The 72089-nt window shown below is 38.8% G+C and overlaps 1 pseudogene across 1 annotated transcript; it reads right to left on the bottom strand.

Moving 5' to 3' along the window:
• Positions 1 to 31565: 31565 nt before the first annotated feature.
• On the bottom strand, positions 31566 to 47123 carry LOC307095392 (threonylcarbamoyl-AMP synthase-like; annotated as a pseudogene). Its single transcript has 2 exons — positions 47006 to 47123; positions 31566 to 32396 (listed from the first exon to the last, which is right to left on the bottom strand). The product of its transcript is annotated as a threonylcarbamoyl-AMP synthase-like (transcript).
• Between the last annotated feature and the right edge of the window lie 24966 nt (positions 47124 to 72089).

Genomic DNA, 72089 nt, shown 5'->3' with positions numbered 1-72089 from the left:
CATCGCTGGGATCATTAATCCCCAATGGGTTTTTATTCTGGACAGGAGGAGAAACATGGAGATCAGTGGGCCTTTCTTAGCCTAGAAGGTGAGGCGGGTGGCAGGAGAGGGCTGCTCTGCTTCCCTACAAATGAAAACATGCAGTGTAACTGCACCTGGACATCAGTCACACTGCCAAATCAATGCCCAGCCAGCCCTGGTGGCTGTGTCCTACCACTCTCTGGCTGTGCTACAGCGCTATTGGCTGGGGAGGCCAAAGCCACGCCCCGAGTGCACATAGTATAGGAAAGGGCAGGCAGGAAGCCAGAAGCCAGAAGCTGGAGCTGACACAGCATGGCCAGGCAGCTCTGCATCCACCATGGAGCAGGATGGGGAGCAGCTGTCGGTGCCACTGGCTTTGGAGTCAGAGGAGCTGTGCTTCCTGCACATCACCAGTCAGTTGGCTCGCAGGTGGGGCCTGGGAAGGCCTTTCCCTCCTGGAGCCACTCTTCCCAGGGTGGCAGTGTCTGGCCACTTTTTTCCCCCCAATTTATTTATTTTTTATTGGAAAGTAGGCTCTTGGGTTGCGGTTCCTAAGATCCCTAGGCCATAGCATGCACCTCCAGGCCTTGCTGTGCCCCCCTCCCCCTTATCCTGCGTTGAGCATCTGTCCCCTGGTGGTCAGTGCGCATCATAGCAACCAGTCACTCCAGTCATTCCATCATAATGGTTGCTTAGGCTTTTATATAAATAGATGATCTATTCTGTTCCAGATACTGTCAAGGCATTCAGAAATTATTAAAATACAGGGAAACAGATGTAACTACAGTGAAATGTCAAAATGCCATAATCATACTAAGCATTGGAAGGAGCCTCTGAGAGTTCCTGTCACTGCTTCAGAGCTATCTGAACAAGTGGGGAAAGCTTCCTGGAAGAGATGGTGCTTGAACTAGTGTTGAATATTAAATAAATCTGGATGATTGATATAGCCCCTTAACTGTCTGAAATGAAGAGGTAGTAAAAGATAAGAATGGGAAAGTAGGCAGGCACCATCATACAGACCGAGATTGGACTTTATTCAGTAAGCCATAGGGACTCAAGGGAGTCATTTAAAGTGGAGGAAGTACTGGATTAGACCCCTATTTTAGAAAGGTTGCTCTAGAGGCAGTATGGTGGATAGGCTTGAATGGCAGGCAGATGACTTAGGAAATTATACCATTCCTCAGATAAGGGATAAGAAGGGCCTGTTTTCAACTCTATGGAATGTGGCTCTCTACCTTATACCATATTATATTTATTTTCCCTAGAAGACGAAATTCATTGAGATCAAAGTGTTTTTTTTTAAAATCAATTCATTTTTCTATTCCCATGGACTTGCACATGATAAACTTTTTGTCAGCGTGAGATGATTGAGGAGAATGAATAAATTTCTGAAATTTTGCATCATGCAGGTTTACTTTTGAAATGCTCTATTATTGCTTTTTTGTCTTAAAAGTCAGTTGAGCCTTAGCTGGTTTGGCTTAGTGGATAGAGCATTGGCCTGTGGACTGAAGGGCCCCGGGTTCAATTCCAGTCAAGGGCCCATGCCTGGGTTTCAGGCTCGATCCCCAATAGAAGACATGCAGGAGGCAGCCGATCAATGATTCTTATTATTGATGTTTCTATCTCTCACTCCCTCTTCCTTCCTATCTGAAATCAATAAAAATATATTTTTTTAAAAAGTCAGTTGAATGACATCTTTATCATATTAGTAAAAGCATCATGGGTAGTTTATAAATTTTGAAAAAATAAGATTTATCATGGAAGACTCATCATTGGTTACCATTTATAGGTATTACCGTTTAAAGTGTTAAATGATTCTGATGGTCCATACTTTTTGAGCTAATCACTTGAATATGTGTGTGTTTAAGATTTTTGAAGAAGGAAAATAAGCTCTGCACAGCTGTATGAAAGCAAACCCCTTAAGACCAAATGTCCTTTCATGACAAAAGCTGCAATGAACTCAATCCTGTTTATACATACAAATCCTTGCAAGGTGTAGCAGTAATAAATAACACACCTTGTTCTTGGTTGAAATGCTGACAGAAAATAGGTGAACATAATTTTATCTTCTTAGGGAGGGGGAAGCTTTTCAAAGCAATGTATGAAACATTTGACTACATAAATATGTGAAACATTTTTATGGCAAAAGACAAAATAAATAAAATTTAAAAGTAAATGACAGGCTTGGCATAATGTTTGCAACAGAGAATTAAAAATAAGAGTTCCCTAATATGCTAATATTTCCCATAAATCAGTAAGAAAAATTTAACATGGGCGAAGCATATGAACAGACAATTTAAAGACGAAGACATGAAAATGGTTTACCATATGGAAGGATGATTAAAGAAATGAAAATTAAAACAAAAATGAGAGATATCTTGTTATTCACCTTCTGCTTGGCACAAATTACAATGGTTGGTGATATTCCATGTTGGTGAGCATATGGGAGAAAAGGATTCTCATTCACTGTTAGTGAGCATGCAAATTGGTTCAGCCTTTGTAAGGGCAATTTGGCATATATTATTATTATCCCAAATTTCTGTTGCCTCTCTAACTTATAATCTACTTATGCAGACTGCCTCTATTCCTGCCTTCATTTCCTATTTTTGTGTCTGCTTTCTTCTAGATGGTGATAGTTGTGCTTCTCATCTCAGCCTGGTGGCCTGACCTTGACTCCTGAATTCTGTGATCCCTCCACAACTGCAAGTCATTCTCATACAAAATTTTGAGTTTACCTAGTCGACATCTTTGAGAGTTTTGGAACAATATGCAAGTTCAAGTCAACATCATGTTGTCTTGCTGACTAGCTCTTGTGATAAGACCAACATTTTTGTTTCTTGCTTCTACCCTTGTTCTTGTCTGTTGCTCCCTCTGCAGCTGTCAGTCACACACGTGTAGTCATGCAAAAGCTGTTTTGTCCTTTTTATTTTTCATGTGAATGTTGTCATTTGTTTCTCATATATTCCAAATTAGTGCTATGTACCACTCAGTGATATAAGACAGTCAATAATTGTAAATTTGCATACGTTTGGGTAAGAATAGCATCCAACCAAAAAAGCAAAAATGTATAGGATAGGAATAAATGCAAGATGAGTGAAGAGGGCAAGAAAGGTGATGGCTATTGCAAACAAAATGAGAGTTGTTGAAATGCTTGATAACAGTGGAACCAAGACCTCTAGGGTGGGTTTTATTATGTTAATGAATCTATAATTCATACAATGAAGAAAAATGAGAACGCTAATAGGGCTAGTGACTTGAGGGACACACAGGAATAATTATGAAAATCACACATAACTTGAAATGTCAAAATAGAGAAAATGTGAAGAGATTTGTATTTGTGGATTCTAAAACAGAGAGGGCTAAATAGTTCTCTTTCTGTATGTATAATCTGCCAGCAAGCATCCCCAAAATATGCAAATTTAAATTTTGATCTACATGAAAAGTTATAACATTCATCACAAGTAATGGGTGGTTGAGTAAGTTTAAGAAATGCTATGTCTGTATGAAAAAAAAAAATGGCCGGCAAAAGAAGGAGATCATGAAGCTGCTACAGAGTATCCTGAATACCTGGAGAAACTGATGGAGGAAAATGGCTATTTGGCAGAACAGGTATTCAAAGCTGATGAAATGGTCCTATTCTGGAAGTACATGCTTACTTGCACATCTGTTGAAGAAGATGAGAAAAAGACCAGTGGTTTCAAGCCTAGAAAAGACAAACTCAAAGATCTGCTTTGTTCCAATGTTTGTGGTGACTATTAAACCCATGTTGCTTCACAGATTTCAAAACCTGTATCTTCTTATAAGAGATTGTGAGAAACATTTTTCTGTCTACATGACTAGGAAACCATAAAATTTGGACTGAGAACCACCTTTTGTACAGTAAACCCTCGATTTTGTGGACCTTGATTTAACAGACTTCAGATTTTACGGACACATTTCCTGTCCACATGTTATATGTGAAAATTAACACCCTGTCAATTTTAAAATGCTTTTAACCAAGATTTGCTTATAATTAAATTAACAGGAATGTTTTGTTATTAATTCACTGTCATTTTAAACAAATTTTAGCAAATAGGCTATATGTTAAAAAATACATTGTAGTAATTTCACCAACATAAATAAATATTACATATCTACAACTATACTCTACACATTTAAATCCAAGAGTCACTTTGGTAAATAATATTCAGTGAATGATTAGCATGTGATCACACCGCATCACATACTGTAATTGGTTCTGTTGTCAAGTGGCGTGACTTTCTGCAGCAGTTTTTTTTTTTAATGTATCTTTATTGTTGCAAGTATTACAGATGCCCCCATTTGTAGCACTTTTAATGAGTGATGGCTGGTGTTCCGAAGTAAGCTAAGCCATGCCCCAGCTGTGTGCATTTGTTTACTCATGGTAACTAGTGAATGCACCCATATACTAGACCTATTTAGTATAAATTTAAAATTACAATAATACATATAGAAAACTTTCCTGTGAATTAAACTTTTCATACATACTTAATTTTAATATCACAAATGTATCTACCAGTACATAAGTAAAAAACAGTTAAACTAACTAATTTGCCATTTTTTAAACAAATGCACTTGGAAAACCTACTTTATTATATAACAGACTTTTGGCTTTAAAGGTCACCCCCTCACCCAAATTAGTCTGTTATATCGAGGTTTTACTGTACTGGTTTTTAACGTGTTTTGTTCCTGAGGTTAAACAATATTTAAACCAAAAAAATTATCTTAAATTCAAAGTGTTGCTGATTCTGGACACTGCTCCCATTGACAAAAGCATAATAGTAAATTCTGATCCTTGTGATAAGGTCATCTCCATCTCCCCCATTATCACTACCCTACTTCAACCCATGCATCTGGGAGTACAAAAAAATGTTCATGATGTACTATACTCAGTGTGTGTTTGACTACCTTGCAGATCTTATGAGAGAGACACCAAAACTTACTGTGAAAGAAGCTTGGCAAAATTTCTGCTTTGTAACACTTTAGCGATAGTAGAAGAAGCAGTGAGAGTAATAAAACGATCAACCCTTAAGGGAGCTTGGCAGAAACTTTGGAATGAGGTTGTAACTGATTCTAAAAGTTTCCTTCCAGTGGTAGAAGAAATTGAAAATATTTTATCATCTGCAAAACCTTTAGGTGGTAAAGGTTTTGAAGACATTGAATTAAGTGACATTGCTGAACTGTTAGATTCTCACCGTTGGAAGATATTTGAGAAAAATTTCAGAGATGTGATCACATTGAAAGTTGACAAAAGAGGTAAGCGAAGGTTATGCAGAACTGGAAGAATGTTGAAGTAGCCACGCTACAAATCAAAATGTCTCCATGATTCAGAGGAAAGATCCTTCGGTGGAATATTTACTGACCTCCAGGCAAGGCTTAAATAATTACTCATAACCCTGTAAAATAGTATTAAGAAACTTTCAAACAAAGGTCAATAAGTCTTGTCTCTCTGCTTTGCTTTCACAGGGGAGAAGAGATCAGGTCGTGTCATTCAAACCTATTCCACAAACAGCAAGCAGAAAGGCTGTGCGCAGATATGTGAACTCTGGGATCCAGAATCTGATCAGGACTGATGATATGGTGATCCATGTGCCAGAGGATGGAATTGGAGAAGACAGAGCTTACTTATCTGCAGACAAAATTGAATTTTCTCAATTCTTTCCTCTCACTACTGTGATGACCAGCATTTTCATTGATGCATGATTGTTCTCACCTTGAGATCAGAGTAAAATAGAAATTAATTGCCCAATAATCACTATTGCTAATGTAAATTTAGTAAAATGTCATCAAAATTCACTTTACCTGGTGTTTTATTTCAGCAAACAAACCAATTGTTTGAGCTTTAATAATACTCCTTTCCCTGACCAAATTTTTCTCCAAAGCTCATAAATTCTTTCAATACAAATTCCCCTGCAATGAGGGTTTTAGGAATCAATTCCAGTACCTAGGGAAGGGGCTACTCTACTTGGTTGGACAATTTGATTTTGTACTCTTGAACCTGAAATTTATTGTAATTCTCTTTAAGCCTAATTTTCTATCTCAACAAAAATTATCCAAACCTTCTCATTTTAAGTAGTTTGATATAAATTAATTTGTTTTTCAGCAATTATATATGTTTGGTCTAGGAAGGCAATCTATAATAATAAAAGCATAATATGCTGATTAGATCAGACGTCCCTCTAGACAACCTTCTGGACGAAGTCAGGGCTGCAAGGGAAGCCTGGGTCCTGGGTGTCAGAGGTAAGCCAGTGCCAGCAGCCGGGGGAAGGAAGGCCTACTCTTGCATGAACTTCGTACATCGGTCCTCTAGTGTATTTATAATGGACTAGAGGCCCAGTGTACAAAATTTGTGCACGGGTAGGGTCCGTAGACCTGGCCAATGATCAGGGCCAATCGGGGTCTTCCGGCTGCTGGCCAGGGCCTTCCTTCCCTGGCTGCCAGATGCTGGCTGGGGCCTTCCTTCATTCTGCACTGCCCCCTGGTGGTCAGCACATGTCATAGTGAATGATCAAACTCCCAGTCTCCTGGTCTAAATCCCAAGGGGACAATTTGAATATTAGGCATATATATACATATATATATATATATATATATATATATATATATATACACACACACACACACACACACACACACACACACACACACTAGAGGCCCGGTGCATGAAATTCATTCACGGGGGTCCCTCAGCCCAACCTGCACCCTCTACAATCCAGGAGCTCTCAGAGGATATCCTACTAATGGCTTAGGCCCACTCCCCATGGTTCTCTGCTCTCTGCGGGGCCTGGAGGTTTCCCTGCAGCCATGGAGATGAAGCCCCCATGCCCTGCTGTCGCTCTCTGCCTGCTGCCGCCATGTGCCATGTGAAGGAAGCCCCAATGCCCTGCAGTGTGCTCTGTCTGCTGGGCCTGGGGGCTTCCCAGACATGGACACACTAAGGAAGCCCCCATGCCCTGTTGTCCAGGCTCTGTCTGCAGGGCCTGGGGGTGTTCCCACCGCCACTGCCCACTAAGGAAGCCCCCAAGCCCTGCTGTCTGGGCTCTGTCTCCCATGTCTGGGGACTTCCGTGCCACTGACCCACTAAGGAAGCCACCATGCCCAGCTTTGCAGGGCCTGGCGGCTTCCTGGCTTCTGAGATCAGGAAGCCGCCATGCCCTGCTCTGCTGGCACTGGAGTCTTCCCGATGGCCCTGGCGACAGGCCCTGCTCCTCCGCTGGCTCCGTATGTGCAGGGCCTGGTGGCTTCCCGCTGCAGCAGCACTAAGGAAGCAACCATACCCTGCTCTCAGTGCTCTGTTTTCTGGTGGGACAGGCCAGACACTGCAGCAGTGGGGCTGAGGGGACTGGGCGCCGCCATCTTGTGGGTATGGGGGCCGCCATTTTTGTCGTGGAGTGATGCCTAATTTGCATATTACTCTATTATTAGATGGGATATATATATATATATATATATATATATATATATATATATATATATATATTCCTGGCTTGACTTTGATACCTAATCATGGAAGAGATGCTGCTAGAGTTCATTGTCATCAATCTTCTCTGTTCTTATATCTGGTCTTCCCAGTGATTTGAATAGTTGAATATCCTCCAGAAAAGAGTATTGATACTTCTTCCCTAAAGGTGTCAGAAATCCAGTAATCCCCCACCCCCCAACCCCTGCAGCGTGGAGGTCTGAATTATAGCTTATCTATATCTGAGTTTGAAGTGATCAAAGGAAAGGTAAAAAATAATACAAAAGTTTAAAAGGCTTGCTTGCATAATTACAGTTGAAATGACAGACATTCCTTAACAAATTCAAAAGAGGCAGATGAGAGTTGGAAAATTCCTTATAGGTTACTTTAGAGCTAGTGACTTGTCATAGTGCCAGAGAAGGTTACTCTCTTGCTCTAAGCCACAATTATTCTTAACACTGAGTTCACATCAAAATCTCGATGGGGACCTTTGGGAAAAAAATACAAATGTTGGAACCTGTTTCTAGGTATGCTGAATCATGGATTGAGCCATCATGTGTATATTTTGAAAGTTTCTCAAGTGATTTTTTTGCATATAGTCATGATGGCAAACCACTGCTCTACATCTAAACAGAATTATAATAGAAAATATAATGTAAATAGTATGGGCCCAGTAGTTAGGTAACCTTTATTTCAAGTTTCTGCTCTGTCACTAGGTAAATGGATGGTCTTAGTCAAATCACCCTACTCTTACCTTATCTGCCAAATGAGAGAATAGGACCACTTGGTCCTTAAGGTCCTTCTATCTCTGACATTGTTACCTTTATAGAAAGGTGTATCAACCTCATTGGTTGATTTTTGTGAGTAACTAAGCCCTTTCATAGAGACCAAGTAGTAGTGTTACTGTATTATGTTCTTGTTATTTTAAAAATTGTGTTTATGATTCAAGCTTTATCACATTTTAGTGCCTCCCAGAAAAGAGTGTTAGACATAGATGCCATGGAAAAAAAAGGGAAACAAACATAGCATAAACTTCCTAGAAGAAAAGATAGAGAGTACCTCCTGTGAGTTTCTTTTTATGATAATTACTGTTTTTCTTCTGAGTTACAGGGTTTGGGGAAAATAATAATGAATAGATATTTTGATTAAAACATTTTAACATTTTGTATTTATTGCTTTCATAAACCAAAACAGAGAACTCTGTATGGTTACTATTTCAAGGTTCCATGGAATTCGGCATAGTCTTAATCATTTGTAGAGGTGAATAGCTTCTAAGTCAATAATTGTTTTACCAGTATAATCAGTGGTTCTCTATGCCTTTAAAAAATGCTTTCCTGATAATTTTACCATTCATTGAGATTGCTGCATTGGCATTTTTTCTCTTAATTTGAACAGAATTAGAGAAATCAAATTTTAAATTAAACCAGGAACTGTGAATATAAACTAATGTAATGGGAAACTGACTACTAGATGATTTTAGTTTTCACAGGAATGCCTAGACTTTGGCTTGATACATGGAGACACTTGTCTAGGGCCCAGGCCACTTGAAAGAAAACATTGGGATAAATCTAATTCTTATTTAAGGCAATATCCAGGTAAAATAATCAAAGAAATATATTTATGAGGGTAAATGATAGATGGTTTTAATATGGTTGTATTAAACAAGTCAGCAAAATTTACAGGAGGGTGTGAAAGTGGGTATAGGCTAAGTGATAGAAATAGAAGTTAATGACAACACTGCCATGTAAACAGGCGTTTCCTTTTTTAAAGTTAAGGCTAGTCCCCCAAATTGAAATTTGATATTTCTTTTAGTATATTTTATGTAGAGCTTGAGTGGAAAGAATCTTTCTGCTGTTGAATGACTCAGGTAAAATTTTGTATACAATATTATGAAGTACATGGAATTTCCCTCCTTTCCAGACATATTTAACAACTGGCAAAAAGACAAAAAAGGGGGTTGGGAGAAAGGGTAGCCCAGATTACTGAAATTTGTATAAAATGTTAGAAAACTGGCATTACATTTGAAAACAGCCTTTTGTTTGTTTAAAATAAAAATGCAGAGAAGGCTCTTTAATCTGAACATTAGATTACATGATTGCCATCACCTGAATGCTAATAAAGGGCTTCTACAGTATGTATAGTCTAAAAGAGTGTGTGAGTCATGTTTGTGCTGTGAAATACATTGATCACTGAACTTTACATAGTATTATTACCTTTTAATGGCCTTTGAAGTCAGTGTATTCTGGTTGTTTATCTAAGAATTCAGAAATATGATGTGCTATGAACAAAGTGTATATGTTCTTGGAAACAATAAAAAGAAAATAGGTGAAAGGATAGTGTATTTCATTAGCATGTACAACAAATATTGATAAATTAAATATGAACCTAGTGGGCTTGAGACATTGCATTTCATCTTTCTCGCATTATTACATATAGCCTAAGATATAATTAACCCATCATGACAAACATTCAGGGTTGGTTCTTGATTAATTGGCAGTGGTATGATGAGTGCAATAATGAGAACATGAGACAGAATGAGGGCTTTGCCACTGGCTTCTTGTATGCCCTGCGCTGAAAACTCCCTCTTTAGGGGTGAGTGGTGCTTAGTCCTGGCAGGATAACTCTGGGGCATGAGAAGCCAGCACATGGCCTAAGGCTTTGGAATTAGACAGACCTGTTTTCAATCCTGTCCCTGCCAATTACCAGCTTTGTGACTGTGAGCATGTTTTTTTTAAACCATTTCAGACTTGGGTTTCTAATCTGTAAAACAGGGTCAAAAATACCTGCATTATAGGCTTGCTACGAGATTATATGAGATGCTTAGTACAGTGCCTGGCACATAGAAAGCACACACATTTTTTTCTGTTATTATTATTATAACAAGCATTATAGAACTAGAATATGATAGTTTATTCCTGTCTTTGCAAAATTTTATTATTTTATCAAATTTTCCTCAAAATAAGGTATGCATAATGGTTTTAAGAATAGAGAAGGAATAAAAATTCATTTTTAATATTTTTATTTGTTTGCTTCTGAGAGATACCTAAAATAATAACTCCTTTGTCCCTTTGTTACTCTTTGACCTATGGTGATTCCATATGCTATATTTACAATGTGGTTATTGTTGCATGATATTTATTTATTTAGATATTGAAAGTAATGACTTTTTTAACATGTAGAGTAGTCCTATTCTCTAGAATATAATCCATCAACTTGGTTTCACTTTTAAGATAATTAAATCACTCTTGTGTTGATAGGAACTAAAGATAAAACTATATAAGACTTACTTTGCTTAAATCACAAGTTATTGGCTCAACTGCCTTTGAGAGAATTGGATGTCTAAGTAATCTTACTAGGTGAGGAAAATTCCTCATAACTATCTTCTGAACTTCTTTGTATTTCATGTATTCTGTGATGGCATTCAAGAAGTTTAAAATAGTGGTATTCAGAATGAGGAGCAGTTATTATTATTCTAATGCTATGTCTGCTAAGCCACAGAACTGTCACTGCCTTAATCCAATCCCCCACTACCACTTAATCTAGTTGATTGTAGTGGCCTCATAATGCACATCCCAGTTCTTTAAGTGTTCTTACTTGAACTTTTTTCTGTTCTAGCATATATATTTAATAGTCTTTGATATTGATATACTAACTTCCCTTCCGCATAATTCTGATTCTGTTACTTCCTTGTTAAAAAATCCTCAGTAGCTGCCCGTTGTCTGTACAGGTGTGGGAAAAGTAGGTTTACAGTTGTTCATATGGAAAAAAAAATGCAGGTTAATTAAATAATAATACAAGAATAAACTCTGTGTCTCATATACTCACAATTGTAAACCTACTTTTCACATCCCCTGTATATTCCACTACTTAACCTTTAAATCATTGCCAAGTCCCAGTGTACCTTAGTCAGTTTTGTATGCCAATGTTCTCTTTCATGCAGTATATATGATAGTTCCTGTATGTCTCAGACCTATCTGGCTAAGTACTAAGGATCTTCTTCCTACAGGTCAACCCTGATCTCTTAAGCTTATCACTTAAGCTCTGGGGGATAAGCTGGAGTACCTGAGATATGCCTACCAAGGTGTAGTCTCCTTCTCATTCTCTTCCATCATTGAAAATACTTAGCATTAACACTTGATTAATTGGTAGGAATATGATGAGTGCCATATGATAAGAACATGGGACTTAGAGAGAGGGGTTTGCCACTGAATTCTTGTCTGCCATGGGCTGGCTATTCTCTCTCTTTGGGAGAGTGGCACTTAGTCCTGGCAAGATGACCTCAGTCTGTAGGGGTGAGTTTCTTTAATTTTCTTCTTAAGCTTTCAGCCTACTAAATTAGGTAATCCTCATTGAACCCTTTTGTCTGGGGCTCTGAATACTATCCACTTAATTTTGGCTCTGTATTTAAATCACCTTGTTAGGGCTCCTGAAAAAATTAAGTGGAAATCTAAACTCCATTCTTAGGTTCTCGCCAGCCTCATCTCCTGAGTATCATCACATACATAGTATATTTATTTACCATTGGGCTTCAAATTGTTCTATCCATTCTCTTGCATATGATTGCTAGCCTGGAATATACTTAAATTTACCATACCCTAGATTTGGCATCTAGATCTGGGCCTGGCAAACAAAAGCCTTTGGACCAAATCTAGCCCCCACCCCTGTTTTTTCAAAAATAAAGCCATGCCCACTCATTTATGTATTGTCTACAGCTGCATGACAATGTCAGAGTTGAGTAGTTACAACACAAACCATATGGACTGCAAAACCTTAAATATTTACTATCTGATCCTTTATAGGGAATGTTTGCTGATCCCTTATCTAAAACCAAGTAGTTTCCCTAGTCTTGATTTTGCTTATTTTTTGATAATTTCTCATTTCCATCCTGTCAACCAGTACATACCCAGAAGGCTAGTTAATAGAGACTAAGATAGGTTCCAGCCCATTCAAACTATGTGGTTTTAAAAATATATATTCTTATTGATTTCAGAGAGGAAGGGAGAGGGAGAGAGATAGAAACATCCATGATGATAGAGAATCATTAATTGGCTGCCTCCTGCACACCCCACATAGGGGATCAAGCCTGCAACCCAGGTATATTCCTTGACCAGGATTCAAACCGTGACCTCCTGGTTCATAGGTCAAAGCTCAACTACTGAGCCACACTTGCCAGACCAAACTATGTATTTTAACTTGAATTTCCCTGCTTCTTCTTTGTTACCTTTCTAGGATGGCCTTTCCCTGTGGTTCCTAGTGAAAGAAATGACATAATCATAAAGTTTATTACAATAGCCTTATGATATGTTTTTAAAAGTAATATCAGATTCTAATATGAAAGTCTTTCAACATTGACAATATCTTTCAACATGACCTTACAATATATCTAAGATTAGATTTTTAAGTTCTTCAGTGTCTCTAACATCAGGTCTTCAGAACTCCAGAGCTTCCAACATCTCCAATTGCCAGATATTCTAAATGTTATAACATCCATATCTTTTCACTCTTTCACCTGCAACATCTCCAATGCCAGTGTTTTCTAATCTTCTTAATATTAGAATCATTAAAAATCTAGGTCTTCTAAAATCTCCAACAATAAACCTTTAAGTTATAGGTCTTACCTTTCAGAGTTCAGAATTACAACTTCCACTTTTACTATATTTCCAATTCTCTGTTACCTCCTATATACCAGTCTTCTAGAGCTCATATTTCACTGTATCCAAGTGCAGCATTTACATTATTCAGTTCCTACAACTTTTAATGTCTCCTAAATTCTGATTTTATAATGTCTTATAAAATTACCAGATTCTCCAATGCCCAAGTTTTTCAACATCTTCAAGAACCTGCTCCTTCATCATTCAGGTGTTCAAATATCCCCAATATCTAAGTAACTATGTCTCTTAACATCCTGATATATTAAAATCTAGGTCTCTTAATATCCAGAGCTTTCAATATCTTTGACTTACAACATCATTAAAATTACATCTTTCAAATTCTGTCTTTTAATATGAGTACACCAATATTCAGATTTTCCAATGTCTCTCAATATCCAGGGTTTCTGATTTTAGAATTGCTAACTGTCTAGATCTTCTATTGCCAATACCTTCCAATGTTTAGGGCACCCAAATGTCCAGGATTTGCAATGTCTCTAGTGCTCAGGGCTTCTAATATCCATGAGTTCCAACATTCAGGGCCTCCAAAGTCTCCAATATCCAGAATAACCAAATATCCTCAAAATCCAAGGCTTCCAATGTCTCCAACATCCTGTGCTTCCAATGTCTCCAATGTCCAGGGTTTCCAATGGCGCCAGTGTCAAGGTCTTCCAACAACTCCAGGTCTTCCAGTAACTCCAAGTCTTCCAACAACATCAAGGTCTTCCAGCTAATCTCAGTCTTCCAGAGAATCCACGTCTTCCAGACAATCCACGTCTTCCAAACAAACCACGTCTTCCAGACAATCCACACCTTCCTGTAAATCCAGTCTTCCAGCAATTATAGGTCTTCCACAAAATCCATATCTTCCAGGAAAATCCACGTCTTCCAGAAAAATCAATGTCTTCCAATGATTTCAAGCTCTTCCAGACAATCCACATCTTCCAGAAAAATCTAGGTCTTCTAACCAATCTATGACTTCCACCAAATCAAAGTCTTCCAATAAAGCCACGTCTTCCAGAAAATTCATGTCTTCCACTTAATCTTGGTCTTCTGCAAATATATGTCTTCCTTAAGATCTACGTCTTCCAGTAACCTCCAGGTCTTCCAGCTAATCTACATCTTCCAAACAGTCAAGATCTTCCGGACAATTCGGGTCTTCCTGAAAATCCATGTCTTCCAGAAAAGCCATGGCTTCCAGGAAATCAATATCTTCCAATCAGTTCCAGGTCTTCCAGGCTATCCACGTCTTCCATCAAATCCATGGCTTCCAGAAAATCCACGGCTTCCAGCAAACCCTGGTCTTCCAATAAAGCTGTATCTTCCATCAAATTTATAGCTTCCAGCATACCCACGTCTTCCAACAAAGTGACGTCTTCCAGAAAATCCACATCTTCCAGAAAATTCATGTCTTCCTACACCTCCAGGTCTTCCAGCATCTCCAGGGCTTCCAGCATCTCCACGTCTGCCAGCATCTCCACGTCTGCCAGCATCTCCACGTCTGCCAGCATCTCCACGTTTGCCAGCATCTCCACGTCTGCCAGCAACTCCATGTCTTCCAACATCACCATGTCTTCCGAAAACTACCCAGTTTTCCAACAATGGGCTCAAAATCCACGTCTTCTGTCTCCAGTGTACCGGTCTTCTAACATTCAGGTCTTCCTGTGTCTACGATATCCAGGTATTCTAACATGTTCCGTAGTTCAGGTCTTCCAGCCTTTCCCCAGGTCCAGACTTTTTCTAAATTAGTCTTCCCAAGTCTATGTTCAGATCTTTCCACAGACACGTCTTCCAACTCGAATATTCCTGCTTCTAGTAGAATTAGCTTCAGAAAATAGTGGGTTTTGCTATTAGGAAATGTGTATTTATTCTTTACAACTTTTGAATATGTTCATAAAATACCTTCTATGGAATAAACACATATATGGGATTGCTGTGATAAATTTTGCTACTTTACTAATGCTTATAATTTTTATATAGTCAACTATGTTTAGGTGCAGGTGAAATTCTTATTTTAATGAAAAATACTATTGAGAGACTGTTTATTACTTTAGCTAAAGTTAACATACAGTGGAAAACATACAGTGTATTTATCCATTTTTATAACATCAATTTTTGTTTAGCCTTATGTGACTAAAATAATAATAATAATAATAATAATAATAATAATAACACTTAATGTAACATTTATTATATCCAGGCACTGTTCTTAGGTCTTTATATACATCAACTTATTTAAATTTCCCAAAAACCTATTGAGGTAGGTACTATTATCCCTGTTTTACAGATGAGGAAACTGGCACACAAAGGTGAAGTAACTTGTTCAAAAGATACAACTAATAAATGATTGAGCTAGAATTTGAACCCAACTAGTCTACTTTCAAGTCCATGATTTTAACCACCATATTAGAATATCTGCTGTTGAAAATCAAGATGATAATTATGAGATTCAAAGTTTAATTGTTCTAATTTTATATGTAGACTATTATAAAACCTTATATACAAACGGTCTTACTCTATCTTGTCACTGTCAGAACCTATGTGTTTGTATTCATAGATCTTATTCCTTAATTAGCTACTATCAATCCCTTGCTCATGTATATGGGACTAGGCACAAACACTTCTTCATGCCATTTTCAATTTGGGTAGAAATACTATGAGAGCACTGAGTTCAAGTACCCTTTAATTTAGAATCATATTCATAACTCCATGCTTTGAGTACTGATGTATGGAAATTAACTCTCTCATCTACCTTAATTCCTTATCTCTGACCATTCTCCAGTTTGTCACCTTACTATCTAGACCATTTACCATTAGTTTGTTTCTGACCTCCAGGATCCACCTGCTTCAAATATCACTGACCTCTTGGATTCCTATCACTGCCTTGTGACTGACTAATGGTGACTACAACTCCTTAACTCCCAGCATGCTGATCTAGAGAACTAACTACTTGGTTTTCCAAGCCTCAGCTCCTATAAGGAGCTACCCATACCTCTGGTTGGCATTATAAGCATTAAAGCCACATAATGGAATTTTGATTAGGCAAGAAATCTCTAAAGATTTAGAATTATCTACATGGTAATACAAATTAATAATAAAAATAAAATACCTTACAAATGTCTAATGATTTAGTTTACAAAGTGTTGTCACTTCATTCGTTCATTCATGCATTCATCAATTTGTTCAACAAATATTTATTGAGTACCAACTGTGTACTACAGCATATTTTGATGAAACATAAAATCATCTGGGGGAAACAGACAATGTTCAAATATTTGAACAATTTTTTGTAAGTTTCATAAGGCCATGAAGGAAAAGTAATATAGGGCGTTGTGAGAGTCTGGAAAGTTAATGAAAACATTCCTGAGGAAGTAACGTTTATGGTGACCGAAGGATCTATATTCTCATTTGATTATCACAATAACCTTGTGACTTAGATAAGATGTATGTTTTTACATCAGCTTTTACCTAATCAGAGGTTAAGAAGCAAGTACTAAATAAGGGCATGGAATCCATGTATTTTGACTTTTTCCCCCTATCATTCCATGCTGCCTTAAATATATAATAAGTACAGTTTTGACAATAGATATCAAGAGATATAAAAATGTTTTGTACTCTTTGACTTAGTATTTTCACTTCAATGAATCTACTCAAGGGAAATATCTGAAATGTGGATAGCTCATTCACAAAGATGTTCCTCACATAGTTATCTGGTATAGTTAAAAACAGAAAAACCTACAGGTCTAATTTTAAGGGCATAGTTAAGTAAATGTGCTATTTCCATATGATGGAATATTATTCCATTAAAAATTTATGGTCTGTTTAAATTATATAATACTAGAGGCTTAGTGCATGAATTTGTGCACCAGTGGGGTCGCTTGGCTTCGCCTGTAGGATAGGGTCGAAACTGGCTCTCCGACATCCTCTGAGGGGTCCCGGATTGGGAGAGGGTGCAGGCCAGGCCAAGGAACCCCACCGGTGCATGATCAGGGCCAGGGAGGGGTGCAGGAGATTGGCCAGCCAGGGAGGGACTGTGGGAGGGCTGCAGGGCATGTCCGGCTCATCTCCTTCATTCCCAATCGGCTGGACCCCAGCAGCAAGCTAACCGATCGGTTGGAGCATCTGTCCCCTAGTTGTCAGTGCACATCATAGCAAGTGGTTGAGCAGCCTTAGCATATTACGCTTTGATTGGTTGAATGACCTACCAGACGACTGGTAGCATATTAGGCTTTTATTATATAGGATTAAGTTTAAATCAACATACAGGATTGTATACAGTATGATTGCAATTATTTTAAACTAGAGGCCCAGAGCACGAAATTCTTGCACTCGGGATGGGGGAGGGGTCCCTCAACCTGGCCTGTGCCCTCTTGCAGTCTGGGAGCCTTTGGGGGATGTCCAACTGCTGGTTTAGGACCGCTCCCCTTAGCGCTGCTGCGGAAGCAGGAGAGGTTCCCGCCACCACTGCTGGGCTCACCAGCCATGAGCCCAGCTTCTGACTGAGCGATGTTCCCCCTGTGGGAGCAAACTGACCACCAGGGGACAGCTCCTGCATTGAGCGTCTGCCTCCTGGTGGTCAGTGCACATCATAGTGATCGGTTGTTCCGCTGTTCAGTTGATTTGCATATTAGCCTTTTATTATATAGGATATATAATCAGACAAATGACTAGCAATAAACCCATTATAGATTGTGAACTAATTATCACTAGGTGGATAGGATAATGTGTGATTTTCATTTGCCTTTTTATGTTCTTTTTTCTTCCAAACGTCTTACAATGTGAAAGTGTTTTATATTTCTGAAAAAAATTTAAATGATTGTGCATAAAATCATTATTTATTCACCTTTTTATTGCACATATAATCAAGTTTTACTGTTGAAAATACTTTAAAGTATAAGTAAGCACAGTGAAAAACTTAAAATCTAAAATAAACTCAATATTCGGAGATAATGCTATAAAATTTTTGGTGTATGTTCTTCCATACTATTTCACAGGTATGTTTGCTTTATTTTACAAAATGGTATTCTTTTAAAAAATATATATTTTATTGATTTTTTACAGAGAGGAAGGGAGAGGGATAGAGAGCTAGAAACAACGACGAGAGAGAAACATCGATCAGCTGCCTCCTGCACACCCCCCCACCGGGGATGTGCCCGCAGCCAAGGTACATGCCCTTGACCGGAATCGAACCCAGGACCTTCCAGTCCGCAGGCCGATGCTCTATCCACCGAGCCAAACCGGTTTCGGCGCAAAATGGTATTCTTTTAACTTATTTTTCCACTTAATAAATTGTACATGTCTTTCTATGTCAATAACTGTGCATCTATATTATAATTTTAATATATTACTTATTTACTTAAGTTATTTCTTTTTTTATTATAAAAACTTCTGTGATGAGGATATATGTTGTGCAAGTTGTGCAGAACACAAACTGCCTCATCCTAGATGGTGGCTCTGTACTTTACTATGTGCAAATTTATTCAGATATTACTTAGAATAAAGTCTTAAAAGCAGAGTTGCTGATCTAAAGGATATGTACAACATAAAGCTTATCATAGCATAAAAATTATAAGTAATTGAGATGTACAACAATTGGGGTGGATAAATAAAATGATATTGTAGATATATGATGGAATACTATACAGCCATTCAAGTTTATACCACAGAAGAGTATTTCCTGAAATGGGAATATGTTCACAAGATCTCATTAGTGAGAGAAACAGGTCACATGAATGTAAATATATATATATATATATATATATATATATATATATATATATATATATGTGTGTGTGTGTGTGTGTGTGTGTGTGTGTGTGTGTATACACACACACACACACACACATATATATGTTATTACATTTTTTTAGAAAGCCCTCACCATTTTGGCTCAGTGGTAATAGTGCTGGTCTGTGAACTGAAGGGTCTTGGTTTCAATTCAGTCAAGGGTAGGTACCGCGGTTGGAGGCTGGATCCCCAGCCCCAGTCGAGGCACAAGTGGGAGACAACCAATCAATATCTCTCACATCGATGTTTCTCTCTCTGTGTCTCTCCCCCTCCCTTCTACTCCCCCTAAAAAATAAATAGAAAAAATATCCTTGGGTGAGGATTAACAAAAAAACAAGAAACAAAAAAAAAAACTGTAGAAAGAAAACTATATAAATGTCCTCAGAAAAATAACCAGAAGAATATACATTAAAATGTTCATAGTAAATGTTTCAAAAGGAAAATGTACAATGGAATATTATACTACAGCTAAACAGCAATAATATGGATGGATTTTACTTCTGTAATGTTAAATTAAAAGATCAAGTACCATAAGACTATGTATAACTGGATATCCTTTATATCTTATTTAAAAACAAGTAAAACTAATAACTATAGAGTATCCCAAAAATGTATACACATACTTTGAATAATTATAAAGGCAGTGTTTATTAAAATGCATTTTATTTTCAAAATTGAACTATCAGCTGTTATAGTGTGTATACACTTTTTGGGATGTGCTGTATATTATTTAGGCATACATATATATTTAGGATTAAAATATATTATTTAAAAAGCCAAGGAATATCAATAAAAAGTCAGGATAGTAGTCTTTGGAGTTGAGGAAATGGGGCCACAATAGGAGAGGATCATAGAAGTGGACTGAAGTTATTGTCAGTATTCTAGTGCTCAGGTTCAATGGGTGAGTGTTCATTATGTAATTAAAAGCATATTATTGACTTTAATAATTGTATGATTATAATGAAAATTAAATAAAGGACAAGTTAATACATAAAAATTAGAAGAGGGCCATGCATGGATCACTGAGACAATGTGTGTGATCTATGATAGCATGCATAAATTATTTATAATTCACTTTTATGCACTTTAATTTTATGATATTTTATTAAGCAATTATTGTCGGAGACCAGCTCCGATGACCCCAGGGCGAAGACCCCGAAGTTGAGGAAATGAAAGACACAGAACAGCGGGGCCAGGAGGACCTTCAAGCAGTGATGCTGCTGAATGGCAACTTTATTCAGGGTTTCAACATTTTTATATACAAACTGACTGGGCGTAAAGCCAGCACTGGGCTACATACCATTATTATCTAGGGAGTGCTTGCGTGCCTGAATAGTTCTTTGTACTCTGGAGAATGTTTGTTCTCAGCAATCCCAAGGAACATCTAATCTATCCCATGACCGGAGGAGCAGCTGGGTTCCTGCTGGACCCCATGCCGAGGACACTTCATCCTGAAGTGAACTCAAAGATCTCAGCTAAACGCCAAACCTCTTTCAAGGCAGGCATTACCGAACAATCTTTGCCTCGGGGAAGGCCCTGCATTTCCCCAACGGTTCCCCTCAATTCCCCCTTTTTATTTTCATAACATACGGAGAGGGACCTCTTTATCCCTCTCTTGCTGTAGCTGTAAACGTTTCAGTCTGATGAAGACTTGAGAAAGCTGAGAAACTGCTATCTTACAGCAACATAAGAGTACAATAATTAGTGCACATACTGTTACAGCAACAACTCCTAGGGCAAGCAACTGGTGTCTCTACTGCTGTATGGAAGGAAAGGCTCTTCTTAAAGAATTATAGAAAGCCTGGGCTTGCGTAGCAATATTAACATTAAGTGGAGGAGCGTTAGCCAAATCTTGAATCTCTCTATGTAATCTACTGATGTCTGTTTTTTAGGCTACTAATAGTAAAAGTAAAATTTAAATATAAATAACAAAGCTCTAATATTAAAACAATGCCAATGCAAAATTAAATTATATACATGTTATCATTTTCAAAACTTGAATGTTAAGAGCAAAACTATGGCTATTAAATAATAATAAAACAGTAAGAGAGAAATCAAAACTATGGACATATTAATATTTTTAGCTACTAAATGAAAGAAAGTCTCTTTTGCTGCTGGTGTTCCTGGTGTATATTTACTTAGAGTCTTTTGTTTGCCTGCTTAAAACTTTGTAGAAGACTGGCAGCTAATAGATGCTAGCATGAGCAGGAACATGGTTGAAGAAGTAGCTTCAACTTCTTGCTTTTCCATAATCTGCTGTACTTCAGTTGTTAACTTCTTCAGATGACTCTATGTTGGCACCTCAGTCCCTTGCGTAGCTTTTAGTTTTTCTTCTTCCTCCGCTTTGCTGTCATTAGGGTAGTACTTAGTCCTTTCGAGTGAAGGGACACAGGAACTTGTCTGAGTCCATTGCGGTGATACACGTAACTCTCTGGCACCCGAATTGGCTGCATTGCTCCTTCTGGAAAGATATAAAACACAACCTCTTCCCCTTTTTTGTTTTTTAGTAAATGATTGTAAGAGTATGAATGGTTCTTTCTACAATTGAGTGATATTCTTCTGCTAGATATGATTAGGTTTAAGTCCTTGGGGATTTATCCCTAAAGTTGGTATAGGAAGGTGGATAATATATTGAGAACATTGCTTCTAATAAAATATGGAAATTGTCATTCTTAAATAATATTTTAAAGACTGAAAATTGAATGAAAAATTTCTTTGAATTAGTGTACCTTATAGTAGTTGTTTTAATAATTTTTGCTATAGTTACTATATAAGTACTATTATTATAGGTTGATGGGCTTCCTAGTAAAATCTATTAAGGCATAAATAAGAGCTTGTATTTCTACTGAAATATAAGGGGTTTGATACTTTATTGGTTTGATCTAAAAGTATGGCTATATTTAAGAAATATATTGTTTTTGCCCTTCTTATAGGCGAAAACTTTTATAATATTTAATATATATGTATAAGTAAAATATATTAATTTTTATTTGATAAAGCTTTCTATGTGATTTTAAGTATTAATCGGTTTAATTAAAAAAAAATTCCTTTTAAGAGAGAACAGACCTTTGAACATGTCAGGGCCCAATGAAATGCCCAAAAGTCACTCTTAGTCTTGAAATAACTTGGAAAGATTAAATATATATATATATGCATATATTTATATATATGCTTTAAAAATTATATACCTAAATTATCTTAAAGAATATTAATTATATTTAAACTGGATTATAGAATTAATCCTCTTTTTAAATTAGACTAATAACTAATATATTTTAAATTCCTAATTATTAGAGAAAACATAACATTTTATTTTCTCAAAAACATATTTTTATATTTTAGGTATTTAATGACTATATTTATATAATTTTTCTTAATTTAACATGTACTTTAAACTCTTAGAGTTTGTAAGTTAAATATATATAGTAGTTTTTAGATTAATAATACTTTATATTTCTAAGGAAAATACAAGACATAATCAATTAATAGCTTTAATTCTGTCTTCTAGATTTTTCTCATGAGGTAAATTTAAACTTTACTTTTTATTTGCCAGTAACTCTGCTGGGGGAAGGGTATCTACCCCTTCCTCTGTTAACAAAGGGCATACTGTTCTAACAAAAGTAATAAATCTAGAGAGCTGATCCCTATCAATTTTTATTCCTCTAAGCTGAAGCGAAGTCTGTAAAACTTGCACAAACAATTCTGAACTAGACGCTTGCCCCATTTTTTACTCCTGGTGATAGTTTCACTTTTTACTTACTTCTCCCTAATCCAAAGTTGCCACTTAAACACAACTGAGCGCTCACTTACCCGACAACTTTGACTCCGAGGGTCTTCAAGGTCCCTGTTCGGGCGCCAAATGTCGGAGACCAGCTCCGACGACCCCAGGGCGAAGACCCCGAAGTTGAGGAAATGAAAGACACAGAACAGCGGGGCCAGGAGGACCTTCAAGCAGTGATGCTGCTGAATGGCAACTTTATTCAGGGTTTCAACATTTTTATATACAAACTGGCTGGGCGTAAAGCCAGCACTGGGCTACATACCATTATTATCTAGGGAGTGCTTGCGTGCCTGAATAGTTCTTTGTACTCTGGAGAATGTTTGTTCTCAGCAATCCCAAGGAACATCTAATCTATCCCATGACCGGAGGAGCAGCTGGGTTCCTGCTGGACCCCATGCCGAGGACACTTCATCCTGAAGTGAACTCAAAGATCTCAGCTAAACGCCAAACCTCTTTCAAGGCAGGCATTACCGAACAATCTTTGCCTCGGGGAAGGCCCTGCATTTCCCCAACGGTTCCCCTCAATTCCCCCTTTTTATTTTCATAACATACGGAGAGGGACCTCTTTATCCCTCTCTTGCTGTAGCTGTAAACGTTTCAGTCTGATGAAGACTTGAGAAAGCTGAGAAACTGCTATCTTACAGCAACATAAGAGTACAATAATTAGTGCACATACTGTTACAGCAACAACTCCTAGGGCAAGCAACTGGTGTCTCTACTGCTGTATGGAAGGAAAGGCTCTTCTTAAAGAATTATAGAAAGCCTGGGCTTGCGTAGCAATATTAACATTAAGTGGAGGAGCGTTAGCCAAATCTTGAATCTCTCTATGTAATCTACTGATGTCTGTTTTTTAGGCTACTAATAGTAAAAGTAAAATTTAAATATAAATAACAAAGCTCTAATATTAAAACAATGCCAATGCAAAATTAAATTATATACATGTTATCATTTTCAAAACTTGAATGTTAAGAGCAAAACTATGGCTATTAAATAATAATAAAACAGTAAGAGAGAAATCAAAACTATGGACATATTAATATTTTTAGCTACTAAATGAAAGAAAGTCTCTTTTGCTGCTGGTGTTCCTGGTGTATATTTACTTAGAGTCTTTTGTTTGCCTGCTTAAAACTTTGTAGAAGACTGGCAGCTAATAGATGCTAGCATGAGCAGGAACATGGTTGAAGAAGTAGCTTCAACTTCTTGCTTTTCCATAATCTGCTGTACTTCAGTTGTTAACTTCTTCAGATGACTCTATGTTGGCACCTCAGTCCCTTGCGTAGCTTTTAGTTTTTCTTCTTCCTCCGCTTTGCTGTCATTAGGGTAGTACTTAGTCCTTTCGAGTGAAGGGACACAGGAACTTGTCTGAGTCCATTGCGGTGATACACGTAACTCTCTGGCACCCGAATTGGCTGCATTGCTCCTTCTGGAAAGATATAAAACACAACCTCTTCCCCTTTTTTGTTTTTTAGTAAATGATTGTAAGAGTATGAATGGTTCTTTCTACAATTGAGTGATATTCTTCTGCTAGATATGATTAGGTTTAAGTCCTTGGGGATTTATCCCTAAAGTTGGTATAGGAAGGTGGATAATATATTGAGAACATTGCTTCTAATAAAATATGGAAATTGTCATTCTTAAATAATATTTTAAAGACTGAAAATTGAATGAAAAATTTCTTTGAATTAGTGTACCTTATAGTAGTTGTTTTAATAATTTTTGCTATAGTTACTATATAAGTACTATTATTATAGGTTGATGGGCTTCCTAGTAAAATCTATTAAGGCATAAATAAGAGCTTGTATTTCTACTGAAATATAAGGGGTTTGATACTTTATTGGTTTGATCTAAAAGTATGGCTATATTTAAGAAATATATTGTTTTTGCCCTTCTTATAGGCGAAAACTTTTATAATATTTAATATATATGTATAAGTAAAATATATTAATTTTTATTTGATAAAGCTTTCTATGTGATTTTAAGTATTAATCGGTTTAATTAAAAAAAAATTCCTTTTAAGAGAGAACAGACCTTTGAACATGTCAGGGCCCAATGAAATGCCCAAAAGTCACTCTTAGTCTTGAAATAACTTGGAAAGATTAAATATATATATATATGCATATATTTATATATATGCTTTAAAAATTATATACCTAAATTATCTTAAAGAATATTAATTATATTTAAACTGGATTATAGAATTAATCCTCTTTTTAAATTAGACTAATAACTAATATATTTTAAATTCCTAATTATTAGAGAAAACATAACATTTTATTTTCTCAAAAACATATTTTTATATTTTAGGTATTTAATGACTATATTTATATAATTTTTCTTAATTTAACATGTACTTTAAACTCTTAGAGTTTGTAAGTTAAATATATATAGTAGTTTTTAGATTAATAATACTTTATATTTCTAAGGAAAATACAAGACATAATCAATTAATAGCTTTAATTCTGTCTTCTAGATTTTTCTCATGAGGTAAATTTAAACTTTACTTTTTATTTGCCAGTAACTCTGCTGGGGGAAGGGTATCTACCCCTTCCTCTGTTAACAAAGGGCATACTGTTCTAACAAAAGTAATAAATCTAGAGAGCTGATCCCTATCAATTTTTATTCCTCTAAGCTGAAGCGAAGTCTGTAAAACTTGCACAAACAATTCTGAACTAGACGCTTGCCCCATTTTTTACTCCTGGTGATAGTTTCACTTTTTACTTACTTCTCCCTAATCCAAAGTTGCCACTTAAACACAACTGAGCGCTCACTTACCCGACAACTTTGACTCCGAGGGTCTTCAAGGTCCCTGTTCGGGCGCCAAATGTCGGAGACCAGCTCCGACGACCCCAGGGCGAAGACCCCGAAGTTGAGGAAATGAAAGACACAGAACAGCGGGGCCAGGAGGACCTTCAAGCAGTGATGCTGCTGAATGGCAACTTTATTCAGGGTTTCAACATTTTTATATACAAACTGGCTGGGCGTAAAGCCAGCACTGGGCTACATACCATTATTATCTAGGGAGTGCTTGCGTGCCTGAATAGTTCTTTGTACTCTGGAGAATGTTTGTTCTCAGCAATCCCAAGGAACATCTAATCTATCCCATGACCGGAGGAGCAGCTGGGTTCCTGCTGGACCCCATGCCGAGGACACTTCATCCTGAAGTGAACTCAAAGATCTCAGCTAAACGCCAAACCTCTTTCAAGGCAGGCATTACCGAACAATCTTTGCCTCGGGGAAGGCCCTGCATTTCCCCAACGGTTCCCCTCAAATTATCTCTAGGGGTTTAGAATACATGTACTTTTTATTCTCTTGTGGCTTTTTATTCTCTAAAATTTTTATATGGAATATACAATATTATACTAATTGAAAGACAAGCCCAAAATTACATAGAATAAGAACTGGTACATGTAAAAAAATGCATAACAAGGATTGAAAAGAAAGTGTTGACATGTTAATAATAATTGCCTCTGTGTAGTGAAATTTCATATAGCTTTGGTATGTTTCCTTAGGGTTTTTTTTTTTTTAATCCAAGTGTTATAGAGTGAGATTGTGTTATTTTTTTGTTACAAAAATCACATATGAGTCTCAGAAGGTTAAAAGGGCAGTAGTATGTAGAGAAACAAATAATATTCTTCTCCCAGGCATGATTTACTTGCTCTGAATCTTACAAGAACTTTTTCTGTTTATATGCATGTGTTCTCATCTACCTAATAAAAGAGTAATATGCTAATTGACCATACCTTTGTGATGCCCACCAGCCAATCAGGAGTGAGTATGCAAATTAACCCAATAAAGTTGGCAGGTTAATTTGCATACACAGGCACCTAGAAGCCGGGTGCAGGGCGGGATGCTTGTGTCGTCGCCATGGCAATGACGCAGGCGTTCCGCACCACCTCAGCCGCTCCCGGCCTCTGGGCAGCGTGGGAAGGCGGAAAGGTGGCTCTGGGCCAGAGTGAAGGCGGTCCCGGCAGCCAGAGAAAGGAAGGCCCATTCCTGCACAAATCTTCGTGAATCGGGCCTCTAGTGTGTTTTATAATATGAATCATGCTATTCCTACACCAGATTCTCTAATAATGTTTTGTTCAATCTTGTTTTGTTAAAATTGGTGAGAAAAATTGATTCCTGGACAGGGCATGTTCTCTCCATGTCTGCGTGGATTTTCTCCAGGGACTCCGGTGTCTTCCCACATCCCCAAATGTGCATATGACATGAAGTGGTGTGTCTATATTGTCCCAGTCTGAGTGAGTGTAGATGTGTGTGAGAGGCCCTGCCATGGAAGGGCATCCTGTCCAGGGTGGATCCCATCTTGTGTCCTGAGGAGAGGCTCCAGTCACCCATGACCCTGAACTGGAATAAGAAGGTTGGAAAATCATTCTGTTACTTGTTTTATTCCTTTTTCTTAAATGTATGTATAATGCACATTTATTTCAGTGTTTGATATTAGAAGTGTTTGGGTCTTTAGAAGTTTGGTGATGTTTTTGTGACTATAAATATGCCCTAGGAACTTAATTCTTGTTTCTATCAATTAGCCTATGGTAAAATTGGTTTCATTATACATTGTTTCCCTCAAAGTTTCTAAGAACCTATCTATGAAGTTAAGTGAGGACTTAAACTACTATTCTACAACTTACTGTCCTTCCTCCCTCCTTTTTTGTTCAATAGAAAGCCATTGTATCAGCCAGTAGAAATCCATAGTAGGTGTATTATGTAATTTATTAAATTCTTTCCAAATGATAGATATTTGGATTAATAGTTTTTACTATTACAGAAAATGCTATACAAAGCATTCTTTTAAATCTATTTTTTTGCATGTTTAGAAGTATTTTTATAGGCTAGTACCTTTGATCCTTAGAAATATAACTGCCAGATCAAAGGGTTTGAGCTAAATTGCCTTTGTGGCATGCTGGACGCTATCATTCTTTTTTATTTTGTCAGCATTTTGGATGAAAAATCCAATTTCATTCCTTTAAGCTATTTCCCCTACCCCCTACTAAAGTTAAGCACCTTTTAATATATTTATTAGATATTTCTATTTTGTTGGAGATTGCTTGTTCATCTCCTTTGTCTATTTTTCTTTTGAGTCATTTATCTTTTTTTCTTTCTTGATATGTAGGTCTTTAGATACTAGAGATAGTATCCTTTTGTCTGTTATATATTACAAATGTCTGTCATTTAGCTTTTTACAAGTTTATTTATAATGCTATTTGCCATAAAGATTTAATTATGTAAATAGGCAAACATTTTAATTTTTATAGTTTCTTGGTTTTGTCCTTTTAGGTAGGTTTCTATATCCCAAAATTATAAAAATATTATTCAATATTTTTTCTAATATTTTACATATTGTATTCTTAGTGCTTTAATTCATATGAAATTGTTATTGTTGTTTTTGTGTGTGTGTATACCAATGGTCAATAGTAGGGACCTACTTTAATTTTTCCAGAAGACATAGTTAGTTTTCCTAACTTATTTATTGTATTGAATATTTACACTAATTTGGAATTCTCTTTTCATCATGAATTATATGAGCATGCTTGTTTATTTTCTGTTCAATTTTTGTCTATTACTGAGCTAATACCTCACTGCTTTAATTACTGGATTAATTATTTTAATTACTTTAATTAATTTTTTATTAATTTAAAATACATTTTGAAACCCATTCTTTTTTTTCAGAATTTATTTGGCTATTTGTCTACATTTTCTTTTTCCAGATGAATTATAGAATTAACTCATCAACTTCAGTAAAAAGAAAAAAAATCCCTGGAAGTGCCTCGGAAATTTTGAGTCACCTATCAAGAACTGGCATCTTTACAATAAAGGGTTTTGCATTTATCTTATATCCAGGCATCATTTTAAACTCTGTTCTTAGTTCTGTGTTTGTTCCCCAGTTAATTATCTTTATTTTTTTAAAATTTTTTTAAGGCCACCAAAAATTTTGGTTGCCTCCAAAGAAAAAAAAATTTGGGAAAGAGAGAGATGATCCCAGTTAATTATCTTTAATTCCTAGCTATACAATCATGTCAGTTGTAAATAAGGAAATGTTTGTCTTTTCATTTCGAATGTTTGTTTCTAATTTGGTTTTTCTTTTGATGCATTGGTAAAGATCTGTGACTTCCAGGAGAATGCTGATTTATATTGATTAATAAAGAAGAGGCCTCCTCCTCTTGTTTTTTACTTTAATAGAAATATCTCATTGTTTCACTCTAAAATATGATGATTACCATTGTTACTGATAGATACCCTTTTTCGAGTTATGAAACACCTTTGACTTACAGTTTTGTCAGGAACAGATATAGAATGTTATTGAATGCCTTTTCTGGAATCTGCCAGGTGATAATATGGTTATCCTTTATAATTATTTTTATTTTTTAACTTTAAAAAACATTTTATTTATCTTAATTTTTCAAAGTATTGCAGATGTCCCCTTCATTTTGTTTTTCCCCCCATTGATCCCCTCCAGCCTATACCTGCCCCTCCCAGGCTTTCACCACCCTTTTGTCTGTGTCCATGGGGTATGCATATATGCATATAAATTCTTTGACCCACCCACTCCCCTACCCCTGCCTTCCCTCTGAAATTCATCAGTCTGTTCCATGCTTCTATGTCTCTGGATCTATTTTGTTCATCAGTTTATTTTGTTCATTAGTTAATTACTTTGATAGCTTTCTTAATGTTGAGCTATTCTTGCATTCTTGGAATAAAACTGACCTGGCAGTGGTGTTTTGTCTATGTCAATATTTCATTTAGGATATAAAACTCTATAGTAACAAGTTCCTAGAGCAGTGCACCTTACCTTTTTCACATCATGGCACACTGGGGTAAATTAAATGGACAAGATTGCTCAGGGCAGAGACAACTGGCTTCCCAGGCCTGTCTTCCCACAAAGCCTTAGAAGATAGCATGTTACACATCCACAGGACACCAATGTGCCAAGGCATACTTATTGGGAAACTCTCGTTTATTGTTTTCCTTTGTGTGATATCCTTTTTCTGATTTAAAATCAGGATTGTATTAACCTTATGAATGAACTTATTTTTTTCTTATTTTACAGTCTAAATAACTTAGACACAAGCTTTTCCCTTGAACACTTGATAACACTCAACCATAACCATTTTGTCCTAGTGCTTGTTTGGGGAGAGAGAGGGTAGAAATGTAAATATTCTTTCAATGTCTTTGATGATTAGTCTATCCAGGTTTTCCACCTCCCCTTGAGACAATTTTGTCAATTTTTCTGTAAAACATCCATTTCATCTGGATTTTTAAATGTAAGTTGTATGTATTATATTCTAATGTATATGGATTTGCATATATATGGCTTTAGCTCTTTTTTATTCTTTTCCTTAATAGGACTATTTACATATTTGATTTTTATTTGCTTTTTAAAATACCACTTCCTGCTTTTGTTAATTCCTTTTTTTTCTATAGTCTTTGGTTCTATTTGATTTCTTTCTAGATTTAAGTGAACGCTTAGTTTATTATTGAGTCTTTCTTACTTTCGATTTAATGCATTTAAATAATAAATTTTCCTCCGAATACATTTGACCATGTCCCATAGTTTTCACATGCAGTGTTATAATAGTCATTCTTTTGATACCTTATCTGTAATTTTCCTTTTTAATCTAAGAGTTATCTATAAGTGTATTTATATATTTCAACATGGTTAGGTTTTAGTTGATGTTTGCTTTTTCTATCCTTGTTGTCTTTATTGCTAGTTATACTCTCTCATAGATGGAGAATGTTTTCTGCATGAATTATACATCTTGGAATATTATCTTTGTGTCCTAATGTAAAAAAGTTTTATAAATATTCCATGGGCAATTGAAGCAAATGTGTTTTCTTTTTTTGGGGGGGTAATATTGTATCATATTTCTACATATTAAATCAAACGTATTCATTGTTATTCAGATTTTTCCTATTCTATTAATCTAAATTTTCTGATAAAACTATGTAAAATCTCATACTGTTGTTTTATCACAGTCTGCTATTTCTAACCTTTTTTGTTTTACATGTTTGAATTTTTTTCGGTGCATTAAATTTCATGTTTTTCTTATTGGATTATGTTAATTCACAACATAAAGGTATCTTCTTTTATCCATTTAATGCTTTTTTGCCTTAACATTTCTTTGCCACTTCTACTAAATTTTTGTTAGTATTTGTCTGGTGTATCTTTATCTTCTCCAGTATTTTTAACTTTCCCATTTTGTTTTGTTTTAGGTGTATTTTTTAAGAGGTAGTAGAGATTTATTTTCCTATACTCTTTAATTTGGATCCTCCATCTCACTCCCTGCCAACTGAGCTGACTTCCCACCATTAGTAGAAAGCAATGACCCTCCGCCAGGCAATTGCAACATGCCACACCACCAGCCCCTGGTTCAGAGGAAAGTGTGTTTGGCCTGTCACTCTACAGTCTTTATGCTAACCTGGTTCCAGCTTCAGGAGCACAAAACTCAAGCCTTTGATCACTTGAGACTTTTAAACAGCACCAACTGGCACTCTAGCTTATTTGGACCTTAAATGCCACCACCTCTCACTAGATTCCAAATGTTATTTAAATTATATTTCAAGAATTTACAAAAAAAAAAAGAGAGAGGGAGAGAAGAAGCTTATCAGAATAAGAGCATCCTAGGAATGTACTTAAAGTCTCTATTCAGCTTTTGGCTGACATATGAAATTACAGACAATAAATATAGCCCCCTTCCCCAGGTGTGAAGCTAAACCAGCTTCTTCTGGGGCCTGGTTACAGTGTTCATAAAGACAAACTGCCTTGAAAGTCAGACTAGTGATGCTGTGGCCCAGTGGCCTCTGCAAGTGAGGCCTTGCCATCTACCGGTGGACAGACATGTAGTATCCAGCCTCAGTCCCTGGGTCCTCCTGCCTCCCAAGTCTCAGCAGGATCCCTGTGAGAGAGCAGCCAGTACTTCCTTTGGAGGACAACCATAGTGTTTTCCAGGGCACAGCCTCCACGAATGATAGCAAACTTTCCAGGCACAGACAAGTCAACCACATTTGAGCCGAGGCAACACTTGGGGCTCTTGCCATCCCCATTGTCCCGGCATCGATTACCAAGGACAATTGAGGCCAGAAGTCCTGGAAATCCTCCACATTCAGAGAAATGGGCTGGGAGCTGAGGTTGGCACTGGTGAGAGCAAGTGGTCCCCCAAACATCTGGGCCAAATTCTACATCAAGGCATGGTCAGGAATCCGGATGCCTACAGGAGGAGTGAAGGGGTTCAGGTCCTTATTGAGCTCCTCCGAGCGTTCCGTCACCAGGATCACTGGTCCTGGTAACAGGTCTTTCAGGAGCCCCTCAGGTACTTTCACATGACAGTACCTGTAGACGTCAACCACGTGGCCCAGGCACACGGCCAGCGGCTTGGCCTCACTGTGGCCCTTGAGGCGGTACACAGTGTCCAGTGCCGTCGAGCAGCTCGCCGAGCACGCCAGGCCATACAGCGTATCGGTGGGGGCGGCCACCACGGCGCCAGAGCGCTGCTTGGCCACGGCAGCCCACAGCACCTCGGTCCAACCAGCTCACTCTGGGCTGGCAGCCCGCATGGCCCATTCCCCAGGGAGCCGTAACAGCCGGCCCTCCCTGCGCCGCCCAAGCAGAGCCCAAGGGCAGAGGAGCCAGCTGGCCCCTCACTCAATCCCATGCTGGCAGCCACCGCGGCCCTCAGTCCCCTGCCTTAGGTGTATATTTTTAAAACAGTACATGGTAAGATATTTTTCTTCATCTAAGAATGCTGCCTTTTAATTCATAATTAAAATGTTCATAGTTATTATAATTCCATAATATTTATTAATAATTTTATCATTTTATTATTTTTATCTCTTCTTGCTAGATTTGTCAAAGTACTTGTCCTCCTTTTCCCTATAGTGATTTAGGAGTGTGAAATATTATGTGTAATACTGGTTACACTGATATATATATAGACATAGATATAGACATCTAGAATGTTGAAATGTATATATATATAGAGAGAGAGTTGATTTTTCTACTTTATATACTATTTTATTATTAACACTTTATAGTTAGCATATAATCTATATATATAAAAGCCTAATATGCAAAGTGTCCCCTTGGGAGTTCAACCAACCTGGAGTTCGATCTCTCGCTATGATGTGTGCTGACCACCAGGGGTCGGCGTGGAATGAAGGAAGGCCCTGGCCGGCAGCTGCTAGGAACCCTACCTGTGCATGAATTTCGTGCACTGGGCCTCTAATACCTTTATAATAAGAAAATAAATAAAAAACATGCACTTTTCAATATGTCTACTATTGATTTGTTCCTTACCAGTCTTACTCCCCTTGCTCAAGGTTCTCATCATCTAGATTTTATGTTCTTCCTCCAACCTCTCAAATTGTCACTACTCTTGTCTATCCTGTTTATTGCTTCCAGAATATCTCCATAAAATATAATTTTTTTCACATGACTCAATTCCTAATTAAATCTAAATATCTTGACATCCAAGTCCTCCATTACCTTTCTACATAACCATTCCTGTTTTCTTTCTATTTGCCTGTGGCCCATCTACTCTAGTCAGACTGGTTTCCTTGCTCTCTCACAAATCAGCATTTGCTCCTTTCTTTATTTTCATTTATTTTGTTGTCTACTTGTATCTGTTTTCTCAGAGTTCTACCCAACCATTGAAGTGCAAAGAAGTAGGCTCACAACCCCATGGTTTGGCAATTTGGGATGGACTCAGCTGGGCAGTTTTTCTGCTGATCTTGGCTGGGATCACTCATGCATCTGCAGCTGTAGTGAAAGAGTCTCAATACAAGATTTACAAGATAAGTTATTCTTCTGTCCTGATAATTTTCCATTAGGGAACACCTGCATCTTCCGGGAGCAGGAATATTCTAGTCACAAACCTTTAGAAACAGACTTACTCTTCTTCTTCCTTTTTTTTTTTTTTTTACACATTGAAAGCTTAAGGCATTTGACATTTATTGAAAAGGGACATTTTGACTCTTTTCTAAAATTATTTAACTTTGAGATTGATATTAACCCCTCACCTCAAATCAAATGCTTCTTAACACTTTTTTCCTTAATAACAGTGGTTGTCAACATCAACTTAATTTAAACCTTTCCAGTTTCTGTAGTTTGAGTCCTCTTTAGTCAATCTCCCATATCCTTGACCGTTGTTTGGGGACATATCAGCATTTAGCTAGTGACTTTGAGCCCCTCTAGGCCTGAAGCATCAACAGAGCCTTGGCTTCCATTTCAGTCAGTAGCCCTTTCTATCCTATAATTGAGTTAGGAATTGGGCCCAAGAACTCTAGGCACTAAATATGGAAACATATTTTCTCTTTTTTTTAAATATATTTTATTGATTTTTTTACAGAGAGGAAGGGAGAGGGATAGAGAGCTAGAAACATCGATGAGAGAGAATCATCGACCAGCTGCCTCCTGCACACCCCCTACCAGGGATGTGCCCACAGCCAATGTACATGCCCTTGACCGGAATAGAACCTGGGACCTTTCAGTCCGCAGACCGATGCTCTATCCATTGAGCCAAACCGGTTTCGGCGGAAACATATTTTCTTATCAATGCCAAGAAATAAACAGGTACACATAGCACTCCCAGCCCAACAAGACAAGGACTTTAGCATACTTTATGTTTTTTATTTCCCCTACCACTCCTCCAGAGTCCAAATCACTGGGCCCCAGACTTCCTAGTAGGGAGTACAGCTGCAAGCAATACTGTCCTCATGAGGTGGAGTTATGCTGGATCAACAAAGCTGAAATCTTGAAACCACTGCCCTTTTCTAGACTTCAAAATATTTTAAATTGTTTACACTATGCCATTTTTTAGAACTTTAACTTAATAGTTTACTTAATCTCATAACTACATTACCAATAATTATTGATATTTATTGGTATTTTCCTCATTAACCATTGTTAGTATCAAATTGTCTTCCTTCTTGCATGCATTATTTTTAGTGAATAAAACACCTATTTTTTTCTTGAAGTGTAGTATAAATTCTCAGGTTTTTAATATCTCAACAAAGCTTCTCTTGGATACATAAGGTCCCTGGGAACGTATAGGTGCAAAAATCTACACAGGAGAGGTTCCCAACAACTCTGAACTTACTGCACCACCACCTTTTCATATGTGGGTTTTATGTTATTCAGGAAGAACTTACCAAAATATGTGACTCCATTTTGAACCAAGCTCATCAGCAATGTGAAAAATGAAGATGAGCTCAGGTGTTTATGCAGTATCTTCCCCCAAGTTTCCAGAAGGTGAGAAAGCACACATATCTGATTTACTATCCAGACTCCAGTTATCCTGACAGTGTTTATCTGATGATTGCAATTATATATGCATTTTATACAACTTGTTTCTTGCTCAATTTATATTATCCCTTTTGAGCATCATTATGGACATTTAGCCTTTCATAGACTCCACTGTTTCCAGAGGACCATAATCATTTTTTTTCCTTTTTATTGAATTTATTTTGGTGACTCTGGTTAACCACTGAGTCATGCCGGTTGGGTTCTAGTAGTTCTTTAGAATAACAACATATTTATTACATAAGGTCTTATTGATATCTCATTGCTGACATATAGTGTCAAGTATTGAGGTTACTGTAACCTATAGGAGGAAATGTATGATTTATGCAATTCACACACTTGGACAAATCTCAATCATTGCTCTTTGGGAGGCAATGATGGCTGTGATAAACTAATAAGACTTTAGTACAAACAGATAATCGTGGTCTATAATGGAACTGTAAAAAGAGTCCAGTTGATGTGTTTACTATTGGAAGTTTTATATTAATAAATGTTAGCTCACTAGAAATACAGTATATGAATTCAAAATCCTAGCTTTCAGAAATGTCTTTAAAAACTGTAAGGTCAAGCTTTTCACTTTTATTATTTTACAATTGTCAAGAGAATTAAGAAGCAATTTCTGGTTTTATACTTCATTGCCTGTGAGCTGGATTTCATGTTTAATTATTGTGCTGCATACATTCTTAATAATTTATTTGAAGTATAATAAAGCTAAAAGGATGTAGACATCTTGATATGGGAAATAAAAATTACAATTATTCTATCATCTGAGTCACTCATTAGGGAGAGATCTTTTGAAGTGTTGATGTAAGGAATAAAATTCCTTAGGGTTTTCTTTCAACAGGTTCAGCTTATTTAACTACAAAGGCATTGCTTTTTAATGTGTAATTGCTATTGCTTGAATATTTGTGCCCCCCCAATTCAAATGTTGAAACCTAATCTCCAATGTGAGGGTATTTGGTAGTGGGGCCTTAGGAGGTAATTAGGTCAGGAGGGTGGAGACCCATGAATAAGGTTTCTGCCCCTATAAAAGAGAACCCAGAGAGCCCCCTTACCACTTCCACCATGGGAGGACACCTGAAAAAGACTGCAGTCTATGAATCTGGAAACCAGTGTTCACCAGACACGGAATCTGCTGACACCTGGATCTTGGTCTTCTAGCCTCCAGAACTAAAAGAAATAAATATCTGTTGTTCATAAGCCACCTAGTCTATAGTATTTTGTTATAGCAGTCCAAATGGACAGTAATAGAAGATTGTAAGGCTCACATGGTGCATATTTACATACAACTTGCTGATAAAGTGCTCATAGTTTTCAGGAAGGATGTATCTAGATATCTAGATATATAAATCTATATTTTTTATTGTTGACTATTACAGATGCCCCTTTTGCCCCCCTCCATCCTGCTCTGGCCCCTCCTAGGCCTTCACCTCATTTTTGTCTGTGTCCATGGGTTATGCGTATTTGTATATACAGTATATTCTTTGGTTGATCTCTCCTTGTTCCCTCCCCTTCCTCCCCTCTTAGATCTATCAGTCTGCTCCATGCACACAAAAGCCTGAGGAGAGACTTTCTTTCTTGAAATCTCTTTTTAAGGGTAAGGGAGTCTTTCCCAGAAGCCTTCCAGGATCTTTCCCCTTACATTTCATTTGCTAATAAATTTACGACTAACCTACCATGTTAGATACACATAGCAATGAAGACTAGCATAATCTTTGGTCTTATGCAGTGGTGTTTACTGGGGTCTCTAAGGTGACAGACACCACTCTTTCCCACCAGGTTTGGAACAATTTGATAAAGCAAAGAAATGGCACAAGGAGTCAAAATATCACCTTTATAACCTTTAGAAGCCAGCTTGGAGGATGTGACCTTAAGTCTGTTAGCTAACTGTACTTGCTATTTCAGAACTCTTAAATAGGCACATTTACCCAACCAGTCACTAGGGTAGCACTAGGGCAGAAAAGCTCCCCACACCCTCTTAAAGGGGCAGAATTCCTGGACTACCAGAAGGCAGCCAGAAACAAGGAGAAGTAAGCTTGGACTGGGCCTAATCTTCTGAAATTTACCAATTAATAAATCACTTCACCGTCCCAAGGTAGTCTGAGTAAAAGAGTGAATAGAGATCAGAAGATGAGGAATATGCTTAGGAAAAAAAAAATCCTTCCAAACTAAAATCAGAAATGGGGAAAAGGTATTTCCTTCTTAACAGAGCTTACTTATTGTTCAATTTTTCTTCAATTGGAACTTGGGAATCAGGGAGGTATATGGACCACAGTGTCTTTTGCTCAGCCTACGTGGGCTTTGGAAATGTCAGCTCCCTGGGAAAAGGCTTTCGGCAGGCTTCCTTCCCTGCTGTGTTATTCCCAGTTAACCTGGACAATGTGGGGTGCAGAGCCCCCAGAACAAATACTTGCCAATGGAAGCAGCTGGATGTGGGGAGGCCTCCCCTGTACCCTCCGTCCCTTCCCACTCTTCCATCCCACAAAGACAAGCAGAGGTGGAACAGCAGTTGGCTTTGGGAAATGGCATGTCTATGGTTACCTTTGCAGTAGCTTTTTAGCAGAATAAGAATGTCCCCACAGCTCCTGCCCTCCCGCCCCGCCCCTCCCTCCACCTAGTCTCGGGGTGTGGGGAAAGTCACTTCAGAATCCCCGCAGCTGTCCTGGGATTAGATGTGACACAGATGTGGGTTCAGTAAAGCTGCTCCATGGAAGCCTTGATATGTGGAAAGTGCATCAGCCTTAAGCTCACAGGTGGGTGTCCATTCCCTGGTCCTTTCCTGGGCTGGCACCCACCTCACATGCCTGCAGTTGTGCCAGCCAGGTGAGCAGCCCCCATCCCTGGCAGAGAACACCACATCTACCCACTCCCACGATTGTGGGCAGAGCAGCAGCATGGGCACAGAAACACATGTCCAGGTATTGCCCTATCCCTGCCCACCTCTCACTGTACTTTTCCTGGCGACTTGAACCCCTTCCAGACACAGAAGTAAACTACCAGCTGAGGGCTCCAGGCACCTCTGACACCTCCAGCCTTCCTCCCCACACCAAGCACACCCTCCCACCCACGCAAGCCCAGAGCAAGCTTCTAAGCAGCTTTCATGGTCAAGTTGGAAGCTATTGGACAGTTGTGTGGCCTCCGAAATTTCTAGATTAGCACTGTCAGCATCTTCCTCAGATTGGGCTCTAAAATTGTGTGGGAAGGCATGAGAAGATTCTTTCTGTGAGTTTCTCTTCATGCTGAGTGCTTGGAAATAAGGCTCACCTATTTTTTTTTTTTACAGTAATCACATATCACATCAAACATTCCACTTACAGGTGAGTTTGCAAGAAGTGCCCATCACTGCTATCCTAATGAGTTTCTGTTAAAATTGTTCACTAGGGCTTATGTGTGAAGTACCTACAGGAGTATTCTGGGTATTCCTCTCCCTCCAAATTTTTCTTTTGAAATACCCAGTACAGATTATCTTTTAGATATGTCAAGAAATGAGTTTTTTTTATGAAGATTGTGATTTTCTGAGGATGGTACAATAAAATAAAAATTTTTTTAGAGCCAGCCTTCCAAAGGAATATCTTGTTCAAAATTTAAAATCAGAATTGAGGGAGTTAAGTGTTTGCGACCTACATGTGTTTCAATTTCAAAAACATTTATTTTTATTTTCACTGATAAAAAATTAGACAAAATTATGGAAGGGCTAGAATTTTAATTCCTTTTTTAATAAATAATTCATTAGCTATCCTGTCCCACAGGGAAGAATATAACTGAAATACTGAATTCATTTCTTTGAGACAGAAATAGTAAGAGGTAATGGTATGCTCTGACTAATACCTTAGCTGCTTTTTGGAATCCTTGGGAGACTGATGAGTTGATGTAACAGGATATTTTTGTAGTTAGAAACAAACATCTCTATCCTGTTACTTCTTTGTCAAAATCTATTCATTTCTACTGTAGTATATGTTTCAGAACTTTCTATATCTAGCTAATGTAAGAGCATATTTGACATCTCTTATGAAGCTTTGTATATGTAATGGAGATTTAAAAATTAATACTATAATTTGGTTTGTAAAACAATATAGTCCTCTAATGAAACAGAACACTTCAAGAGCCCAGGAGAGGTTCATTTAGGGGTAATTTAAGACAGAAGTGGGTAGACACAACAGATAATAGTCATGATTATGAGTTGGTAATGTCAGTGATGAATCTACAACATGGCCACACTAATTCTTTACTAAATATAATAGTGACAACTGCTATTATAGGGATGTTAGAGCACGTATCACAGTGTTCTGTAATTATTTATGTGTCTACTTCCCTCTCTACAGTGTGAGTATTTCAAAGCATGATCCATATCTCACTCATATCTTATTCCCTGGATGTGTCAAACTCAGTGTCAGGCTCATCACAGTTGCTATGTAAATGCTTGCTCTTTGCTTTGTAGAGGAAAATAGAACTGTATTGATTATTCTTATTCTGATGTCAGAAGTTTTACATGCCGAGCTCTACACTTAAAGCTGAAGTATTAAAAATGTCCCCTCTTCTATCCTCATGCCTAGTGTCTTGTCCTAGTAGATATATGCCCTTGACTTCAGCTATGGGTTCCATTCTATTCTAAATTGTAGTACTCAGGGAAAAGGTACATGATTGTAAATGCTTTTATATTTTAACTTCTTTTTATATTGGGTGATATTTGAGGGCAACAGTAAGGTGGGTGATGTTTAAATCTTCTAGGTTTTCTACGGGGAAGAAAAGTAAAAGCAACCAGTTGTCAGCTTATCCCATTTTCTCTGCTCTTTCTGGACCTCAGAGCTCAAGATTGCTGGTTTGTTGAGGCTTATACTCTACCAGTGCTAATGCATGTAAAAATGATTTCTTGCCCAAATCTCATTTTATTAATTTCAGAAGTAAATATTTGTCATGCCTTATGTAAAATTTTTCTATATTTTGTAATGCAAGTATATGTGACAGTGGTGGGGATGGAGTGATATTTTATGTGTTCCAATAGCATAAGAGATTTCCAAATGTCTGTTTTTTGCAATTTGATAACTAAGAGAGGCTGCCTAATATAGAGCCCAGTGTGAGGCTCTTTGCCTGGAATAATTTATTTGCTGTTCCCCTTTTGGCATCATTGCCAGTACACAGCACTAGGGGATCACCTTCCATCTTCAGAGTCTTCCTGAATTATCAAATAGTAGCATAGATAGCAATTCAAGATAGATGATGCCTGAAAAACCAACATACCAGAACTTAGGTATATATATGAGAATATTCATTTCGTCCTAAAGATCCCGCCATTGCTCAAAATATGTTCAGAATTCTTCTTACTTTTATAGGCAATTATCTAGCCAAATTAGGACATTTTTCTTATACCTTTGCTTTAAAATATATGTTGGACTGAGAATGTTATTACCTACCTGATTCAGCAGGTTTAGTTGTGTCACTTTTAAATATATCCTGAAATTAAAAAAAAGGGCTCATCGAATGAAGAGTTGCCACCATTAGGAGAAACAAATGAACCAGCAAAGAAACCCCTCTGAAAGCTCATCCAAATGAGTGACAAACCCTTTCTGAGTTCTGGCAACATCTCTGGAATCACTCCATGGCTTCCTATGGAAACAAATTTGAAGGCAACAACAATATCTCCAAAACTGAATGCTAGAGAAGAATGAACCTATGATACCAGGTAAATTGTGGTGTTACTTAATTTATTGACCAGGATGGACTCAGTGGGAGTAAATCATTAAATTTTTTGGTCACAATAGTGACTTTCAAGTCAATTCTGTAACATCTCCCTTCTTGTACTTACACAGAATCTCAGGTAGATTTCATAAATTTTTCAGTCATGTATAGTTTTTAATGAACAATCTCAATCTTAAGTATTAAAAAGCCAAATCAGAGGAAAACCAGAACTTGAGTGTCTTTTAATTAATATCTGCTCTCTCCCCTTAAAGCTCTTGGCTTAACCTGGACTCAGAAGCATACAGTAGGGAAGGTGGACCTGTTGCAAGATGTGTTCCTGGGAAGCAGACTTTGAGATGGAGATTAGTGAGCAGACTAGAGTGCTCTTGGGATCAACATCTGTGGATAGGAAGGGAGAGGGAAAGAAGCAGGACTGAGAAGGGGATAAATATGTATTTTTTGCATACCTCTCAGCTCTTGTCCTCCTCTCCCACCCATTATGCTATATCTGTCTTCACGTGGACTCTCCAGATAGAATGGATGAAAACAAATGGACAAGACCTTACTTGACTGGGGCAGTGTTAATCTTGCATTGGCATGCTCTGGGTGCCATGCATGCCCCAGTGCTGGCTCCTTCTCTTGTGAAGTGGTTTTAAGATTCTCTGGAGTCACTCCCACCATAAGGATATTCTACTGCACCATCTTTCCATGGTGATACATCCTCTGAACTAATTTTGATTTATCCTAGCCTTGTCCTCCTGATGTGCATTTGTTTGGAGATATCACTGCCATGGTAGCCAAATCTCTTGGGCTTGGCCTTTTCAGAATGATTCCCATCCATTGACTTTCCATAGTATTTATTGTTGCCCATGGAAAATACTTATTGCAATTAAACTCTGGCCATGACAGTTGTTCCCCCCATGGATCACCCTAGCCTATATTTCATTTTAGACTTCCAGGTGACAGCAGGAACCAGTTCATATGTTCTCCAAACACCAGAGGATAAGCCATAAATTCTATAACATTGCTTTTAGTAATATATATATATATATATATATATATATATATATATATATATATACACACACACACATATACATATTTGGTATGTCTCCACAGGCAAGGAAAACAAAAGAAAAAAATATATATATACACATACATATTTGGTATGTCTCCACGGGCAAGGAAAACAAAAGAAAAATAAATTAGACTGCATCAAACTAAAAATGATTTTTTTCCAAACTAAAAAGTTTTTGCACAGCAATGGAAATCATCAACAAAACAAAAAACTACCTAGTAAAGCAGAGAAGATATTCCCCAACAATACATCCAATAAGGGGGTTAATATTCAAAATATATAAGGAGTACAACTTAACACGGAAAGATAAACAATCCAATTAAAAAGTGGGTAGAGGACCTGAATAGATATTTCTCCTAAGAGGACATACAGATGGCAAACAGACATATGAGAATATGCTCAATGTCACTAATCAGCAGAGAAATGCAAATTAAAATGACAATGAGATATCACCTCACACTTGTCAGAATGGCTATCATCAATAAATCAACAAACAACAAATGTTAGCCAGGATGTAGAGAAAAAGGAACCCTTGTGAACTATTGGTGGGACTGTAAATTGGGGCAGCAAGTATGGAAAACAGCATCAAGGTTCCTCAATAAATTAAAAATAGAACTAGCAAATGACCCAGCAATTAGACTTTTGGGTATTTATCCAAAGAAATGCAAAACACTAATCTGAAAAGACATATGATTTCCTATGTACACTGCAGCATTATTTATGACTAGAGGCCCAAGGTACGAAATTTGTGCAAGACTAGGCCTTCCTTCCCCCAGCTGCTGGAACCGGCTTCCTTCTGGCACCCGGGACTCAGGCTTCCCTCACAGCCCGGGCTTTATCTGGAAGGTCGTCTGGAAGGACATCCAGTCTAATTAGCATATTATGCTTTTATTATTATAAATAGACAAGATATGGAAGCAACCTAAGTGTCTATCTATATATGGATAAAGAAGAGGTGGTACATATATACAATGGAATATTATTCAGCAATAAAACAGACTGAAATCTTTGTGACAATATGAATGGACCTACAGGGTATTATGCTAAGTGAAATAAGTCAGACAGAGAATGACAAATATCACAATTTCATCTATATGTGGAATCTAAAAAAGCAAAATAAATGAATAAAACAAAGAATCTTATACATAGAACAATTTGATCATTGCCAATTGAAAAAGGGGAAGGGATTAAGATGTACAAAATTGCAGCTATTAAAATAGTCATGGAGATGTAAAATACTATATGAGGAATATAGTCAATAATATTATAATGACTATGTATAGTGTCAGATGGGTACTAGAATTATTGGTGTGGTCACTTTGTATGTTATGTAAATGTATAATTACTATGCTGTACACCTGAAACTAATATAATATTGCATACTAACTGTAATTGAGAAATAAGAAAAAATGTTGCAGATTTACTGTCAACATTTTCCCATAGGGAGTCTAGGCTGGCCTGGCTTTGTATGTATGTGAAGTAGGTGCTATCTGTACTGTAGGATCTCACCATCTCTGAAAGGCACCTGTAAAGAATTGGAATGGTCAGTTTGTCTGTACATGATCAGTCACACTACTTGGAGTTGGTGGGGTCAAGTGGGTAGTTACACTTTAAGGATATATGTCATAATTGTGGCAGTCCTGAGAAACTCCGATATGGTCGAATGAACATGCTTTATAGTTTCAGAAGATTTGAATTTAAGCTTTAATGGTTGCCTTGGGCTACCCTGAAGTCCATTTTCTTCATTTGTAACACTGAATTAATAATAGCAGCTTATTAGCCTCACAGGATGGTTTGAGGACCAAATGTAGTGATATATATGAGAGTTATACAGTATAGAAATATAAAATTATATGCTCAAATTTAATGTTAAAGTATTCAATTTAAAATTGAAAGTGCTTAAAACTGCTTTGCACTAAGGATGAGAAGGGAGCCTCTTATGTATTACTAGGAGCCCAGTGCACAAATTCGTGCATGGGTGGGGTCCAGCCAGCCCGGCCCCAATTGGGGCAGATCAGGGCTGGGCCTGTTGGGAGGAGGAGATGGCGGGAGGTTGGACTGGGCGGCTGGCCCACCTTGATCAGGGACCAATCAGGGTGGGGCCAGCTGGGAGGTGGGGCCACAGGTGATTGGCCAGCGGGCCCTGCCCTTGATTGGGGTTGAGAGGCCGATTGGGGGTGGGGCTGGCCATGGGGAGGGGCTGTGGGGGGTGGGGGTGCCGATCAGGGGCCAGTGGCCTGGGGGAGGGGCCATGGGTGGTTGGCTGGCCAGCCCTGACCCCTATTGGGGTGGGGGTGTGATCAGGTGCAGGACTGGCCAGGGGGAGGGGCTATGGGTGATCAAGGGTGGGCTAGCCAGGGGGAGGTCCTGCGGGCCAATCAGAGTTGGGGGCCCATTGAGGTTGGGGGCCCATTGAGGGCAGGGCCAGCTGGGGGGAAGGGAAGGGGAGTGTTTGGCTGGCCAGCCCCATCCTTGATTGGGGTGTGAGAGTCTGATCGGGGGTGGGCTGGCCAGGGGAGGGGCTACAGGAGATTGGCCGGCAGCCCCATCCCCTGATCTGGCCAGTTCGTTGGCCACACTGGGCGTCATAGCGACCGGTCGTTATGGTCATTATGGCATTACGTTTGCTGGCTTTTTATACCAGGTGTACCAGTTAATGATGCAGATTTTGTAATCAAAGAAAACATGATAATTTCAAGAGAAACATTCAAAAGCGCTTTATTCAAAGTAATGTGCATCACTAGCTACACATTTCCCCCATCTTTCAGGTAATTTGTGGATACCGTCCCAATAGAACTTGTTTTGTTTTGAGGCAACCATTCAGAGACCCAATTTTCCACTTCTTTATACCTTTTAAATTGCTGCTCAGAAAGTGCATGTGCCATCGATTGGAACAAGTGGTAATCTGAATGAGCAAGTTCTGGTGAATAAGGCATGTGGATTAATACTTCCCAGGCAATATCTTTTAACGTGTCTTAAACTGGTTTTGAAGTGTGTGATGGTGTGTTATCATGAAGCAAAATTACTTTGCCATGTCTTCTGGCCCATTCTGTTCGTTTTACGATCAAAGCGTGGTTCAAATTCATTATTTGTTGTCGGTAGCAATCAGTATTAACGATTTCACCTGGTTTTGGAAGCTCATAATACACCACACCTTCCTGATCCCACCAAACACAGAGCATTGTCTTCTTTCCAAAGCAATTTGGCCTTGTATTCGATGTTGATGGTTGACTGGATCAACCCATGATTTTGTGTATTTGGGATTCTCAAAATAAATCCACTTTTCATCGCCAGTCACAATTCGATGCAAAAAAAGACTTTCTTTCGTGCTGTTGATGGCTTTTTTTACTGATGACTTTTCAGTTTTCCATTTGTCTTTCATTCAGTTGATGTGGCACCCATTTTCCTTCCTTTAAAATCTTTCCCATTGCTTGTAGATGATCGGAAATTGTTTGCTGAGCAACGTTTAACCTTTTGCACTCGGATGTCGAGTGTGACTCGACACGGTTAGCATCGATAGCAGCTCTTTTTATACTCTTTGAATGTATCAATAATTTGAAATATAAAAAAATCCAAATAAATAAGTTTGTATGAAAAGAAACTCCTGTTTTTTATTCTACTGCCACGCTTTGTAAAATCTGGGGTATTTAAAAAATTAAATCCCGAGTAGAATAAAGGAATCGAGAAAAAAGCAAGCGAGTGCAAAGGGTTAATCTTTCTGCAAGTTGTTTGTGAGTTTGACATGCATCTTCATCCAATAATGCTTGTAATTGTTGGTCTTCAAACTTTTTCGGTTGACCTGGATGTTCTTTGTTCTTTGTCTTTCACATAGAAATCATCAATTTTAAAGTGTTTAAACCAGTATTCACAAGTATCTTGAGATGAAGCATATTCACCATAAGCTTCCCAAAGTATATGATAACTTTCAGCACGACTTTTCTTCAAAATAAAATAATGAATTAAAACCTCCCATAAATGCTTTTTTTGGGCACAAAATTCAATATTTTTAAGCGTAAAAATATCTATGATGTTAACACCTTCAGAAAATTTGACATATGAAGTTTTGAAGCTTGCTGTCAATACAACAAAATAGCATACATATCAACATATGTGTAACTCCATCTATTGAAAAAAATCCACATTATCAACCGGTACACCTGGTATATACAGATGTTACCTTTTGGTGTTATTCTGGCTATTATATAAAAACGCAGAGGGTTACAGTTATACAAACTCTGACTCCATTGGAAAAGATTATTTACAAAGGGTAATTTTTTAGGAAGGTGCAGAACCTGCAAGTGGCAACAGTGGCATGATTTGTGACCCTGCATTATCTTTTAAAGTTATTTATTTGGAACAGTGCTCCAGGAAATCTATTTTGAGATCATTTTAATTTCTGTAAATTAAGGGGATCAGATCATTAAGTATAGTATACAGACATTAAAAGCAGCAGGGATGAAGGGTAAGAACATTATTCTTATTCTTAAGAATTGCTACATAGAGTTCATTTTTTGGTGTTGTAAATATTAAAAGCTATACCTTTTATTATACAACTAGAGGCCTGGTGCACAAATCTGTGCATGGGTGGGGGTCCCTTGTCCTGGCGGGCATTTGGGGCCAATTGGGGCCATCTTGCCCAGTCCCGATTGGGGCCGATTGGGGCCAGATAGCCAGGGGGAGGGACCACGGGCAGTTGGCTGTGGGAGCACACTGACCACCCAGCTGGCTGGGGGAAGGACCACGGGAGGTTGGCTGTTCCTGGGAAGTTGGCAGTGGGAGGACACTGACCACCAATGGGCAGCTCCTGTGTTGCGAGTCTGCCCCCTGGTGGCCAGTGCACATCATAGCAACTGGTTGACTGGTCGTTTGGTCATAACGGTTGCTTAAGCTTTTATATATAAAACTCAATAGTGCATTTGGAAATGTGGAAAGAAGGGAAATTATGCATTTTGATATCCTTAAGACCTTTGATTGCTTTCCTTTGCCTTTAAAGTAATATTTACTGAAAACTAAGTTGTAGACGGTGTTACAAAATTCTTGCGATTTGCAGCTATGGCTTCTGTTTCAAGATCGCCTTGTGCCCACATTAAATTAATGTTTAAAACTTTTATCAAATGGCTACTAAATCCTGGGCAACAGATATAGAGGAAGAAAGACTCCACAAAGAATGAGACGTGAATCTCTTCAAAGGTGTCTCAGTCTAGGGGAAATGTTCCGGAACTTTAGTAGGCCTAAGAATCACCTAGAGAGCTTGTAAAAAATGTCAGATTTATAGCACTCATCTGTAGAGCTTCTGTTCCCATAGGGTAGATCTCTGGAGTCTGAATTGCTACCAAGAACTCCAGGTAATTCTGATCCATTCTCCAAAAGCACTAGTCTGTATAGAGCAGCAAATATGTACAAAGAACTGTGGTAAAAGTAGAGTTACAGAGCCCAATGGAAGTATAAAAGGTAGATTACTTGTGACTGGTGAAATCTAGGGAAGTCTGCAAAAGGAAGTGTGATTTGAGCTGGGCAATGAGGAATGGGCAAGACTTGCTATAGGTGGATTTGGTGAGGTAAGAGTAGGGGGGATCAGAGAGGAGAGGAAAAAAGCATTCTAGGTGCTGGGTTAGCAAACAAAAAGATATGTATGTGAAAGCACTTGGGGAATGGTGAATAATCTGATATAGCTGCATTGGAAAATGCCTGTAGGACTGTAGTGGGTGAGACAGTTAAAATAAAAAGTAAAAAGAGGGCCAAGTATAGATTGTGGAGTTCCTTGATGGAGTATGACTTCATTTTAAAGATTTTGAGGTCTTTTAAGAGGAGCATGGCATAATTACCTTTGCTTTCACTAGTAACTCATTAATTCCTCATAGCAAAACTTTAAGATTGATAGTGTTATCTTCATTTTACAGCTGAAGAAACTGAGCCTGGAAGAGATGAAGTCTATTGTCTAAGGCAGTGGTTGGCAAACCGCGGCTCGCGAGCCACATGCAGCTCTTTGGCCCCTTGAGTGTGGCTCGGCGTTAGAACCACTTCTTCAAAATAGACTCGCCCAGGCCGAAAACCAACTTCTGCGCATGGGCCACAAAGTTTCAATCGCACTGTACGTGAGCGCCCGCACGTGGTATTTTGTGGAAGAGCCACACTCAAGGGGCCAAAGAGCCGCATGTGGCTCGCGAGCCGCAGTTTGCCAACCACTGGTCTAAGGTCTTGTCAGTACCTGGTAGAGTCAGAATTTACACTGAAGTTTCCAATCATAGTCATTAGGTGGTTCTTTTGGTAGTAGAGGAAATAGGCAAGGTTTGTGCGGCTCACTATGTTAGGGGAAATGTCCATTATTCATCATGCAGTAAAAGGTGGCTTTGCACAATGTTAGGTACTCATTTTATTTGATAAAATTCCTTGTTAGAATCAGATATTAGATCACATATTTAAAATTTTAAATTGTATAACAAGCCTTGAAAAGAACAACAAGTGTTTCATTACCTTCACCTCTTACTCCTGTCCTGTCCTCCAGAGGCAAACACTTGTATTTCTTTCAGCTTTTTTTCTGGCCTGGTATGTATTTCCATATCTATACTAATAAAAGGGTAATATGCTAATTAGTCTGGACATCTTCTGGATGACCTCCGGACGTCCTTCTGGACAAAGCCATGGTGGGGGCCCGAGGCTGAGGTGGTTAGGGGTGATCAGGCCAGCAGGGAAGAGCAGTCAGAGGGATCAGGCTGGTGGGGGAGAGCAGTTAGGAGGATCAGGTTGGCAGGGGAGAGCAGTTATGGGGATCAGGCCAGCAGGCAAGTGAGCTGTTAGGAGCCAGTGGTCCTGGATTGTGAGAGGGATGTCCAACTACCAGTTTAGGCCCGATACCTGTGGGATCAGGCCTAAACTGGCTGTCTGACATCCCCCAAGGGGTCCCGGATTGGAGAGGGTGCAGGCCGGGCTGAGGGACCCCCCCCCCCATTGCATGAATTTCGTGCACCAGGTCTCTAGTCTATATAATAAAAGCCTAAGAGACCGTTATGGTGGAACAACCAAAACGAACAGTCACTGTGATGCACACTGACCACCAGGGGGCAGATGCTCAATGCAGGAGCTGCTCCCTGGTGGTTAGTGCGCTCCCACAGGAGCAGCAAGCTGAGCTGTAAGGAGCAGCGAGCAGGCAGGCGGTAAGGAACGAAGGGTCCCGGAGTGTGAGAGGGATGTATGCCTGCTGGCTTAGGCCCACTCCCCACAAGCTGGCAGTTGGACATCCCCTGAGGGGTCCCAGAATGCGAGAGGGCGCAAGCTGGGCCTAGGAACCGCCCCCCACCCAATGCACAAATTTTGTGCACCAGGCCTCTAGTTTCATAATATTATGCTTCTACAGCTATTTCTTATTTTTTACATTTAAGACATTATCCATTAAGTTGCAACTATGGAAAACAGATTTATTTTTCTCATAGTCCCCTAAGCCTATAGTACACTAGTTATATTGTAATTTTACAATTAATATATCTATGCAAAGATTATTTTGGTTATATAAATGTTCTATATAGCTCAACCATATAAGTATATTATGACAATTAAAAATGTACAATTTTACTTTTTATAGAGTTAACTAGAGGCACAGTGCATGAAATTCGTGCATGGGAGGGGGGGATCAGCCCGGGCTGAACCCTCTCCAATCTGGGACCTCTCAGGGGATGTCTGACTGCCGATTTAGGCCCAATCCCAGTCAGACATCCCTCTCGCAATCCGGGACCGCTGGCTCTTAACCACTCACCTGCCTGCCTGCCTGATCACCCCTAACTGCCTCTGCCTGCTGACCTAATCTCCCCTAACTGCCTCTGCCTGCTGGCCCAATGCCCCTAACCACCTCTGCCTGCTGACCTGATCGCCCCCTAACTGCTCTCCCTTGCCGGCCTGATCGCCCCTAACCACTTCTGCCTCAGCCCCACCACCATGGCTTTGTCTGGAAGGACATCCAGAAGATGTCCAGTATAATTAGCATATTACCCTTTTATTAGTTTAGATAATTCTAAACTAATTTAGAATTGTTTGCTGCTTCTTTTTTATGTACTGCTCTGTAAAATTTCCCTAGAGTCTCTACCAGACAGCTAAAGCACCTTGTGACAATATCAGGTGTTCAATTAGCCCACTCTTCTCCCTACAATTTTTGGTCCTACATCCATTCCTCACTCCAATGTGGACTGGTTGTTCTCTAAGCCAATTCCAACTGCCATCCTGGGGGCTTTCCTTCACCATTGTACGGGGGAATTTTCTTCACCTCTTTCTTGTGTTGATTCCCAGTTTCCTGTACCTCATGACTCATTCATTCTTGGTTTACTTTTGGTTTGATACAACCCGTCTTTAAACAGCGTGCTAAGAAGGAGTGATATTGTGATTTGTACTAAGAAATATATATTTGGTCTTCTTCTCTGTTTCTGGCACAGAGCTATTAAAATCCTTGACCTTTCCTAAGTGATGAGAGCAACAAAGGTGTCTTTGGTTATGTCAATGAGTGACTTTTGGAAAGCTCCTTCATAACCTAAGAGTGGGGGCTGGTTGCCAAGGGAACCAAGCCTGTAAATAGAGGGTTGGAACATTTAGTCCCATTCCCTGAGCTCCTGGGAGGGGAGAAGGGCTGAAGATTGAGTTAATCAATCATGCCTATATAATGAAGCCTCCATAAAAACCCAAAGGAGAGATTTCAGAGACCTTTCTGGTTGGTGAGTCAGAATGCTTCCCTACTGAGCCCCAAACTCCATGGGGGCAGATGCTCCTTGCTCCCTTTTACAGGACTTTACCCTATGTATCTCTTCATCTGGCTGTTGATTCACATCCACTAATATCCTTTGTAAGAAGCCAGCAATCAGGTAAGTAAATTGTTTCCTTGAGTTCTGTGAATGCTGTGGGAAATTAATAGAACCCAAGGAATGTGTTGTTGGGACCTTAATTGATCAGTCAGAAGCAAGGGTGACAACCTGGACTTGCAATTGGCATCTGAAGTAATGGGGCAATCTTGTGGGTCTGAGCCCTTAACCTGTGGGATCTGTTGCTATCTCTGAGTAGACAGTGTCAGAACTGAGTTGAACTGGTGTTGGAGAATTGCTTGCTTGGTGTGTGGGAACCCACATACCTGATGTCTGAAGTTTTGTAAGTGTAGTAGTAGTATAAGAGCAAAAGAGAAACACAGGAAGAAAGAGACTGAGGTTTTCCAAAATTTAGAAGGACTCATGGAAGATAACACTTTCTAATACTTTGCATTTCTGAAAAATTTTTTATTATGATTTAACACTTGATATGATAGTGTACTGGGTCCTCTTAATATGGAAACATAACCTTTTGGGGGGGAAGTTTTCTTGTATTATTTCTTTGATTTCCTATACCTTAGTTTTTTCCTTGCTCTTTATTTCTAAAACACCTGTTATTTAGGTGCAGGTCTACTCAATTTATTTTTTAAATTTCTTACATTTACTCACTTAATTTTAACCATCTCTTTGTCTTTAGTTCTACTTTTGGGAATATTCTTAACTTTATCTTCTACCATCTCATGGATTTTAAAATTCGGCTAGTATTCTTTAAATTTACAAGAGCTCTTTCTTATGCTTTATTTTTGTTTTATTTTAAATAATATCCTGGATCTCATACATTCATTATTTATTTCTAACCACTCAAGCTATTAATTATATAAATATTTTGAAATTGTTCTACTTTATGGATTGTCTAGTTCCACTGAATTATTTGTTTACTTTGATCTTTTATGTTGGAGACTTTCTTCAGATTTGTTCTCCATCGTATTTTAATGGCTATGCACAAAAAAGTGACAAGCGCCCAAACCGGTTTGGCTCAGTGGATGGAGCGTCGGTCTGCGGACTGAAAGGTCCCAGGTTCGATTCCGGTCAAGGGCATGTACATTGGTTGCGGGCACATCCCCAGTGGGGGGTGTGCAGGAGGCAGCTGGTTGATGTTTCTCTCTCATCGATGTTTCTAGCTCTCTATCCCTCTTCCTTCCTCTCTGTAAAAAATCAATAAAATATATTTTAAAAAAAAAGTGACAAGCTCTTTCTGAGTAGTGATTTAAACTGGTAGTCTTCATTGTAGAACAATTATTAAGGAACCAGCTGTCAGTAACTGTTACTCCAAAGATAAATATTCCATTTTTTCTGGGTACTATACATTGGCTAACAGCATTCTGGAACCAAGCAGAACTTTTCACTTAAGTCATTGATTTTCAGCCTGGTGTCTCTAAGGTTTTTAATTTCTCTGTAGTATAAATATAAACTTCCCTTCTATCCATACAGGGGAGAAATAGTGTGCATTTGCAAGGAGGAACAGGAGATCTTGGAGTATATGTACTTCTTTTTAAAAATATATTTTGATTTCAGAAAGGAAGGGAGGGAGAGATAGAAACATCAATGATCAGATAGAATAATTGATCAGCTGCCTCCTGCACACCCCACACTGGGAATTGAACCTGCAACCCCGTCATGTGCCCTGACCTGGAATTGAACTGTGACCTTCTGGTTCATAGATCAATGCTCAACCACTGAGTCATGCTGTCCAGGCTGTATGTGTTTCTTATGCTACAGACTCTACCATCCACCTGGAATAAAATGATTAATTAAGAACAAATGTAATCTTGTTATTAGCATGATGATCTGTGTTTTTATTTTTTATTTTTACTTTTCTCTTTTTTTATAGAGGTATTATATGTGTACATATCTTACCATTGACCCCACCCCCACCCCACACCCATACATGCCCTCACCCCACAGAGTTTTGCGTCCATTGGTTATGCTTATATGCATGCATACAAGTCCTTCGTTTGATTTCTTATCTCCCCCCCTCCCTAACCTTCCCCCTGCAATTTGACAGTCTGTTTGATGCTTTACTGTCTCTGTATCTATCTTTTTGTTCATCAGTTTATAATGTTCTTTATTATCCACAAATGAGTGAGATCATGTGGTATTTTCCTTTCATTGACTGGCTTATTTCACTTAGCATAATGTTCTCCAATTCCATCCAGGTTGCTGCAAATGATGAGAATTCCTTCTTTTTTATGGCAGCATAGTATTCCATTGTGTAGATGTACCACAGTTTTCTGATCCAGTCATCTGCTGACGGGCACCTAGGCTGTTTCCAAATCTTAGCTATTGAAAATTGTGCTGCTATGAACATAGGGGTGCATATATCCTTTCTGATTGGTGTTTCTAGTTTCTTCGGATATATTCCCAGGAGTGGGATTACTGGGTCAAATGGGAGTTCCATTTTCAGTTTTTTGAGGAAACTCCATACTGTTCTCCACAGTGGCTGTACCAGTCTGCATTCCCACCAGCAGTGCACGAGGGTTCCTTTTTCTCTGCATCCTTGCCAACACTTATCGTTTGTTGATTTGTTGATGATAGCCATTCTGACAGGTGTGAGATGGTACCGCATTGTTGTTTTGATTTGCATCTCTCAGATAATAAGTGTCTTTGAGTATGTTTTGATGTGTCTCTTGGCCTTTCTTCTGTCTTTTTTAAAAAATATTCTGTTTAGGTCCGTTGCCCATTTTTTTATTGGATCATTTATCTTCCTTTTATTAAGTTGCATAAGCTGCCTGTAGATGTTGGAGATTAAACCTTTATCAGTGATAGCATTTGCAAATATGTTCTTCCATGCAGTGGGCTTTCTAGTTGTTTTGTTGGTGGTTTCTTTTGCTGTAAAAAAGCTTTTTATTTTGATGTAGTCCCATTTGTTAATTTTCTCTTTAGCTTCCATTGCCCTAGGGGCAGTGTCAGTGAAGAAGTTCTTTTGGCATATGTCTGAGATTTTGTTGCCTGTGGATTCCTCTAGTATTTTTATGGTTTCCCCGTCTTATGTTTAAGTCCTGTATCCATTTTGAGTTTATTTTCGTGTATGGTGTAAGTTGGTGATCTAGTTTCATTTTTTTGCATGTATCTGTCCAATTTTCCCAACACCATTTATTGAAGAGACTGTCTTGACTCCATTGTATGCTCATGCCTCCTTTGTCAAATATTAATTGAGCATAGTGGTTTGGGTCAATATCTGGATTCTCTATTCTGTTCCATTGATCTATATGTCTGATCTTGTGCCAGTACCAGGCTGTTTTGAGAACAGTGGCTTTGTAATACAGCTTGAAATATGGTATTGAGATCCCTCCTACTTTATTGTTCTTTCTCAGGATTGCTGTGGCTATTTGGGGTCTTTTTTTTTTTTTAATTCCATATGAATTTTTGGAGAGTTCTTTCTAGGTCTCTGAAATATGCTGTTGGTATTTTGATGGGTAGTGCATTGAATCTGTAGATTGATTTGGGTAGTAATGACATTTTAATGATGTTGATTTTACCAATCCATGAACATGGTATGTTCTTCCATCTGTTTACGTCTTCCTCTATCTCTTTTTTCAGTGTCCTGTAGTTTTCCGTGTATAGGTCTTTTACCTCCTTAGTTAAGTTTATTCCTAGGTATCTTAATTTTTTTGGTGCAATGGTAAATGGGATTGCTTTTTAGTCTCTCTTTCTGTAAGTTCACTATTGGTGTATAGAAAGGCCATAGATTTCTTGGCATTAATTTTGTATCCTGCTACCTTGCTGAATTCATTTATTAAGTCTATTAGTTTTTTGATGGATTCCTTTGGGTTTTTTATGTACAATATCATGTCATCCGCAAATAAGGACAGCTTCACTTCTTCTTTTCCAATTTGGATGCCTCTTATTTCTTCTTCTTGCCTAATTGCGATAGCTAATACTTCCAGTACTATGTCATAAAGAAGTGGTGAGAGTGGGCATCACTGTCTTGTTCCTGTTCTTAGGGGAAATGGTTTTAGTTTTTGCCCATTGAGTATGATGTTTGCTGTGGGTTTATCATATATAGCTTTTATTATGTTGAGGTATGATCCTTCTATTCCCACCTTGTTGAGAGTTTTTATCAAGAAAGGGTGGTGGATTTTGTCAAATGCTTTTCCTGCATCTATTGATATGACTATGTGATTTTTATCTCTCAACTTGTTTATGTGATGTATCACGTTTATTGATTTGCGGATATTGTACCATCCTTGCATTCCTGGGATAAATCCTACTTGGTCATGGTGTATGATCTTTCTGATGTATTGCTGGAGCCGATTTGCTAGAATTTTTTCGAGGATTTTGGCATCTATGCTCATGAGGGATATTGGTCTGTAATTCTCTTTCATTGTGTTGTCTTTATCTGATTTTGGTATTAGGCTGATGCTGGCTTCATAGAAGGAGCCTGGAAGTGTCCCTTCCTCTTGAATTTTTTGGAATAGTCTGAGGAAGATAGGTTTTAGTTCTTCCTTGAAAGTTTGGTAAAACTCTCCTGTGAAGCTGTCTGGCCCCGGGCTTTTGTTTGCCTGAAGCTTTTTGATGACTGCTTCAATTTCTTCCATGGTTACTGGCCTGTTGAGCTGTTTAGATTCTTCCTGATTGAGTTTTGGAAGGTTGTATTTTTCTAGGAATATGTCTATTTCCTCCAGGTTGTCCAGTTTGTTGGAATAAAGTTGTTCCTAGTATTTTTTAACAATCCCTTGTATTTTGGTGGGGTCTGTTGTTATTTCACCTCTTTCATTTCTGATTTTGTTTATTTGGGTCCTCTCTCTTTGCTTCTTGGTGAGCCTGGCTAGAGGTTCATCAATCTTGTTTATCCTTTCAAAGAACCAGCTCTTGGTTTTGTTGATCTTTTGTATTGTTTCTTTGGTCTCTATGTCGTTTATCTCTGCTCTGATCTTTATTATTTTTTTCCTTCTGCTTACACTGGGCTTTTCTTGTTGCTCTCTCTCTAACTCTTTGAGTTGTTGGGTTAGGTAATTTATTACCATTGTTTCTTGTTTTTTGCAGTAGGCTTGTAGAGCTATGAAATTCCCTCTCAGGACTGCTTTCCCTGTGTCCCATAGATTTTGGATTGTTGTGTTTTCATTGTCGTTTGTTGCCCTGATGTTTTTCATTTCTTCCTTGATGTCTTTGGTAACCCAGTCATGGTTTAATAACATGCTGTTTAGTCTCCATTTGTTTGACTTCTTTGGGTTGTTTTTATTGTAGTTGATTTCCAGTTTTATGCCACTGTGATCTGAGAAGATACTTGATTTGATTTCTATCTTCTTGAATTTGGACAAACTATGCCTATGTCATAACATATGGTCCATCGTTGAAAATGAGCCATGTGCACTTGAGAAGAATGTATATTCTGTGGCTTTGGGGTGAAATGTTCTGAAGATGTCAATTAATTCCATCTGGTCTAGTGAGTCATTTAAGATTGATATTTCTTTGCTGATTTTTTGTTTAGAGGATTTGTCCAATGGTGATAGTGGGGTATTGAAGTCTCCTACTATGATTGTATTGCTGTCAATCTCTCCTTTGATATCTTCCAGGAGTTTTTTAATGTATCTTGTTGCTCCTGTATTGGGTGCATATATGTTTACCAGAGTTATTTCTTCTTGTTGGATTGCTCCCTTTAGTATTATGAAGTGCCCTTCATTATCTCTTGTTATGTCCTTCACTTTGAGATCTAATTTGTCAGATATAAGTATTGCTACCCCTGCTTTTTTTTCATTTCCATTCGCCTGGAAAACCTTTTTCCATCTCTTTACTCTCAGTCTGTATGCGTCCTTTTTTTTGAGGTGGGTTTCCTGTAGTCAGCAGATATATGGGTTTTGTTTTCTTATCCAATCTGTTACCCTGTGTCTTTTGATTGGGGCATTCAATCCATTTACATTTAAAGTTATTATTGATAGGTACTTATTTGTCGCCATTTTTATTCTATACCCCTGTGTTCCTTCTTTGATTCCTATTTCTTTCTTTCTTCCTTCATTTCTTTCTTTTTTTTTACAGCAGATCCTTTAGCATTTCTTTCATTGCTGGTTTGGTAGTGATAAACTCCCTTAGTTCTTTTTTGTCTGTGAAGCTCCTGATTTCACCTTCAATTTTGATTGGTAGCCTTTCTGGGTACAGTATTCTTGGATTGAGACCCTTCCTTTGCATGACTTCGTATATTTCATTCCATTCCCTTCTGGCCTGATGAGTTTCTGTTGAGAAATCAGTTGCTAGTCTGATGGGGGTTCCTTTGTATGTAACTGTCTGTCTCTCTCTGGCCGCTTTTAAGATTCTTACTTTGTCGTTGGTGTTTGCCAACTTAATTATAATGTGCCTTGGCGTCGGTCTTTTGGGGTTCATTTTGCTTGGAACACTGTGACCTTCTTGGATTTGTGTGGGTTTTTTCTTCCCTATATCAGGGAAGTTTTCTGTCATTATTTATTCAAACAGGTTTTCTTTTCCTTGCTCCGTTTCCTTTCCTTCTGGTACCCCTATTATCCTGATGTTGTTTTGTTTCGTGTTGTCCCGAAGTTCCCTTAGGCTCTCCTCATGCTTTCTAATTTTTGTTTCTAGAAGCTGTTGTACTTGGGTATTTTTTTCCATCTTGTCTTCTAGCTCACTTATGCGGTCCTCTGCTTCTTCTAGTCTACTCTTGATGCTTTCTATTGAGTTCTTTACAGCAGCGATGTCATTTTTCATTTCTTCTTGGTTCTTCTTTATTTCCTCTTGGTTCTTACTCATATTGTCGAATTTGTCTTCCATCCTTTTCAGCCACCTTATGACCATTTCTCTGAATTCTTTCTCTGATAGGTTGTTTGCCTCTAATTCGTTTACTTCCTTTTCTGGTGATGCCTGCTTTTCTTTCCTATGGTGGCTATTTCTTTGTCTCCCCATGGTCTCTCTTCTCCGGATGTCTGGTTATGTAATTCTCTCTCTCTGGCGTTGATTTAAAGGTACAAAATACAACACAACCAGGCACAACACACAAGGCACTGAACTGAATTGTATTCACAATATTAATAACCTCCAATAAAGGTGACCACCAGAGAAAGACAAATTATGGAATAGGAGAGGAAGAGGAAGAGTAAAAAGGAAGAACAACAACAACAAAAAAGAGTGTGAATCTGAACTTGGGAAAAGAGAAGAAAAAAAAAGAAAATAAAAAAAAGTAAGAGAGACAAGAATGATCCTAAGAGACACAAGGGGAAAAAACTATATATATGGGGTGTAAACTCCAATATACCAACCACTGATCCCAGCAAATTCCAGCAACACAAGCCTGGAGATTAATACAAACTGCAACACCAACTAATATCGAGTGAGGCAAGGGAAAACAAAAGTAAAAAACAAACAAAAACAGAGCAAACAAAAGAACCAACCAACCAACCAAAAAGAATAATCAAAACAATCTCATAAGAAAGCATAAAAATTCAATCTAATCAATATTCAAGCAAACAACAACAAAAGGCCAGAGAGAAAAACAAATTTTTAAGGTAGCGTAGAGAGAGGTATATATGGACTTGGAGCAGGGGGTTGGGAATTAGATATATAAGTAGGGTGAAATTTTAGCAGAGGGTAGACTGAAAAAGTAGGGAAAATCTAAAGCCAGAAAGGATTAAGATAAACAGGAGACCAAAAGGGGAAAGGTTAGGAGGAGAGTGATGGCATAATGTTAGTGTTGAGATAGGGTAAAACGATTGTAAGGGAAAGATGCAAATAGAATGTAGGACACTAATCCCAAAATAAAAGAAAGAGAAAATCAAATGACATTTAAAAAAAAAAGTAAAATAATAGTAATATTAATGCTGATTGAAAATAAAAATGTAATAATTAAAAAGGTGAAAATCGAGTGAGGAAAAAGAAAAAAAATAGTTTCTTAAGTAAAAGATGCAAAAAATGAAAATAAAAAATAAAAAATTAGAATAAAAAAATTTTAAAATTTTTAAAAAAAGAATTTAAAATAAAAAATAGGAAGACTAAAATGTGCAGTAGCGGCTGTCATTCACTTCCTCTATTATTCTGTTTGGTATGCCTGTTTCCCAGTCTGGGCAGTATTTCAGCTCCCTTCGTTCCACTGCTCCTCAGTGTTGTAAGCCAGTCCTGATTTTTAAGCCGGCCGTGTCTTAATTTCTCGTAGTTATTTTTGATTACACCAGAGGCAATTAGCGTTTCATCCCCTGGGTGGCAGTGTTTCTGAATTGACTTCCGGGCCTCTCTAGCTTTTTTTTTTTCCCTCTATGGCACTCACTACTGGTTTGTGGAGGTGTGCCCCTCAGAGCTGCCTCTCAGATGTTCACACCCAGCTCTGCTCCCCAGGTTCCAGAAAAACAACTTCCCCCTGCAGTCTTTCAGGGTATTCCTTAACTGGGTTTTCCTATGTATTGGGCTTAGTAATCAGAGTCGGAAAGAGCCCAAGTGTGCGGACAGTGGGTCTGCGTGCAAGAGTAAGGAGCCTGCACTCCTTTGAAAATTCTTAGTCTGACCCTCCTCGTCAGATTAAAATGAGTTGCTTTTAAGAGATCACTTCTGTTAGCAGCTCAGAGGACCCCCTTCCACATTCACGGGTCACGGCAGCTCCAACTGCTGCAGATTTTTCTAGGCACAGACCTCCTGGGTCCTGCTGGTCCTGTGGCTCGCGCACTTCCCTCTCCCACCGCGGGGACGAGAAACCACACCTTATTTCAGGCGAAATCTGACCTTTCCGTGGTGCAGTGAAGAGTTCCTTTGAATCCGAATTTTTGAGCCGATAGGGGACCGGTGTTCTGGTGCTCGCAGCTGTTCAGTGTTTGCAGTTGTCGCGGAAAGTCAGGTTTCCAATAAAATCTCTTTTCCTTGCAAGATGGCGAGGCCTCCGGTGAGCCCGCAGCTCCAGGAGGCGACCCAGCCCCTGTGAGTGCTGCAAGGTCAGGGGAACCCTGCCCAGTACACCCCGCCTTCTCCTGAAGTTTAGCTGTCCCTTAGCTTGCCAACATGCACTCCCCCTGCGAACCTCTGTCGCTCCTACTCTCCACCCCAGGACCAGACTCCAAACACGACTCTATTCAGCCGCCATTTTTTTCGGGTCTGTGATCTGTGTTTTTAATTTAAGGGACTTGGAGTTTTGTAATTTTGGAGCTTATAGAAAAATAGATACGAATTTGAAGCATCCATCATATATAAGAACTGCTGTTTGAAATTTTAACCCTGCTATTTGGGTTCTGTAAATGCTTGCTTGCTACTCTCACTTCAGAGAGGCCATTATACCTTCCCCGGACAAAATTATTAGTGCTGGCACCAGGCCAGGCCTTTGGTTGAGGTCTCAAGGCCCCAGCACATAGGGGCTCTTTAAGAACTTGCAAAAGGGGCTGGAAACACCCCATATTTGGGAGACAAAGAAGGTAAAAACATATAAATAGGGAAAATTCCTCCATGTTGGGGCCCAGAATTTGAGAGACATTTTCCTCTGGACCCGCGCGTAATAAAGTGTGACTACAAACTCTCTGGCATTGTTTGATTATTCCGGTTCTCTGTAACAAATTAATGACAAAAATTAATGTAAAATTGTAACTGAGACAAGTTCTAAGAAAGAAAAGAAATAGGTAAAAAGTAATAAGTAACATACTCCTACAGTTCAGCACATACTAAAGTGTATGAGTATGTGCTGAAAGATTTGACCTCTGGGAGGGAATTCGGAAGCATTAGCCAAGATCTGAAAGGAGAGAAGGAGTTAATTAGGGGACAGTGGGATGGTGGGAAGCAGTCTAGAGAGACCTGAAAGAATGCCAGTGTGACTGGAGTGGAGTGAGAATGAAGCTATATAAAGGTGTGATTACATTAATATTTACTAATTAAAACTCTAAAATTAAAATCAAGTTTTTCTTTAAGCCTTCAGTTCAACATAAAACCTTGTTATTCTATTCATAAATCCAGCATTTTGCAAAAATAAAAATCACTTTCATTTATTCTTTGATTAACTCTTAATAGAATTTTTCTTATTTTTTTTTACCTTAAATATACTTAGAAATTTAATAATTTTTTTTAAGTACTGGAAAACTCAAGCTCAAGGTGGTGGAGGTAAGTTTTTTTTTCCCCTTCATTTAATAAATTTAATAAATGTGATTCCCATAAACATTTCAAATGCCTGACAGGGTAATCTTAATACCTAACAATTCCTAAACCCTATAGCAATGCCTATAAATTTAGCTAACCAAGATTATACTGGTAATAAATTACATTCTGATAAGCATTCAAATACACATAAAATACCTTACCTATTTCAGTAGTTTAATAATAATTAAACATTTAAAATTAAAGATATAATTTTAAGAACTCTAATCTGTCAATTTGTATTAAATGTTTCAAATCCCTTAAACTACAAACACAGATTATCATTTCTAATAAAAGAGTAATATGCAAATTAACTATCACTCTGCTACACCCACAAGCCACGCCCACCAACCAATCAGGAGCGAGTATGCAAATTAACCCAACCAAGATGGCTGCAGCCACGGAGCAAGCAGGCTTGGGTTTCCGCGGCAATGGAGAAAGCCAAGCTTCCCCACACACTCTGGCGGGCCCTCCTGGACTCCACTCAAGGCTACAAAGTTTCAATTATAGAAGATAAATAAATCCCAACAAGAATGGCTGCGGCCACGGAGTGAGCAGGAGGCTTAGGTTTCCCCGGCAATGGAGGAAGCCAAGTTCCTGGCAGGCCCAGGCCTCTGCTGAAGGCTACAAAGTTTTAATTATAGAAGATAAATAAATCCCAGATACCAGGACCTCCACTTGCATTTTATAAAACTGTTTCCATTGTATGAGATGCTATTCTGTGTGGTGTTTTCAATGTATTGAATGTAAAAAGGAAATGTTCACTACAAATTAGAACAGGAAATTTAAGAAGTACACATAAACAGAAATACCACAGAATTTTAAAAAAAATTTAGATACATGAACTAAGTAAAAGCATGTTATTCTTTTCTTTCATTTTGTGTATACAATAGAATTTCAAATGAATATATACTACTTACATGAAAAATACAGATATTTTGTACTTTACAGTATCCTATATAATAAAGAAGGAATATGCTAATTGACCCTCACACCGTTGCACAAGATGGTTGCCCCCATGTGGTCAAAGATGGCTGCCACAAGATGGCCAGCAAGGGAGGGTAGTTGTGGGTGATCAGGCCAGCAGAAGAGGGCAGTTAGGGGCAACCAGGCCAGCAGGGGAGAGCAGTTGGGAGGGGGGACCAGGACTGCAGGGGAGGGCAGTTAGGAGTGACCAGGCCGGCAGGGGAGGGCAGTTGGGGGCAACCAGGCCAACAGGGGAGGGCAGTTGGGGGGGACCAGGCCAGCAGGAGGGCAGTTGGGGGCAATCGGGCTGGCAGGGGAGGAGTTAGGCGTCGATCAGGCTGGCAGGGGTGTGGTTAGGGGGTGATCAGGCTGGCAGGCAGGCGAGCGGTTGGGAGTCAGCAGTCCCGGATTGTGAGAGGGATGTCCAACTGCCGGTTTAGGCCCGATCCTACCCGGGGATCGGGCCTAAACCGGCAGTTGGACATCCCCCGAGGGGTCCCAGATTGGAGAGGGTGCAGGCTGGGCTGTGGGACATCCCACCCCCCAGTGCACGAATTTCGTGCACCAGGCCTCTAGTCATGATAATAACAAAATATATTCCTAAAATGAAAACAATCTACTGAGGGTTTGATTTGCTTTGGAATTTATATACTTACTAGAGGCCCAATGCACAAAATTCATGCAAGGGGCTTGGCACTTGCATCCGTGTGGCGGCTTGCCTGGGCCCTTGCAGCCTAGCTTTTGTTCGGAAGGTGGTCCAGAAGGACGTCCAGAAGGTCATTTGGCTGTCTGGTCTAATTAGCATATTATACTTTCATTATTATAGATTTCTATATCTTACAGACTATTTAGATTGCCAAACTTAGTTAATAAAATATGATACCTAGTTAAATTTGGATTTTAGAGGAATAACTAATAACTTTTTAGAAACTGAAGTGTAATGTAATGGGGTATCCTATATTTTATCTGGCAACCATACTGGGTTTGCAAAATTACTTACCCAACTAGGAGAGCAGAGTTGCCATCTCTGATATGCTGCATTTAATTAGTCAAATATTATGGCCATAATATGGTTACAGATTAAGGGTCTTAGTCAGAAATAGAGACCTGGATGTTTTTACTTCATGGATGATTGTACCCAAGTCATAATTTAACATGCTAAGGTATTTCAAATTACCTGAATTTGACCTGTTATGTCAATGGTGACCCCAAACCCATGCATTTTAACTGGGGTATAGTTATTCAGCCCTAGACATCATTGGTTATTTGGATGTCTTTTAGATTTCACTATTAATAACTTTTATTGTAACTGGTTTAAACTTTTCATTTCATTTGAGTTTATGGAAAGTGAAGAACGGAATTATTTGATTTGGTAGAATTCTGTACTACCCAGCTACCCCCTTGTCCCAAATTTGACCATGGGAGATCTTAGAGGCCATTGGAATGATTTTTTCTCCCATAAGAGGAAGGGGGAGCCATAGAAAAGTTTAAGCAACAGCATGACATGAAATTTTTGTTTTTGAGAAAAAGATCACACTGGTTGCTGTATGTGGAATTAACAGGAGGAGGTTGAAGTGAGTGACAGAGACCAGTAAGGAGGTTTTTACAGTAGAGGAACTGAGAGATTGTAACCAGACAATCAATGGGTCTGTGCTGCCTGTCACCACTCCAGCCAATTAAGCAGAGACAGGGTTGATTCATATGTGTTTATTACAATACTAGAGGCCCAGTGCATGATTTAATCATGCACCTGGTGCACCAGCGGGCTGGCTGTCCTCCGGTGCCCCAGGCCTTCCGAAAGCCTCCGGCGCTGCGGAGGCTTTCGAAAGGCCTTGCGCCAGAGCAGACAGCTGGCCAGGTCCCCTGCTTTGGCCTTTGATCGCGGGGGACCTGGCCGGCTGTCCGCCGGTGCCCCAGGCCTTCCGAAAGCCTCCGGCAGCCATGGTACAGACGCTGAGCTCGCGGCGCCAGTGGCGCCGCGAGCTCAGCGTCCTGCTGGCCCAATCAGCTACCCCGGCCACCCTGAGTTCCGCCCCCTGCGCCTCCTGCTGGCCCAATAGTGGGCGTAGCGGAGTGATGGTAATTTACATATTACCATTTTATTATGTAGGATTGCCGGCAATATGAGAGAGCAGCTGGTCATCCACAAAAATCTGTTCTGCCCCCACCATAGCCAGCTGCTTAAATTGGGTAGAAGGACAAAGATTACAAGGGGAAGTAGAAAAGGGTTATGCCAAATTAGCAGTTTACAGGTAATACAGGCTGGAAATTTGCGAAGGCCTGTGGGCATGCAAAGGCTGGAGGTCTTCAAAGATCTAGTGATATACAAAGGGCTAGTGCCTCTGGATTCTACAACAAGGTTGTTAAACTTTCCATGATAATAGGCAGCTCCCTGATGGAGATAATAGGCTGCATTTCCAAGTGAGCTCCCAGGTTCCATGTGTAACTCCCAGCCAGGTTAGAATATGCCTTCTTTATTTTTTTCCATTTTTTTATTAAGGTATTATATGTGTACATATCTTACCATTGCCCCCCACCCCACTCCCATACATGCCCTCACACCACAGAGTTTTGCATCCATTGGTTGTGCTTATATGCATGCATACAAATCCTTCTGTTGATCTCTTATCTCCCCCCTCTCCCTAACCTTCCCGCTGTAATTTGACAGTCTGTTTGATGCTTTACTGTCTCTGTATCTATCTTTTTGTTCATCAGTTTATAATGTTCTTTATTATCCATAAATGAGTGAGATCATGTGGAATTTTTCTTTCATTGACTGGCTTATTTCACTTAGCATAATGTTCTCCAATTCCATCCAGGTTGCTGCAAATGGTAAGCATTCCTTCTTTTTTATGGCAGCATAGTATTCCATAGTGTAGATGTACCATAGTTTTCTGATCCAGTCATCTGCTGACGGGCACCTAGGCTGTTTCCAAATCTTAGCTATTGTAAATTGTGCTGCTATGAACATAGGGGTGCATATATCCTTTCTGATTGGTGTTTCCAGTTTCTTAGGATATATTCCTAGGAGTGGGATTACTGGGTCAAATGGGAGTTCCATTTTCAGTTTTTTGAAGAAACTCCATACTGTTCTCCACAGTGGCTGCACCAGTCTGCATTCCCACCAGCAGTGCACGAGGGTTCCTTTTTCTCCGCATCCTTGCCAAAACTTGTCGTTTGTTGATTTGATGATAGCCATTCTAACAGGGGTGAGATGGTACCGCATTGTCCTTTTGATTTGCATCTCTCGGATAATTAGTGACTTTGAGCATGTTTTCATGTGTCTCTTGGCCTTCCTTTTGTCTTCTTTTGAAAAGATTCTATTTAGGTCCGTTGCCCATTTTTTTATTGGATCATTTACCTTCCTTTTAATAAGTTGTATAAGGTGCCTGTAGATGTTGGAGATTAAACCTTTATCAGTGATAGCATTTGCAAATATGTTCTCCCATAGAGTGGGCTTTCTTGTTGTTTTGTTGATGGTTTCTTTTGCTGTGAAAAAGCCTTTTGTTTTGATGTAGTTCCATTTGTTTATTTTCTCTTTAGCTCCCATTGCCCTAGGGGCAGTATCAGTGAAGAAGTTCTTTCCGCATATGTCTGAGATTTTGCTGCCTGTGGATTCCTCTAGTGTTTTTATGGTTTCCCATCTTCTGTTTAACTCCTGTATCCATTTTTAGTTTATTTTTATATATAGTATAAGTTGGTGATCTAGTTTCATTTTTTTTGCATGTATCTGTCCAATTTTCCCAACACCATTTATTGAAGAGACTGTCTTGACTCCATTGTATGTTCATGCCTCCTTTGTCAAATATTAATTGAGCATAGTGGTTTGGGTTGATATCTGGATTCTCTATTCTGTTCCATTGATCTATATGTCTGTTCTTGTGCCAGTACCATGCTGTTTTATGTACAGTGGCTTTGTAATTCAGCTTGAAATTTGGTATTGAGATCCCTCCTACTTTATTCTTCTTTCTCAGGATTGCTGTGGCTATTTGGGGTCTTTTTTTTAAATTCCAGATGAATTTTTGGAGAGTTCTTTCTAGGTCTGTGAAGTATGCCATTGGTATTTTGATGGGGAGTGCATTGAATCTATAGATTGCTTTTGGTAGTATGGACATTTTATTGATGTTGATTCTACCAATCCATGAACATGGTATGTTCTTCCATCTGTTTCCATCTTCCTCTATCTCTTTTTTCAGTGTCCTGTAGTTTTCCGCGTATAGGTCTTTTACTTCCTTAGTTAAGTTTATTCCTAGATATTTTATTTTTTTTAGTGTGATGGTAAATGAGATTGATTTTTTAGTCTCTCTTTCTGTAAGTTCACTATTGGTCTATAGAAAGGCCATAGATTTCTTGGCATTAATTTTGTATCCTGCTACCTTGCTGAATTCATTTATTAAGTCTATTAGTTTTTTCATGGAGTCTTTTGGGTTTTTTATATACAATATCATTTCATCTGCAAATAAGGACAGCTTTACTTCTTTTTTTCCAATTTGGATTCCTTTTATTTCTTCTTCTTGTCTAATTGCAATGGCTAATACTTCCAGTACTATGTCAAACAGGAGTGGTGAGAGTGGGCATCCCTGTCTTGTTCCTGTTCTTAGGGGAAATGCTTTTAGTTTTTGCCCATTGAGTATGATGTTTTCTGTGGGTTTATCATATACTAGTAGCCCGTTTGCATGAAGATTCGTGCAATAGACCTTCATTCACCTGGCTGCCTGCACCAGTTTTCTGCCGGCACCAGGGACCCAGGCCTTGGCTGTGGCCACCCCCTTCTGCCTTTTTCAGGGTCGGGGCTTGGCCCCGGGCGGTGGCCTTGGGCTCCGCAGCACCCAACATCCTTGCTAAGGATCGCAGGAGCCGACCCCCAGTGGTTTCCTGCCATCCTTGCAGGCTGCCCACTGGTGCCCAAGGCCTGGAAAGCCTCCGCCCCAGGCTTTCCTGGCCTTGGGCTCGCCGCACCCAGCGTCCCTGCTACCGATCACAGGAGCCGACCCCCAGTGGTTTCCTGCGATCAGTGCAGGCTCCCCGCTGGTGCCCAAGGCCCGGAAAGCCTCGGCCCCTGGGACCCCCGGGGGTGGTGGGAGGGGCGGGATGGGCACGGCCAAGCCCCCCCAGGTGGCCAATCGACCCGGAATCCCCGGGAGGGGCGGGAGGGGCCGGCCACGCCCCCCCGGGGTGCCGATCACCCGGCCACGCCACCCGGGGTGCCGATCGCCCCAGGCAACCCGGGAGTGGCGGCATGGGCCCGGCCACGCCCCCACGGGGTGCCGATCGCCCCAGGCACCCCCGGGAGCGGCGGCATGGGCCCGGCCACTGGGCACTGCCATCTTGATCTTCTCAACGGCGGATATGCCACCCAATCGTGGGCATAGCGGAGGTGCGGTCAATTTGCAAGTTTCTCTATTATAAGGTAAGATAGCTTTTATTATGTTGAGGTATGATCCTTCTATTCCCACCTTGTTGAGAGTTTTTATCAAGAAAGGGTGTTGGATTTTGTCAAATGCTTTTTCTGCATCAATTGATATGACTATGTGATTTTTATCTCTCAAATTGATTATGTGATGTATCACATTTATTGATTTACCGATATTGTACCATCCTTGCCTTCCTGGGATAAATCCTACTTGGTCATGGTGTATGATCTTTCTGATGTACTGTTGGAGCCAATTTGCTAGAATTTTTTCGAGGATATTGGCATCTATGTTCATGAGGGATATTGGCCTGTAATTCTCTTTCATTGTGTTGCCTTTATCTGGTTTTGGTATTAGGGTGATGCTGGTTTCATAGAAGGAGTTTGGAAGTGTTCCTTCCTCTTGAATTTTTTGGAATAGTCTGAGGAGGATAGGTTTTAGTTCTTCCTTGAATGTTTGGTAAAACTCTCCTGTGAAGCTGTCTGGCCCCGGGCTTTTGTTTACCCGAAGCTTTTTGATGACTGCTTCAATTTCTTTCATAGTTACTGGCCTATTGAGCTGTTTAGATTCTTCCTGATTGAGATTTGGAAGGTTATATTTTTCTAGGAATATGTCCATTTCCTCCAGGTTGTCCAATTTGTTGGAATAGAGTTGTTCCTAGTATTTTTTAACAATCCCTTGTATTTTGGTGGGGTCTGTTGTTATTTCACCTCTTTCATTTCTGATTTTGTTTATTTGGGTCCTCTCTCTTTGCTTCTTGGTGAGCCTGGCTAGAGGTTCATCAATCTTGTTTATCCTTTCAAAGAACCAGCTCTTGGTTTTGTTGATCTTTTGTATTGTTTCTTTGGTCTGTATGTCGTTTATCTCTGCTCTGATCTTTATTATTTTTTTCCTTCTGCTTACACTGGGCTTTTCTTTTTGCTCTTTTTTTAGCTCTTTGAATTGTAGGGTTAGGTAATTTATTACCATTGTTTCTTGTTTTTTGCAGTAGGCTTGTAGAGCTATGAACTTCCCTCTCAAGACTGCTTTCACTGTGTCCCATAGATTTTGGGTTGTTGTGTTTTTATTGTCATTTGTTACCATGATGTTTTTTATTTCTTCCTTGATCTCTCTGGTGACCCAGTCATTGTTTAATAGCATGCTGTTTAGTCTCCATATGTTTGATTTCTTTGGATTGTATTTATTGTAGTTGATTTCCTGTTTTATGCCACTGTGATCTGAGAAGATGCTTGATATGATTTCTATCTTCTTGAATTTGAAGAGACTTTGCCTAAGTCCCAGCATATGGTCTATCTTTGATAATGAGCCATGTGCACTTGAGAAGAATATATATTCTGTGGCTTTGGGGTGAAATGTTCTGAAGATGTCAATTAATTCCATCTGGTCTAGTGAGTCATTTAGGATTGATGTTTCTTTGTTGATTTTTTTGTTTAGAGGGTTTGTCCAATGGTGATAGTGGGGTATGAAAATCTCCTACTATGATTGTATTGCTGTCAATCTGTCCCTTGTTATCCTCCAGGAGTATTTTTATGTATTTGGGTGCTCCTGTATTGGATGCGTATAGGTTTACCAGAGTTATTTCTTCTTGTTGGATTTCTCCCTTTAGTATTATTAAGTGGCCTTCCTTATCTCTTGTTATATCCTTCACTTTGAGATCTAATTTGTCAGATATACGTATTGCTACCCCAGATTTTTTTTCATTTCCATTCGCCTGGTAAACCTTTTTCCATCCCTTCACCCTCAGTCTGTGTGCGTCTTTTTTCCTGAGGTGGGTTTCTTATAGACAGCAGATATATGGGTTTTGTTTTCTTTTCCAATCCGTTACCCTATGTCTTTTGATTGGGGCATTTTATCCATTTACATTTAAAGTTATTATTGATAGGTACTTATTTGTCGCCATTTTTATTCTTAACCCTGTGTTCCTTCTTCGCTTCCTATTTCTTTTCTTATTTTTTACAGAAGACCCTTAAGCATTTCTTGCATTGCTGGTTTGGTGGTAATAAATTTCCTTAGTCCTTTTCTGTCTGTGAAGCTCCTGATTTCACCTTTGATTGATAGCCTTGCTGGGTATAGTATTCTTGGATCCAGACCCTTCCTGTGCATGACTTTGTATATTTTATTCCATCCTTTTCTGGCCTGATGAGTTTCTGTTGAGAAATCAGTTGCTAGTCTGATGGGGGTTCCTTTGTATGTAACTGTCTGTCTCTCTCTGGCCGCTTTTAAGATTCTTACTTTCTCTTTGGTGTTTGCCAATTTAATTATAATGTGCCTTGGCGTCGGTCTTTTGGGGTTCATTTTGCTTGGGACTCTGTGAGCTTCTTGGATTTGTGTGGGGTTTTTCTTCTCTATATCAGGGAAGTTTTCTGTCATTATTTCTTCAAACAGGTTTTCTATTCCTTGCTCAGTTTCCTTTCCTTCTGGGACCCCCATTATGCGGATGTTGTTTTGTTTCGTGTTGTCCCAAAGTTCCCTTAGGCTCTCCTCCTGCTTTGTAATTTTTTTTTTCTAGAAGCTGGTCTACTTGGGTATTTTTTCCCATCTTGTCTTCTAGCTCACTGATGTGGTCCTTTGCTTCTTCTAGTCTACGCTTGATGCTTTCTATTGAGTTCTTTACAGCAGCGATGTCATTTTTCATTTCTTCTTGGTTCTTCTTCATTTCCTCTTGGTTCTTACTCATATTGTTGAATTTGTCTTCCATTCTTTTCAGGCACCTTATGACCATTTCTCTGAATTCTTTCTCTGTAGGTTGCTTGCCTCTAATCCGTTTACTTCCTTTTTTGGTGATGCCTGTTTTTCTTTCATATGTGGGCTGTTTCTTTGTCTCCCCATGGTCTCTCTTCTCCAGATGTCTGGTTATGTAGTTCTCTCTCTCCTTATCCCCAGTGAAATCTGACCTTTCCGTGGTGGAGTAAAGAGCTCTTTTGAATCCGCGTGTTTGCGCCAATTGGGGACCAGTGTTCTGGGGCTCCCAGCTGTTCAGTGGTTGCTGCATTTGTGGATTTTCAGGCTTCTGATAATATCCACTTTTCCTTTCAAGATGGCAAGTTTTCCCCGCCTGAACCTGTAGCTCCAGGAGGGGACCCAGACACAGCCGCAGTGGGAGCTGCCCGGTCCGGGGAACCCTGTCCAGCAGTCCCCCACCTTCTCCTGGAGCTTAGCTGTCCCTTAGCTTGCCAAGAAACACTCCCTGTGCGACCCTCAGCTGCTCTTTCTTTCTGCTCTGGGACAAGGCTCGGAACACGTCTGTCTATTCTGCTGCCATTTTCTCCTCAGAATATGCCTTCTTTAATCAGAAGAAAACAACTACAGTATACAGAGCATGGTTAATATTTCTTACAATTATAGCTGGTCTCTAACATTGTATTTCTGTCCCTATCAAGATAGTGATGAATTTGGTTGATTATTATGGAGAAATATGACAGATTTTAGCTATTTTGTAGGCCAAATCACAAGCACATGGTGATAGATTGAATACAGGCAGTAAGAGAAAGAGAGTTAATCACCCATTACTCACAGGACAAATATTGACACTGTTTGTCCAAATAAGAAAGGGAGGACAAGAGGAGTTTGTTTAAAATATGTATTTGTTTTGCTTTGTTTTATTTTTGGCAAGGGAGGGGAGAAACAATGAGCCTAGTCTGGACATACTGAATTGAAGAAACATATGGGCACACAAGTGGAGTTGGTCTGAAAACATCTGGAATTGCATTTCTAGATCATCCTTTCATTTGCACCTATGGTTATAGAATCCAGTACTTCCCACAGCAACAAAATTACAATTTGTGTTTTCTAAGTCTTTCTACCTTGGTCATCTTTCACAAACGAAATCTGTAATGTACAATGTGTCCAAAATAAATTTCAGTATCGAACTGCTGCACGTACCTTGGAATTTCTGCTCTCTTGTTGGTTGGTGATGGCATTTTAAAAATATAATTTAGCCCGGCTGGTGTGTCTCAGTGGTTGAGCATCAATCTATGAACCTGGAGGTCACTGTTTGATTCCTGGTCAGGGCACATGCCTGGGTGGCAGGCTCAATTCCCAGTGAGGGGCATGCAGGAGGCAGCTTATCAGTGATTCTCTCTCATTATTGGTCTCTCTCTCTCTCTCTCTCTCTCTCTCTCTCTCTCTCTCTCCCTTCCTCTCTGAAATCAATAAAAATATATTTAAAATAAATATCACTTAATTGATAGCTTCATGGTTGTAACCCTATTTTGAAATGGTGTATATTTATTTGAACCAATATTCAGATGAACACTGCCTTCATTTAGTTGAGTTCTGTGCCTTGTTACTCTTTTAATTATGCTAAACTATTTAGAAGTAGGTAAATAATAAATATTTAAGAATGGATGGCCTGTTTATAGTCAATTGACTTCTACCTTCAGAGATGGGAAATTAATGGACTCTATTCTTTCTGGGATAACAGGTTTACTCAGTACTTTCCAAATTGTTGCGAAGAATTCTTGTATCTTCTTCAGTTAGGTAGGACTTCCTGACAATGTTTTTTAACCTAGGGAATCCCTGCTCTTCAAGACATGCATTTGTGGTTTATGCACTTTGCTGGTACACTTTATATACACAGTGGCTTGAGTGATGTTTTGGTCTATTACTTTGTTTTTCCCAGCCCAAGCATCTTTCATTCTTATTCAGAATAAGTGGTTGGAGCTGTTGATGGCAGTTTTCATTCTTTCTCATTTTTTATTTATTTATTTATTTATTTATTTATTTATTTATTTATTTATTGTAGGATTTCATAGGATATTTGCAATGATAGAGTGTTAAAAATAGCTTGTCTCTAAAGAGAAATTTTATAACACTGTGCTAATTATTTTGATTTTTATTCAGCTGTGAGAAACCATTAATCTGTTCTATATAAACAATTTTTTGATTACTGAAAATGAGGATATAATTATTATGTATTAAGTACAACCAGTACTTTTTCTGGGATACAAAGTATTGCTATTTCTATACAATGCAACTTTTGACTAATTAATTAGAATGAATGTCCATATTATCAAGAATGTTTATATTTGGAAAGAAGACAAGGACACTTTTATGCTTCTTCCAT

This window comes from Cnephaeus nilssonii, assembly GCF_951640355.1.
Source record: "Cnephaeus nilssonii genome assembly, chromosome: X".
In the NCBI taxonomy this organism is placed as follows: Eukaryota; Metazoa; Chordata; class Mammalia; order Chiroptera; family Vespertilionidae; genus Cnephaeus; species Cnephaeus nilssonii.
Note: the sequence above shows the minus strand (reverse complement) of the source record. Positions and strands in the feature narration are given on the sequence as shown.